We start from the raw sequence: 70922 nt of genomic DNA on the forward strand, positions 1-70922 counted from the left end.
AGGTTAAGTTTTTACAGCAGGAGATTTATTAAAGCAATAAGCCTTTGTACTTATAAGCTATTTGTACTTAGGTTAGCTCAACTGTCATTGACTTACTGCTCACATTCAGCTATTGCCTATGGCAGCTGCCAGATGCCTGTTACTGACAGCCACAGGGCGTGGTGTTTGGTTAGAGCTAGTTCTGCATGAATGATTGTGACTGGGCCATCACCTCATATCATTGAGGTCCAGGAAGAGAGGTCAAAACACTTTGGTTTCCTTCCTAGTTAACTGCTACTGCAGGAGACAAAAAGCAGCAAAGGAGGTTCACTCTTCCTCCTGGTCCTCACTATAATCATTCCTTCCAGCAGAGACCCTTTACACCAGTTGTGACATGGCTAAGCTACAATTCCCAACTACTACTGCTCTGTTATAGGCATCTCATGGCTTCCTGCTCTCCCAAAGCCGAGGAGCAAAGACCCCAAACAGAGTCGTATGCCTTTCCATGCTAGGTTATGGCTTTTTCTTTCTCTGAACAACCACTGCATAGGTGGGTGACCTCAGTACTAGTTTTGCACCTCTAGCTTCTGCTCTGGGAGCCTATGCCAAGCCAGGCCATGTGAGAGATGCTGTACACAGAAGTGGATCATTCCTCGCCACGTTGCTTCCAGCCCTCTGGCATCACTGGTGGTGTGTGTTCCTTTGCTGGAAGCAAGCTGGGAGGAAGGTGCATATAAATTACTTCCATTTGGCTGAGTAGGGTACAGCTTTGGAGTACTGTTGGCAAGGGCCCCCAAGACACATGTCCCCAGAGCAGGGATGTACATGGGATCGCATGAGCAGGGTAAATAACTCACTGTGCTTGTCCAGGGCACAACCTGTTCTAGTGAGAGGCTTGTTTTAGATGTAAGTGGGACTCAAATATGTGGTAGCATTTCTCTCTGTGTGCTCTGCACTACTGAGAAAGAACAGTGGCTTATATAAACTTACATGTGACTTGGCAAAATGATTGCTGTGTGCTGTTTCTGCAAGAGCAGCCGTCAGCTCTGTTGCTTGCACCTTGTGGAGGTAATAGAAGCAGCTGAGGTATAGATAAACTTATTTCAGTGTACAGCTCCTACAGTGTTAACAGATGTACGAGCGTCTGATGCAATCATGCAGCAAGAGATTTTGGGGGCATCCTTTCCAGTTTTGTCAGCCTGGGAGTGCAAAGAAGCCATAAATTTTACAAAGAAGAAACAACAATCCTTACTAACATATGTCGATGGTGACAGTTCCAAGGTACAGCAATCATAAATAAACCCTGCTAGGCAAAAGGGACCTGGGCTCTGCAGACGGCCAGTGTGAGCCAAGCATCTGCTGTCCTCCTCTTATTCCTATCACAGTAATGAGGTGAAGGAATGAGCTGCTCTCTCTTCCCCTCCCCTATCCATCCATGGATGGGCAGGGTGGGGACAGAGGATTTTGAAAACACTAATTTTAGCCCAAGTCCTAGAGTAGTGGCTTTAAATCCCTTATTTCATTTTTAATAAACTAAATCCAATCCCTGCAGAACTGGCTCTTGTTTAGTCTCCATTCTTTTAGTGCAAATTCCACCATGACTGCTTTGCAGATAGCAACTCACCCAAGCTGGAAGTTGTCTCAACAGTGCAAAGAACACCCCCATCAACTCATTCAGGGAGAGCAAATGCCCTTAACTCACCCCTCATGGTAACATGTATGGTGCAGAGTCCAGCCCTGGAGTGGGGGGCAGGGCAGGGGAAACACTGCATGGCTAAATCCAGAGGGCTTAATCAACAGCCCATGAATCCTTCCATGTTTTCAGTGGGTACTGGCTCAGGTCCTTGGGCCATTGGAGTTTTCAGGTAAATAGCAACAACTTCCAGCCAAATGTTTTGCAATAACCTACTTTGGCTAGGGGGCACTGACCAGATGTCTTAATCAGCAAAAATACTTTGGAGGCAGGAGAGAATACAAATTGCCAGGTATGCTGCAAGGGATGGACTTTGGCCTTCTCCCAGCTGCTGTTCCCTCTGGTCCCCCTACATAAAACCCACCTGTACAGAATGTGTTGAGAGAGGGAAATGTGAAAGTAACTGGAGTGGGCAACAATCTATGTAATCTGCACCTCTTGAACTGTAAAAGTTAAATCCATTTCTCTTTGCAATCAAAATGATAGCTTTTGTCTAGAGATGCTGGAGACATTCTTTCTCCAGCTAGGGAGGGAACGTCATAAATCCATCCTGGAGCTGATTTATGTAGCATTCATGAAGAATTTATTATTCAAAGAACTTTATTCAATTAAACTTGAAAAGCCTCTGGATTCTTAAAGGTTCAATAGTGATAACTGAGACAGTGCTATCATAAAACTCAATGACCTGCCTACAGTAGGCATTGAGAAAATGCCTGATGTGACATTACAGCTGAATGTACAGTAAGGCAAGAGCGTTTGTCATCAGGATGTGTTGCATGCTAAGATTAAGAAAATTACTCTGGGAAAAATGTGCATGGACATTAGTTATGAAATATCCCTGAAAGAAGAAAAAGTTGAATAATGAGCCAGTACTGCATTAGACAGGAATTCTTTCATCTTGACCCTGCTCTGATAAGTTAACTCAAACACAAGGTAACTTTTTTTACACAGAGTTTAAGATTGTTCCCAATTAAATACTGAACTGTAGAAGCTGCCTGACTTAAGATCCCTCCCACTGAGTTGGGGCAATTGTAACTATTTAATTCTTTGATCTATTTGTATAGCACATAATTATTCTGCAATTTTATTTACAAGTGTAGATTTTAGAAGTTTTTTGCTTGTTTGCAACTTGGTGTCCACCCTCGATGTTTGCACCTTTCAAGAAATGCTCTTCCAAAATCATATCCATGCAGTAGGAGGGTTGAAACTGGATGTATAAATCTCAATGGACACAGAGTTACAGAAAGCATGTTTATCAAGGTAGGTTACCCATTAACTAGTGTATTGTGCTATTTTCAGTTAGCTGGCTATTTAAACATCCTGAGCCGGTTCCTTTTCCAAGGAACTGCTATTGTGGCCATGAGATCACCCCGCCAAAGCTTTTAGGTCTCCATCCCAATAATATTTTGCATGTGCTTAACTTTACAAGTTGAACCTGACTAGTCCTGGACCAGGGGAGGTCAATGCAGGTGCCTCTCCTGTTGTTTGCTATGGGGCTCCATTCTGATGGCAGCAGAGGAGTGGTACTGACAGAGTGGGGATGGGGGAGTGCTAGTGGTGAGGGAGAAGAGGTAAAGCAGCTGTAGATCCCTGCAGCTGGGATCCAGAAGTGAGGCCCTGTGGCTCCTGGACTGTACTCTGGGCTCTGCAGCCACTCCATCTCTTCCCCGAAGCGCCTCCTGTCCTCATTTCTCCTCCTTCCTTGCTGAGCTTTCCTACCACAAGTCAGCTATTTGCGGCTCTTCTGAAGCTGTGGGATGGTGAGGAAGGAATTGCCAAGTGAGGGGCCCCAAATTTTTCCCATTGAGTGCTCCAGCCTTGGAGCGACTGTAGGTGTTGCCAGATCAGGGAAGTCCAGTTTATGTATGTTCACCCTGGCCAGCCCCTCAGAAATCAGTGGGGCTGCCATGGTAAAGAAGTGAAATTCTTGTGCACAGATGATGGTGGATGTGGGGGTCTCAGTTTGGAATAAGCTGTTGCTGGCTGTCAGCCTGCCACTCGTGGAAAGAATGGACACAAAACTAGTCTTGCCTACACTTGAACTTCCTTCTCTTTGCCCAAGTCCCATTTGTGGCTGTGGCTGTATTGGCACTGGCAGAAAGCAAGCGAGTCATCACAGACGCATAAGGACAGGCAAGGAATTGCCAGATAGTTCTTAGCACTTCTCTGAGACTCTACAAGGCACTTCCCCTTCCCTCCAGCTCCAGCCAGAATTGATGGGTTGAAGGCAACTTAAAAAGGCAAAGCAGGAAGGCTTTGGTAATACAGTGAGACACTTTAATGCCTTTTAGAGAAGTAAATCACATTTATTTTTCAGACTCCTGGGCTGGGCTCCTGAATCAGTGCACACTTCCTATTTGTGTTAAATACTAGAGAGTATTTAGAAACCTTTATGAGCAGCTGAGTGCTTTTTCTTTCATGAGAGTGCTTTCAATTTCATCTCTGTCACTGCTCTGAGCATGAAATTCTGTTTGTAAAGATGGTTTTTCTGAAGCTTTTGAAGCCTTCTAGGTTACACCCACTCTTGAATCAAACACGATTGTGAAGCAGTTTTGCAACAATTGATAATCCAATGCTCTGATCTATAATCTAGTCAAAGATGGTGTATTTTACAGAATGACGGCATCTTTTCTCCAGTGTTATAAACAAGTTCTGGATGATTTTATGGGGGAGAGTGATGGCATTTCATGTTTTGAATTCATACTCATTCTCTCTTCTCCATCTTGCCTGCAGAAAGAAACTTGGCTGGATTTAGTTTTTCATGATCTAGAAAGTAGTGTCATTTCCAATTTATGGTTCGTTTTTTATATAAATTTTCTCTTCCTTCCCTTCCTTCATTGCAGCATAACGTGCCAAAATGAAGAGAAAATCACTAAGTCTGGAAACCAAGGAGAGAAAGTAGTTAAGAAATGTACATTTATCAGATGTGCTTGTACATCTATAAAAAAAAAAGACAGCACATTGAATTGCAGCACTGGGAGTTGCAAGTAAAACAAAGAAACAAGAGACAAAGAAAACAGAAATGATTCCCAAAATGGCATTCAGGAATCAAATGACTGCTCCCACAGGAACCCAACACATTTCCTTTAGACTGCTGTAACACCTACTAGACAAGGAACACTGTTTTTCTAACTCAGAGTTGAAACATAGGCAGGTTAAAATCTTAACCTGAAGTGAGTGCCTCCTAGGGATAACCTAGTGTTCTCTCCTTGAATGCTAACAGAAACAAAAATGTGTACTCTCTAAACCCTTTACAATAACCACAGATGCCAGACTACATCTTACCTGTTCAAGTATTTGGCCACGTTTGCATCTGCCTCTCCTGCTTGTATTAATGGAACAACACTGAAAGGAGGAAAATAATTGTTATCTTTAATCTATCAGCTTTGATTTAGCTTAACAACAGAGGACTTCGAGAGGTGTGAAGATGCTTAAAACGTTGGGCTTACAGGATAGCCTTAGTATTAAATTTCCAGTTTAATGCCTTCTGTACTAGAATTATAACGTATAACATAACTCAAGCCCTGAAATCTATGGGTTGCTATATAACATGTAAGCACAGATTCTGTTTCTTTATAGAATACAGAGATGTTAAAAATCGTGTATCAGGGTAACTGTGTAACTGCTGAAAATCTCAGCATTTACATGGTTACCTGCGCAGCAGGCTGTGCAGTATAAAGCTTAGCTAGCTTACAAAATAAATTCTAAAGCTAAGAAACTACAAGGGCACACTTTTACCCAATGGCACGCCCTTTGTCTGTGGCTCCCAGAGAATCCAATACAGTTGACTTCAAAGGCTGAAGCCAGCTTTTTTTTGCTATGATTGCATCAAAATGCTACAGGAGAGCTTTTTAACGAAAGAAATCTTTATCTCTGATTATGTTGCAATTCTAACAGCATTTGACGTAAGATCAATTATATCAGAAAGTTTTAAATGGCTCAAACTGCAGCAACTACCTGAACTCAGATGGCCTTTTCCTTCAGTCTTATTCTTATACTTACCATCTCTCTGTTCTTCGGCAGACTGCTCTGGAGAAATGAAGAGCAGCACTACTTTTACCTCCAGACTGAAACAACAATGAAAACACATCAATGCCCTGTACTTGAAGGCACAGTCATCAAGCTGCATAGAACTTTAACATATGACATCTTACACAAAATAAAGCCCTATTTGACACTTATAGAATAAGGATGTTAAAGAAGCGGGTAATCCACTAATTGTATAACTGATAAAATTTTTATTGACTACACGATTAGTCGATAAGGGAAGGCTTCCTAAGTCTCAGCTTGCGCCGGTCCAGAAGCTACCTCCGCTGCATCTCTGCAGTTTAAATGTAGTAGGAGCCAGGCGCTTTGTGCGCTCAGCTCTTACTACATTTAAAATGCAGAGGCACAGTGGGGGTAGCTCTTGGATCTTGCCTAAGCTGGGACTGAGCCAGGATTGCTCAGTTCCAGCTCGCACCAGGTCCAGCAGCCCATCCATGGGAGATCTAACAGCAGCCCCTGTTCACGGCCCCATATTCTATCCAAGATGGGGTGGAAGGAGGGAAGGGAGCACCGCAGAGATGGTGCTTGGGGAACTGGCTTTTAAGCTGGCTCCCTGCAGCACAGGCTCCTGCTCCCCCGCCTTGCTGCCTCTGATACAAAAACAATGCATAAGATGGATCTTGCAGAAAGAAGTGTAAAAGTTTACAGTTGTTTCCCACAGAATCCATCTTCTACAGCAAATGCTAACAGAAGGCAGCAAGGGAAGGAGAAGCAAGTAGTTAACGTGACTAGGCCTATCGGGTAGTTGATTACTCAATTACTCTTACATCACTATTATAGAAACTATAATCTCCATCTAAATGGCACCTTTCTGCTAGGCATTTTAGAATGGACATTTAATATAATTGCACAGAGACAAAGGAGGATTATCTCAGTCTCTTTCACCCCTACAGTCTTGTGTTTGTACAAACTCTAGAAGAGAACATGTGATGGAAAGACATGAAAAATTACCCAATGTTTTGTTTAAATCAATTAATTGAGAGTGGATTTCTGTTTAAGTCTTAAATCAAATATTTAGCAAACAGTTTCACTTCAGTAAAAAGCAGGAGTCAATACTTACAGGCAAAATGAAAGTAGTAAGAGGTGGAAGTTGGTCTGAGTATTTATCTATCCACTGCTCCAGCTCCAGAACTGGCTTTTCACTAAATGATGTTCGTTCTACAGAGGGAAAGAGGAAACAACTGCCATAATACAAAAACAGTGCATAAGATGGATCTTGCAGGAAGAAGTTTAAAAGTTTACAGTTGTTTCCCACAGAATCCATCTTCTACAGCAAATGCTAACAGAAGTGCACAAGACATATCACTAAATCAACAAACTGACCTACCAAGTGGGCATTTTTAAAAAAACTACAGAGCTATTAGGTAAAATGATTTGAGGATTACTTAAGTGAGCTTCCCTGGCTGAGGAGAGAGGAGTTGCAATGTTGGAGCCCACATCCTGCAGCATACACTGGACCTAGGGGCAGTAAGAGATTGAGAAAAATGGTAGTATGCATTACAATCAAAGCATAAACAATGAAATTACACTTGCAGAGATGACATTTGATAGTCAGTATGCACTTTAGAAGCAGTTTGATAGGGATTTTCAAAGCCTTTCACCAGGTGAAATAGCTTCCCACCGTGGAAGTGATTGAATTAGTAAATGTCCAAAGTGTGAGCTGATACTCAGCTCTCTTTTACCCCCCTCCTCTCCCCCGCATCTTGGTTTACACTATTTGTTTTCTCTTGGTTTAAATCTGAAAATCTGTAACTATCAGGCTTAATCTGTGCCCTACACTGTGTAGAGTAATGGATATGAAACGGTGTGATGCACACAGCTCATTAAACTGATTTATTTTTTAGCACAGATAGAAACACCTTGTTTCCTTCAGGAACCAAGAGATTTAAGTCTGACTAAAGGATTTATGCAGAATTCCTACTGGCTGCAATAGGATCTACAAAGCTAAATTCCCATGGTGGCTTAAAACATTTAAACCAAGAATTTAAGAACTCAACATTATAATAATACAGATTTAATAGTACTACTCACTTTGTGAAGTTGTTCAACAAATGTGTGGCCACTTTCCTTGCTAAATTCACTAGCAATCCTAGATTAAGATGAAACAGAGGGTTAGCTCTAGGACAGAGATTTCTTTGGTACATATATCTTATATTATGGCTCATCACACTCAGTATTACTTGCACAGATTCACAAAGAGCATTGCAGTGCAACAGAACAGAGAAGGACTCCAAAACCTAAAAAGAAAAAAACACCAATTCAGGAGCATGTCTGCATGAGCATCCACTGCTTTCTAAATTGTGTTCATATAAATCAGAGGCACACCAGCAATGAGTTTTGTCCTATACTCAGGAACTGCAAAGTGTAAACACAGTTGATCCACTAGCAGGTTTTTATTGATCAAAAGCAAATTCTCTTCTTCAAAGAGAGAAATCAGGCTGAATGAATAGTATGGCTGTGCATGCTTTTTAAAAAAAACAAACAAATAGATATTAAGTGTTCCTAGCTAGCTGATAATGTAGTTCTCCATAGAATTTGGCTCATGATGAATTTGCAACTTCTCCTTAGGCTCACAATATTTCCTGCACCTCGCTTTCTTTAGAAAGGAAAAAAACCTCTTCAAAGAATACCAAGAATAAGCAGTGTGCACACTTCCAACAGAACCGACTTCTCAAGCTTTGTTGCATCTTTACATCACAGAGTCGGCTTGTAGGCTTTGTTCTCTGTTTGCAGTAAGGTTGTAAAAATCCTCTTTAACTAGGTAATTGATTAAATGTTAGGTTGACCTAATGTTTAACTTAACTGATTAAATGGGGTTTTACATTCCTAGAAAGAGAGAAACTTTTTGTTGCTCTCTCTTCACATAAAAGCTTTAACAATAGGTTAGTAAACAAAAATAAAAAAGATAGAATTCACAGTTTTATTACCCAATAGCAGAACTCAATTCATCTGTTGTTCCCAAAGCTTCAAACACCTGATCATCTTTAGATCTCCTTTCTCCAGTATATGTGCTGGAAAACCCTTTAAAAACAATCAATAGCAATAAGAGAAAATGAGACGGGAACAACTGCAAATTTTAAACTATAGAACTAAACTGCAAATTTTAAACTATAAAAAAATTTCTACAGTCTATGCTAGGTTGACACCCAGGTAGCAGTAGGTTAGATTTATCAGACCCTAAATCTCCAGGACTGCCACCATTTAGCAGCCGTCAAACTGATTATTTCCAGATCCCCACTCAAAATCAGTTTCTTCCAGTCTGGTGACAGACTCACAGACCAACAAAACAACATGCCCAAAGATTTTTTCAACTAACTCAGGGGCCTATGTGTTACTTTAACAAAGATATTCCCCATCCCCATGAACATGTAGGAACTGTCCTGCTCACACAGGGCAGGCAAAGTTTCAGCAAAGTTGTAGAGTCAATTTTTTTAACCACAAATAGGGCCTAGCACTAAGAGAACACATGGAATAGACAAACAACCGTTTAATTTCTGTATTGACTACAGACAGTCTAAGAAATTTTCCTCAGCATGGCTGTTAAAAAGTCACCTGACAATTCTAAATAAATAGCATGTTGGAACACCCCTTGACTCATCTACTGTTATCAGACAAACATTCATTATACTGGCTAGTATATTTAAATAATTCTGAACATTCTTAGAAATATAAAATATGTAAAAGCCCTTGTTTATTATATTTTTATCCAGCTGCGAACACACTGTAGCTTCTAGGTTTTAAATGAAGACCAGACGCTACCTTTGTCTCCTGTTTTTGTATAAATCTTTGGAGCAGGGGTTGTCTTTGGTTTGATTTCCAGGCTAGAAGTAATATGAAACAATCATGAGTTTAGCACAAATGGCATGGAAGGAGCTGTTGGTGAGCTAATAGATCTGCATGATTTAGAGAGTGAAAAAGAGAGAGATAGCACAGGGCTGGTCACGGTTGTTGACACTGGGTTTCTGCCCATGTCATGTGGTGCAGGGCAGACACCTGGGGGCAAAGGGCAAGTTTTGCTTTGGAACAGGGCAGCCCCAGTTGCATGGCCGGCATTTGTGTATCACCTGAAATACACAGCGACACAGAAGCAAGGTTGCACGTGGGGTTGAGGAAGCAGCCTGGGTAAGGGGGCAGCCCTGGCACTAGCAGGTGCGGCCCAGGAGTGTGTATGTGGTGGAAACATGGGACAAAAGGAGCACAGTGCTGCCTGGGACTGGGGGAGGGGAGCTCGGGGAACTGGGAGGGAGGGGGAAACGGCACAGAGGAGAGCAGCCTGGCATTGGGGCAGGGGGCTCAAGAGCGGGGGAAACTCTTGTGGGAGGGGGAGCTGTAAGGAGGGGAGCGGCCTTGCACTGGGGGAGGGGGGTTCGGGGCGGGGGAAACTTGTGGGGGTAGCACGGGGGGGGGAGCGGCCTCGCACAAGGGGAGGGAGGCTCAGGCGGGGGGAACAGCCTGGCATTGGGGATGGGGGGCTGGTGGCATGGGGGGGAGCAGCCAGGCACTGGGGCGGGGGGCTCAGGGTGGCGGGAACTCAGGGGGCGGTACGGGGGGGAGGGGGAGCAGCCTGGCATGGGGGTGTCGGGGCGGGGAGCTCAGGGGGGGCAGCCTGGCATTGGAGGGGGGCCCGGGGCCTCTCGCCCGTCCCCCGCTCACCTGCCGGGCTCCCCCCGCTGACTGTGTCCCCGGGCCCCCGCCCAGCCCCGGAGCGGCCCGCACCGCGCCAGCCAGCAGCCGCCCCGGCCCAGCGCGGCCGCCATAGGGCTGCCTCGGCCCCGCGCGCTGACCCCTGACCTGGCCCCGCCCCCTCTGGCCCCTCCCAGCGCTGTCACCCGACAGCCGCGCCATTCCGCCCCATTGGCCAGCGCGCACCAGCCCCGGCGCGGCGCGGCGATTGGTTCGACTGCACCACCTGAGGCAGCCGCTGGGTCCCCATTGGGCGCCGAGGGGCCTATCAGGGCGCTCCCGAGGAGGCAGGCGGGTCTAGGGGGTAAGAGCTGGGAACGCCTGTCCGAGCCAGGTGCGTCTCGGGGGGGAGCGGCCCCGCCCTGCCACTAGGGGGCTGGTGCACGGGGCTGCAGGCGGCGGGTCTAAGGGGCCTGGTGCCATGGAGACGGGCCGCTGAGCTGCCTGCCCTGCGCGCGCCCCTCTGCTGCAGGCCTTAGGTTCCCGTGGCTCTGTCCCCTTGCAGGCGCGGCGGTGGAAATGCTGGCCAAGCGCCTGACCGTGTCTGCGCCAGGGAAGGCGATTCTCCACGGGGAGCACGCTGTGGTGCACGGCAAGGTAAAGGGCTCGGAGACGCTTCGCGGAAGAGCCGTCATGAGCCGTTCTGCTCCTTGTTCTACCCCCTCATGCCTGTTTTTTGTGCGCAGGCAGCTCTGGCTGTGGCCTTGAACCTGAGAACGTTTCTTCAAATTAGACCCTGTAACAATGGAAAGGTTGCAATACACTTGCCCAATATTGGAACTAGTTTAAACTGGGAAATGGGCCAGCTCCAGACACTGCTAACAGCATTTTCAGGCAAGTGCTGTTAAAACAATGGGAATGCATGTCAGTCTATTTTAAAATCGTGAAACCCTGGGCTTCATCCTTCCCCCTCACTGTGTACCTCACCTGAAACATCTATTGTACTGTGCATGTGCTTGGCAATTGATTTTGTGTATTGGTGGATGGTGGTGGCCAGCTGGTGGCTAGAATCTACAGGGGATTTAACTAATTAGGCTTTCTTCTCCCTTCTCAAATCAGGCAGCTGATTTAATATATACATCTGCACTACCAGAGTACTTGCACTGTTTCTCATGGTACACAGGCAACAGAAGTGCTTAGTGAGCCACAAGCAATGGGGATCAGTAGGAGTTTGTTTTATCTTAACTACTATGATCCTAGCATGCATCATTTAGAAGGGGGCAGAATACAGTCTCTCTAGCGTTGGTGCACAGGAGCTACATCTGCAAACACCAGGGGTCCCTCTAGTGTCCTGTCTTCTGAAGAGTCCAATAGTAGTTAGTCCCTTGTAGAAATCTGCAACCTTCTGTTTCCACACGCACCTATACTGTAAAACTTGTATGTTTTGTTCCACACCCAGCAAAAATTAATGTGCTTGGCTTTATATGAGTCAGAACCCTTTCCTGATGTTTCCTTTATGTTGTTGCTGTGGGTATCATGAAGAAGCAGTTCTTTAGCATAGCTGGTGATTTCTTCTTGTCCTGCACAGTGATCAGTTTGTGTGGTGAAGCATGGAGGCTGTCTTTATTCTATTACTGGAGATGCTTTTCTTGAGAATATCTTGTTCTAATATGAAACCGGTTTTAAAGCTTAACTTGTAAGTGTATAAATTCACTGCTCATTGTTTTCTTAGCTGGCTTGGATCAATCTAAATCTCCCAGCCCAGAACAAATGGACAAACTGAGAGAGATTGGGAGTCCAATAGTGATTCCTGCAGCCACTGAGAGTCTTGCTGCCCTGGCATTTCTCTATCTGTACCTGTCTATTTCAGCTAAATATGGGTAAGATTATGGTCCTTCTCAAATGTATGTGTTATCCTAGGTGTCCAGTGGTTCCTGTTAAACTTGTGTTCTGTCATTTCACAAGAAATTAGACTTATAAAGCTAAAATAAGAAACGAAAAGGGGGAACTTTCCGTTGTATATTCTTAGGCTCTTATCTTGGTAGTAACTGTAAGGTGAAATTAGCTAAATTGTGTTGAGTAGGTGGGAACTCTGCAAGGATCTGTCCAAAACTTGATTAATAACTGAGAAATAGTGACTAGCTTCTAAGTGTGGTTAACACACCAAGTTACAATGCTAAGAACTAATAAAAGAGCCCTAGAAAACTGCTCAGCTGTAAGTATTAGTCTCAGCTGTAGCAAGAAAAACATAATCCTAAGTGCAGTTTTGGCAGTGAAATAATCAAATATGAAGCCCCATGTAGCTAGAAACCTATATAATGCTTTAATATCACAGCCACTCTGAATATCTTGGTGACAGTAGGAGCTGAACTGTGATCAGCCTTTTCTCAAACCACATATCTTTACCACTTAAGTGAATTTCCATTAGCTGTTAGCAATACTGAAGCAATACTGAGCCTATTACAAGCAAGTGAACAATTCCAGTTCTGTCCAAGAGGTTGCTAGTACAGGTGCTGTAGCTGGCTTATTACAAGACTAAAACATAAATCTACTGCTACTGATGTGGGATCCTCAAATGTTTTATTTAAAAACGTTTTTACAGAAATCTTAAGGGTACGTTTAAGGTGCTATTTATGGTGTTCAATTACAAAATCACCTCCAGTGTTGGGCTTTAAAACAAAATAAAAAACAATGGAAATGGAAATTCCAGTTTAGCTAGGATTTCTTCTAGCACAGTGGTCCCCAACCTTTTGGGGCGCCCGGGGGCGGGGCCTTTCACGCTGACGGGCGCCTGGGGGCACTGCGTTGGAGACCACTGTTCTAGCACAATGGATTTGCGAAGCTGCTCAGCTGTGCTAGCTGAAAGTTCATAAGGTTTGTGTCTGTCATATATTTGTGCTTACACGGACACCACAATTGGCTCATGGTGTGATCACTGTAATTTTAGTTTGCATCTGTTGCCTTTGAGCTCCAAAATTAAATGATTTCAATATTATTGGTGTTTTATGCAATGTATTTGAATGTGTTTCAGGCAGATACCAAGTGTGGAGATAGTAGTGTGGTCTGAGCTGCCCGTCGGAGCTGGACTAGGCTCAAGTGCTGCCTATTCTGTTTGCTTGGCAGCTGCCCTTTTGACTGCATGTGGAGCCATTGGTTGCCCATTGAAGGAAGAGAAGTACATAGCCAGGTATGCATCTGGGGAGCCTGTGTGTCTTGGGCAGGTGAATGAGGGTAACAGAATGTTCGCTAAATCTCCAGCAAGAAGCGTATGGATCCTGTGTGATTCTTAACTACATATTTCTCTCCTTCTCGGCTGTTGGCCTGAAGCTGGTGACCTGTCAGGATACAAAATATGGTTCCAAGACATTCTCTGTTTAAAAAACATTCAGCTTTAGTATCTGAAATAGTGATTTACATGATTATGCAGGTACACTGAGCCAAGCAATGAACTCTCTGTCCCCTATTACATGATCAAGGTTCTATCTGGTGACAAAACAGATTGTGCTAGCAAAAATGCATTTTCCAGACTAGACTGGAAGTGTTGTAAATATCGGCATCTTTTAATTGTAACTTGTAGTTTTGGATGGACTAATCTTCAGTCACAATTTGAATGCAAAAAATAAGTGACACTTTTAAGGTGTTTTTCTTTCACAGGATCTTCACATGCTTTTTTTTTTTTTTTTTTTTTTCCTTGAAAAGTTATGAAATGTCAACTCATATAAACGTCTCGCGTTCCAATATATGGTCCTATATTTATGGAAGTCCCTTATGGCCCTATTCACCATCCTCCACCCTCTCAAAACACACTTCTGCTGTGAGGTCTGTTCACTTGGATCTTCCACTGAGCAGGTGAAGAACAAGATCATGTAGCTGTTACCCTCAGCAACTGCATGATGTCCCATCTGTAGCTTTTGCTTTACCAACCCATTGGTTTTCCTGCAGGGTCCCACCATCTCTCCTTGTGTTGTCTTAGGCCTCAGTCCTGTTATTGTCCGCACAAGCCTCCACTGATGCCCCTACATAGCACAGGAGTGTGCCTGTGCCCAAGCCCACCCTCAGAGTTTGAGACAGAAAGACAAGTTGATGATTATTTCTCCAGGGAGTTCAGATTCGATGTGATGCTGGAGGAGTAGTAATAAGCATCTACATTACACCACAAATTGAAATAAGAGATGCAATTTAAGCGACACAAACTGCTTATATTATTTTGATGCTATTTCGAAATAGCTTATTTCAACATTTGGCACTGTCTACACAGTGCCAAATATCAAAATAAAGGGCTATTCCAAAACACCCCTTGCTCCTCATGGAATGAGGTTTATAGGGATATTGTAATAGCCGGGGCTTGACAAATAATGCAGTCTACTCGCCCACGGCGAGTAGATTGCAACCCGGAAGAGCTGGGTTTGGGCAATCTGCACCGGTGCAGATCGCTGGACGGTGCGACTGGCAAGCGGGGCTCACCATTGTTCAGCGAGCCCTGGTAATAGCAAGCCCAAAATAACGGGCTTGCTGTGAAGATGCGGGATAGCTATTTCAGGGTACTCCTGTATCCCAAAATAGCACTGCTGTGTAGACATAGCCTTTGAAAATCATCCTACCTGAGGAATAGGAGGAGTTCCCTAGCATCTAGAGCTTGGAAGATGAGAAGTGGTAAACACTATTTCTTGTTCTTCCCTGTCTGCCTACTGCATTCACTTGTAAATTTAAGATGAGATAACAATCAGAAACTTTGATTGGTAGAGACCATCTCAGAATTATAGAATTGTATAGTACTAGCCTAACACCCTATTGTCTTCCACTTATTTGTACATGACATGAGACACAGATGGAAAGGAAAATTGTAGTTGTGCATGGGAAAGGAAAATTGTAGTTGTGCATGGTGAAAATTAGAATTAACTAGAATGCACAGAGAAAAAGGCCAGCCCTTCAAAGGAGTATTAAAAGCAGATCAGTATTATAGCAAGCTACAGTTTTCTTTTGAACTGTTATTTGTATGAGGCCTGTCTCAAAGTGCTTCACAGGATTAAACCGCAGTGAGAGAAAGAGAGCGAGAGATAAAGAGATGTTTACCAGGGAGATCTCAAAAAGGTGGGGAAGATACAGGAAAACACTGCCAGGGAGCAGGTGGAATCCTGTATTTGCCCCTTGCTTCAGTATGGTTCACCAAATAGTCTCATTGTTATTATGCTGAAGACTGTATGGTGCCTCACAAAAATTGATGTTCATGCTTCTGCCCCATCATGTAATTCCTATTCTGGGCCTTGTACACTAAAATCCTGTCAAATTCATAGTCTCACTGCACCAAAAGCTAACTTTGATCTATGCCGAGTACTACTGATGTGACGACATCTGATAAATTTGCACAGCATGCTGCTAGGTCTCCACTTTGTATGGATTGTGTGTGCGTAGAGGTTTTCTACGTATTTATACAAAGGAGTGGGGGGAATAATGATGAGACTGCAGAGCTCAGGAGACACAGAACCTTCACTAGAGGGTTTCTGGTATGAGCTGATACAGCTAATCTGGATCAGGTGTTTGGTGTATGCAAAATGAATTGCAGGATCTTGACAGTGACCTACATCACACAAGCAATCAGAAGTTAGCATTGGTGACAGGTTCTAGAAAAGACATCAAGATGGAGGGACCGACTTACCATTTCTCCCATAGCATTATGGTAGAGACACAGTAATGAAGCAAGGTGGAGGCTTTCGTGACTGACCACCCTCTAGTATTCATTGCAGTAGTGCCTACTGCTCTGTGGCTAAACTGAGACCCCCTGTCCATGCACCAAATTCTCTTCACTTTTATTTAAGAACAATTCTTGAAAGCACATGCAATTTAAGCCCTTTTTGCTCAATCACCACATTCTAAAAAGTCATGTTACTGGCATACTGTGTGCTGTTAATGAAAGGGCCTATGTTGGCTCCCATCGCGTTCCATGTACAAAGGCAATATCAAATGTTAGATATTTAAAGCCTAAGAAATCAAGGTCTGTAATGGAAATATGAAAATCAATTCTAACAGTGTTGTACCATGAAGTAAAGAGATGCGGCTTTCCATAAGTACAAATGTCTTTCCTTCATCTTCTCTTTCACTGTGAGGTGACTGAGCCCTAAACTTGCATTTCCATCCACGCTGCTCCTCCTTTCACTTGCAAGTTTTAGTATTCCCTCTTGCATTATGCATCTGAACAGACTACTATGCAGCAGTGGTGGTTAGAATCACAGACCTTTATTAGAGAAGGGAAAGAAAAGTAGAAGTAATATTTCTGTGGAAGATGAAGCCAACACATGTAACTTGTAGCTAAAGTACAAAGTACCATAGAACTGACTCATCCCGGCCCTCCCCCCCAATCTTTTAAGTAGTGAAGGGGGAGGGATGATTTCCCCCTCCCCCTTTCCATCTCTACAAAATTGTATTCAAGGGTACTTTCCATTTGATGCTGCAGTTGACAAGGATGCCTCCAGACATCTGGTCTCAAATACTTTTGGCTAGCGTCCCCTAACTGCTGGGAGGGGCTTGCGACTATTCCTCAGACAGCAAGATTCTAGATTCTCTTACTCTGAATCAGAGTAAGGAAGAAAAGGTGTCAACGAGATGTGGGCCTACTGTGCAACACGGTGCCAGGCTCTGCTTGGCAAATGCCTTGTTATTCCTACAGGCAAGATATCAGAAGGATATAGATTTGGAATAGCCCTTTATTTCTGAGTTTGGCACTGTACACAGTGCCAAATGTTGAAATAAGCTATTTTGAAATTGCATCAAAATAATATAAGCAGTTTGTCTCTTAAATTGCATATATTATTTCAATTTGTGGTGCAACGTAGATGCACCCTTAATCACTGATGTTTCTTCTATCTAAACTGGATTTTCCCCCTCTGATGAAGAGGGAAGAAGAAAAGTTTCACTGAGTTGTACACTTTCTGACAGTGAAGCATATCAGACATCTAATTACGTCCCTTCCTCACTGATGCTGTATTCTCTTCTTTCTTGCTGGTGGAGGCCCAAAGCCAAGAGTCTACTGTCATTTCCAAGGATCACAGAAGGAATCTGTCATATTCAAGTATTCCAGGCGCCCAGCCCTTTGCTTGCACTACTAGACTACCTCTTTTGGGTGGAGATTTAGCCAGATTCAGCTGTGACTCTCTCAGCTCTGCTTGGATCCTTTCAGAGCAGTTCTTCACATGCAGCTTCATGGCACTGACACTCACTGGCGGTTGCTGTGTTCATACTGATTCTGTCTTGTGATTGTCAGACTCAGAGGTACTTAAGTGTGTGGCTTAGATACAAAGGTGATAAGGTGCCGTGGATGGCAGTGCTGCTTTTTCTGCCAACTGCTTTCATTGGGCTGAACACTAATTCATCCTCTTAATTTGGCACTAGGATTCATTCTCCTCCTCCGCAAAGTGTCCCCCTTCAGTCTACTCATATGATTCCTGCCTGATTTTTATGGCTAGTGAACTCCTTGGTTCCTGGGGTGTGTTGCCTGCTTGTTGTAGTTGTAAACTGTCGTCTTGACTTTCAGGTGGCCGGAGGAGGAGTTGGATTTAATTAATCAATGGGCATTTCGGGGAGAGCAGGTCATCCATGGCAAACCTTCTGGTGTGGATAACTCTGTCGCGACTTGGGGTACGTATTTTTCAATCTCAAACCGTTCCTCTTTGGCTCTGAAAACAAGTGCTGTCACTCTGAATATAAGAGGCCTGGACTTGGGCATTGGGAATGGCGGCTTCTCCAATCTCCTTCATGCACTGCTGTCTAGCTGATGTAGGGAGGTCAGATGGGATTTTCTCTGGGTACAATTCCTAAGTAACACTTCATCAAAGAGTCTTTGCAGACTGCAGTGGAAGTAGGTGGCTGTCCAGCGTGCTTCTCAAATGGCTCTCAGCTATTTATTCAGGGAGTTTTAAATATAGGAAAAGGTATTCAAAATCCATCCTACAGAATTAGTGAGGATTTAACCCTAGTCTGTCCTGTTGTCAGACATTGAATTAGAGAGGGGAAAGCACAAATAAAGCCTTTTCCTTATACCATCTTAGTACCAAATCTTGTTCATAGTTTTCCTCTGTTGTTGCTATCTTGCTGAAGGTGATATTTAGCATAAAGATAACATTGCTACTGTCTGATGGGTTTATTATGGACTAATGCTTTGGTCTCCTAAGGGGGAAGGGAATTGTCTGTTGGACTGACAAGAGGGTAGGGGAAGCAACTAGAAACTCCCAAATCTTGAGTCTAGCTTTGAGGCTCAGAAAGACAGCATGACTTTAAGGCCAGATTCCCTATCTGTAAAATGGGAGTTAATGCCTCCCCAGAGTGTTAGGAGGCTTAAGTCACTAATGACTGACTCACACCTCTGCACATTAATGCCTTGGAAGAGGAGCCCTGATAGAAATAACTGGACTTTCCAAATTATGAAGCAAATAAACTTAAAAAAACCTCACTCCAGGATAATGCTTTGGAAAATGTACATTAGTCTTAATTATTATATGAAGGGCTCGCCGAACTGCGGCGAGCTCTGCTCGCCAGCCGTGCTGTCCAGCGATCTGCGCATGCGCAGATCGCCCGAACCCGGCTCTTCCGGGTTGCAGTCTACGCTCCACCGGTGAGTAGATTGTATTATTTGTTGAGCCCTGATTATATGTAAGAGTGCTGTGATGCTTTGTGCAGGCATGTGTCTTAATCTTTTTAATAAGATTTCATGATAGCTATTCTTAACTAAACGTTAGGAAGTGGAGAATGTTGTTGTGAGGTGCTGTTGTGTTGCTAATAGCTGCTCTCCACAGATACTCACACTTCTCTGAATGTAGTATTTAATATGACTAAATCTACCCCAGCACTCTGCATTTGATTCTTAATTCATTAGTTTAGACCAATGTAGACTTGAGTCTAACCTAAGTCTATTTGAAAATCTTTTTATTTTCTGTGGCCTCTCAGTATGTGAAAGAGTGAAGGCACCAAGTTACTCCTATTTGGGCCAGATCTCCCATTGAAATGAATGGAGCTCTGCCTGCTCAAGCTATTTGGGGAGTTGGCCCATTGTTTTGCCCGTGCTGCTTGCACTTATTAAGTATACAGAGGAGTGTTTCATCTCTAGACATTAAAGGTATTTTCAGATGTGATGACTATTATGACCATGTACATATTTTACTTTAGGTGGAGTACTCAGATTTCAATCAGGAAAAATCACCTTGTTGAAGAGGTAATACTAAAATTATATAACAGTATACATACAGAGCACATCTATGCAGAGTTTGTCTTAAGGCATGAGAGAAACTAAATAATGCTGAACAATGTAGGTTGGGATCTTGCAGACATAACTCTCTATTGGACCTGGGCTTAGTTAGCTTTAGTATCTCAAACTAGTTTTGTTGCCTTGGATTTGGGAAGAATGAGTGAAATGTTTGGTCATTGTCTGAAGTTAGATTACAAGACAAAAGATCAATATTAATTTCATGGCCTTATAGGCAGCAGGATCAGGTCAGCTTCTGGCAGCAAATGACATTAAATTAAAAAAACCCAACTTCTCGCTTATTGAATTTTTAGGATGGTACAAAAATCAAGCTGCAAAGCCATGTAAAAAGAGAACAAACCCTAGTTCAGAATGCTCCCTTTACCTCCAACCTATGCACTGTAATTCAATGCCATTAAAATCTTTCATAGTGCATGAAATTGCTCTATTAGAAGCTAATGTCTCTAGCTAGCTGGTCTCATAAATGGTGTTTCAAAGGACAGATATGAAAGCTGAAAAACATGGATCTCAGTAAGTAGGTTTGTCATATTTGTAGAACCAACACGGTTGTATCAACGTTTGTGTAATTGAGAGCACTGAGCCCCTACATAGCCAAGCATTTGAGCATACACTTAACTTCAGTGGCACTCTTTGAGTGCTCAAATGTAACAGGACTTTTCAGGCTCAAGTATGTTAGATTATGATCTTAAATAACCAGAATGCTCTAGAGAAGTGATAATCTGACTGTTGGTCTGTCTGCTGTGATTGATTTGAGATCTCAGTGTACAGGCAGTCCCCGAGTTACGCGGATCCGACTTACGTCGGATCCGCAGTTACGAATGGGGCCCTCTCCCTGGTCTCCAGCAGACCAGGGAGAGGAAGCAAAGCGGCGGAACACGCGGGCAGCGGAGAGCCCAGACGCGTCTGGGCTGTCTGCTGCCCGCGTGTTCCGCCGCTTTGCCCCCGTCCCCCTGGTCTGTAGACCAGGGGGACGGGGAGCAAAGCAGAGCAAAGCCCCGGAGCACACGGGCAGCAGGACAGCCACGGTGCGTCTGGGCTGTCCCGCTGCCCCCGTGCTCCGCAGCTTTGCTCCGGACGCCTGTGGTACAGCAGCTGGGGCGCGGCCGGTTGGTCCCGTAGCACCGCTCTGGGCGCTACTGGACCAACCCGGCAGCACCCCAGCTGCTCTGCCCCAGGTGTCTTGATTCAGCCACTGCTGGTCAGTTTCAGCAGCGGCTGAATCAGGACGCCTGGGGCAGAGCAGCTTGGGTGCTGCTGGGTTGGTCCTGTAGCGCCGAGGAGCGGCCGCGCTACTGGACCAACCCAGCAGCACCCCAGCTGCTCTGCCCCAGGCGTCCCCAAGTCAGCCGCTGCTGAAACTGACCAGTGGCTGACTCCAGGAAGCCCCTGCCCCGGGCTTCCTGGAATCAGCCACTGATCAGTTTCAGCAGCAGCTGACTTGGGGATGCCTGGGGTTCTTAAGTTGAATCTGTATGTAAGTCAGAACTGGCATCCAGATCCAGCCTCTGTTGAAACTGATCAGTTTCAGCAGCGGCTGAATCTGCCAGTTCCGACTTACATACAGATTCAATTTAAGAACAAACCTACAGTCCCTATCTTGTACGTAACCCGGGGACTGCCTGTAGTAGAAAGGAAGAAGCGCTTATGTTATGGATCATTGATTCTCCACTTGTCTTATTCCAGATTAGGTTAAAGCAGTCCATAGGTGAGAAGGATGTAAACCAGAGTCTGGAGCACTCTGGTGAGAACCTGGTACTAGCTTCAGAAACTTTTTTAAAAGGGAGGTGGTTGCTTTTTAAAATTGAAATATATTATTTGTAATATTTAAGTACAATAGCCTTTCTATTTTTTGAGGTGGGAATAAATTGTGAGGGGGAGAAATTAGCTTTCTGCTAAAATGATCAGCAGTGAAATAGTTAATCATATTGACGACAAAATGGACACCACTAGGCTTCAGAGTAGGTAAATCAAAATGGGTTGTTATCGTCTGAGAAACACAGGAAGATGCTGCTGCATCAGTTGACAGAGGCTTCACATTTTCAAACTTATTTTTATGATCACAAGAGACAGATACCTTTTTGTTTTTTTTTTAAATGAAATAATTCTAAAGCCTAATTATGCAGCAGAGTTTGTGGCTGTGAAATAGTACAATACATGGGGCCCTGCTTGTCCCTGCAGTTTATGTGCATTGTTTAACTATAGCATCAACAAGGGAGGAAACTTGTTGATGGATGTGGAATAAACCTTGGATGTTGCTCAGTTATCAAGAGGAGAATGAATTTCAGAATCTTTGCTTTGTTTTTAGGGTGCCAACTCTAAGGATCTTACTGACCAACACAAAGGTCTCTCGGAGCACCAGGACCCTTGTAGCAGGTGTCAAAGACAAGATTCTTAAGGTGCAGCATCTTTTTGGTAGATTACAGTGATTTAGAAGCACACCTGTTATTTAGGCTAACCCAATGGTAACTAGGCAGGACAGTAATGGAGTGTCTAGACTACTGGGTTTTGTTGACGAAAGTGGACTCGTGTCGACAAAACTATACCTGCGTCTACACTAGAACTCAGCAGTTTTGTCGATGGCGGTAAACCTCATTCTACAAGGAATAACGTCTTTTGTTGACAGAGTTCTGTCAACAGGAGGTGTTATTGAATCTACGCTGTCCTTTGCATCTGCACTCTCATGTCGACAAAGTGGCTTGCTTTGTCGACAGAACTGGATGTAGTCTAGACACTCTTTGTCGACAGAAGCTTTGTCAACAGTATCTGTCGACAAAGCCTGTGTCAACAAAAGCCTGTAGTCTAGACATACCCTAACTGTTATGGGGGAGAGTTGACCTGCAGTTGTGTAACCCTGGGATCTCTTCCATGGAGGTAGCAGGGTGTGCATTACTTCATTCACATCGATTTCTTGGCAGCTGTTGTTCAGAGGTATTACTCTGTTCCTCCTGGTTTTACTGCTGCATAATCAGTGGGAGCGGATCTAACTGGGGAGGGGAGAGAGCTCCTCCCAATAGGAGTAGGTCAAAACATCCTCATTAAGGTGGTATGTTGGATTTGACCCTGACTTTAGAGTTACTATATCACCCCAATCACGTCAGCTTAACAGGACTCCTCCAGAAATTGTCCCCATATCTAGCTTTCTAAGCTCAGTGGCATGGAGTCCCAGCTGTTCTGCAATTCTGATATAAAATGAAGGATTTATTTCTCCTCATTCCCATGATTAGCCAGGACTCTGTGCCAGAACTTTATTTTCTTAACTGAAATGACCTGCTATGATCTTCCTGCTTTTGTGGTGACAAGCAGTCGGATGAACCTCACTCATTCAAAAATCATGTCAGGCTCCAAAGAACCAAGAGAGTCTCATTAAAAATCACGAGGTGTGTGGTGGTATTTTTTTTAACTATTTCTCTTGTAATTTGCTTTTTGCATTTTTGAATTGCTAAGGTTTTGTTTCTGCAACCAGAATGGCTAGAAATGTTGAGTCTGTTTTCATTTTTCTAAAAAATCCCCTAACTCAAGGATATTTGGGGTTTAAGGAAAAAACCATCATTAGTCACTGAACAAAATCACACCCTCACTCTTTCTCCCTCCCCTCCACCCCCCATTTCCTCTGAAATGTGATCAGCTTCTGCTTTAAATCTGACACATGAATTGTCCAGCCTTGGGGGTTGGCCCACCTTCCAGTGCAGGGACGCCATGGGATACCACAGAGTTGTCTTCATGTGTCTCATTTTTGTCTTCTCAGTTTCCTGCTATAATGAACCCAGTGCTTGCCTCAATAGATGCGATTTCTAATGAGTGTGAAAACGTTCTAGAAGCAATAGCTTTGAGTCCATCACAGAAGTATTACCTTGTTCTAGAGGTAAGACTCCTTTGCCTGCATTTTTGGACACTCTTATAGTCACACATCAAAATGTCATTTAAAGATCATTAGGTTGGGAGAGATTTTGATAACAGGAAATGTTCAGAGAGCCACAATTTGTATCTGTTATCATTAGTGCACTCCTTATGTCTGAAGTAGTAAAGGGACTGGTGCTGCCTCCTGTATATAACTTATTTGCTTTTATTATTCTTTCAGAGCCATAACTGTCATTTCCCTTAGTTGAAGGGACACCAAATGAGTTCAGGATCAAAATGTCTTTTTCCATGGAATGGTTTGTCATTTGATGGCCCATAGACCTTTGAATTGAAAATAGCTCTTTGGTATCTTTACATTCTCATCACTGACAGAGCCAATACCAAGCACAAAACTCAGCAGCTGCTGTTTTTGATAGATAGTCTAGTAAGAAACCAGCCTCTGCTTTCTGTTCGTCCTGTTCTCTTGTGCCTGGAGACAAATAGCAATAATTGTGGCCAGAACTGTTCTGACATTGATGCATGAAGTGAATGAGATCTGTGATCATTTTTGCTCATTTAAAGCATAGAGAGTCTGTTATGGAAATGCCTCTTTCAAATTAAAACTTTTTTTGAGGACACTAACTTGTATATTTACAAAGTGTTCCAATTATCCTGAAGTAATTATTGGTGTTTGGAAAAACTTATTTTACTGACCGCATCTGTGTTGGGACATGTTTTGTTCTAGTTAGGTGGATGAACCCACCTCTTGAATAGGAGCATGGCAAGTCCGTATGCTAAAAACGAATGCTTTGGGCTCTCAGAAATACTGTAGAAGTGTCAATAGGACAGAATGTCAAGCACCAAGGCTCACAAACTTCAGTGACCTGCCTTACTGCAATAATAGCTGGTTATTGTTTCTTCCGGTCCTAGAGGAGTTGATCGATAGTGAGGTGTTAGAGCAAGATATTCTATTCTCCCTGTCCTTTTTCCTCACGCACATACCCAAAAGAACCAAGCTTTCCCCTGGTTTGGCTTCTCGGGGTAATAAGGAGCCTCCGTCAGGGATAGGACTGGAGGTGCTCTATTCTGGCTTTCATTCACAATCCATTTGCACCATGAGAAATTTGAAGGGTAGCTTTTGTTTCCCCCTCACTCACTTGCATTGTTGTTTGCTGTATGTGGTTGTGAAGGCGGGGCCCTCTGGTGGAACAATGAACAATCTGTGTCTCTGCAGTAAGCCTTACTGCCATGTATGGAGCAGTGGAGACCAGGGCAGATGAGCGAGTGCCTGCCAGTCATGTCAAAGGACATCCCAAGGCTAGATGAAGATGGTGTCAGGCATTGAGCCTGGCCGATAGCTGAGGAACAACAAAGACAGTGATAGCTGTGACATGTCTGAGTGCCATCAAGAACTAAGGTGATGCTGGGAGTACAAAGTGCTGCCTGCTTCCCCGAACTAGGAGTGGAAGCATAGGACTGGCAATCTAAACTCCTGGGTTCTCAGCTGCATGAATCCTGTTTCACTTTGAGCAGGGCATTTTAAGCTTTCCATCTCAGCCTCTGTTCTCCAGTCTGTAGAATGGGGCTAAGTCTCCTTTTCCCTTAGGAGTGCTTTGAGAGGTCCATTGATAGTAGCTGTAAATGATGTGAAGTGCTAGGAGAGAAAAGGCTGAATTTATGCAAAATTACATCACGCTGTTATCCTGCAATAAGAATATCAGAGTTTACACAGAGCTTATTCAGTGCATAATGAATGGCATTTTCTCCCTCACATTTTCAGGCTGTTGTTGTAATGTAGCTCAGGACAGCTCTCCATTCAGTGCCACTTGCTCTAAGGCTATGCATTACTGTATGTTCTGTAAGCAGGAGAGATCAGTGTGCTGTCAGACCCACAAATAGGTTTAGTGGGTGTCCTCTGTGACATGAGTTTGGTAGGTCTCAGTCCAGTTCCCATGGGTCTGTATTAAAAGTAGGATTTGGTTCATACCATTGAACCAAAATGGCAGAATGATTTTGTATGAAAGCTTTGTTTTGTGTAACATAATGGCGCGTAGGGATGTGAAAAACAGAAAAACATTAACCTTGTAACCAAACAAAATTGTATCGGTTGCACAGTTAAATGTTTTAGTGGATGTAGTGGGAGGGAGGGGTTGCTGGCCCTCACTGTGGGCTCTGCCCCACTCCTGAGATCCTGGCAGCTGTCGCAGGCTCATGACCACTAGTGAGGTCCCTGCCACCAGCCCTGCTGCTGTGGGTTCCCAGCCTCTGATAGGATAGGAATGTTAAATTTAGTTCATTGAATAGTTGATAAGTGGGGGAGACAGAGGGATTAGCTCCCAGGGCTGGGAGCTAATCCTCTAACCCACTGTGACTCTGCCTTTTAAATGTATTGAGAGCCTGCCTAATGCTAGGGTTTGTTACCAGGTGTGCCACTGACTTGTGGTATGACTGAGACCATTCACGTCACCTTGGTTCTTCATTTGTCCAGCAATCAAATGGAGAGGAGGGTTGTGAGGTTTACTTTGGAGAGTGCTTTGAGGTGCTGTTTAAAATGCAAGTAGGAGGAATGCTGCAAGTAAGTTGGCTTCTGTTTGTCTTGTGTCTGAAGATTCTGCAGAGGCATGGTTGATTATATGCACATACATATATATACTGTAGCTGAAATGTGCAGCTTTGGACATCTTTGTACTTGAGCCGTCAAACTAGTCTACTGTGTCATAAGCTGTCATCTGACTCCTGGCAGATTTTGAATTGGAATATGACAGGTGTCTTGGATCATCATGGACAGCATTGTGCCTTGCGCTCAGGCATATAAAGAGGCTCCTGGATGGGCATCCAGTCCAGTGTACGGAGCATGCAATATGTACATACTAAACACTGCTGGCTGGACTATCTTCCCCCATTTATACTAAAATATAGAGCACATAGGCTGTGTGGGGGGGTGGATCTTGTATCATCTCATTCCCACGTGGTGTTTATAGTAGGAGTATTAGATATAGTGTAATTAAATAGCTGTGTAACCACATGAAACCTCATCTGTTACACAACTTTTTGATAGTACCCAGGGGAGGGGCAGCAGCCAGTGCCCTCCTGGCCCCACTCCTGGAGAGCCGACAGCTGATTCTCCTTGCATATCAGATCCAGCCTACCCTCCTCCCCCTCCCTGCCACTGCCTTTCTATAAAAGGCAGCAGCTCAGAGGCGGACAGGTGAATCTGGTGCTCATGGTGAGCCTGCTTAAAAACAGCTCCTTATAAGCACCGGCTCGTGCTACCACCTTCTCCTCCCTTGTTGTCTCTGGTTGGAAGTGTGTGTATTCAGGACTGTATCTGAGCATAGGCAGAATAGGCAGTTGCATAGGGCACCAGTATTTCTGGGGTCCCACTCTGCCGGGAGGAACCAGAAGCAGTGGAACATGTAAAAGCAGGGCTTCTGGGTCCTAGAGAGCCCATGTGCTGCCTGCAGCACAGTCTGAAGGAGGGGATTGGCTGCTGGGGTCTCTGGGAAGGGGAGGGGTTAGGGGTGGGAAAAGAACTCACCTGTGTGACTCTCTCCCCTGGCATGAGGTGAGGCAGTCTCTGGCAGTATCCTCCTTTTTGGGTTCCCCCATAATGACCATTCTCCCCACCTCGTTTCCCCCTCCCCGCAGAGCACCCCTCTCTTGCCCCCTCCCCTCTGGCAGGGCTGGGTTGGGTGAGGTGCTGGCAGGAGGGTGGAGGAGCAGGCTGGCTGGCTGCGTGCTGAGGCAGGGGCGGACTGGCCCAGTGGGATACCAGGAATTTCCTGGTGGGCCATCCGCCGAAGGGCCAGCTGGCGGCTGCTGGAGGGGGATTTTGACATGGGGTGCTAGCGTGCTGCAGCCTGAGCCCAGCACTTTAAATTCCCCGGTGCTGGCTGGGGCACGGTGTAGGGCTGAGGGAGCGCATGCGCAGCGTGCTCAAACGCCATGCAACAGCTGAGGGAGAAGCCCGGGTGTCTCCCCTCTCAGCTGGTTTGAGCTCTGCACCTGGACGCTGCTGCTGGGGAGGGGAGTGAGGCGGGTCTGGGGCTGGGTGTGTGATCTGGGGGTGGGCAAGCACACCCCCCTCATGGAGGTCAGCACGGGTGCCGCGCTCCCTAGCTGGTCACCCGCCCGAGCGCCACTGCCCTCACCCTGACTCCTCCTCGCTTGGCCCTGGCAGTGCTCGGCCGCCACCTCCCCTGCTGCTGGCTGAGGCTGCCTGCCACGGCTGTTGCAACTTTTGGCTTCACCCGGTCGCAAACGCAGCGCTGCTTTGTGGCTCCGTGTGGGCAAATGATAGTGGGAGATGCCAGCTCGATGAGCGAACCTTACAGTGCAACATGGGGGACAGGCACAGTTGGGGTAGCTGCATAGCGACCTCTCCCCCCCCCAATACTGAGGAGTGGGGGAGGGAAGAAGGCTACTTCCACCCCGTTATCAATATGCGTTGGGGGGAGGTGTTTTTGGGGTGAGGGAAAGCCTGGGTCCATAAATCCCCATCTCTTGCAGTCCTGTTACTACATGACACTCAGTTTTCTTCAAACATTTCTAAGCTTCATGGTTAAAAAGAAAATCTTTGGGAGGAGATATTATGCATGTTGAGATTACATATTTATGTCCCTCTGAGCATATCTGGATCTTTAAGAGGTAACTTTTTGGGGGGAAGGGGAAGTGGAGAGGGGGAGAGGTTACAAAATAAAAGGAAAACGTACATGCTTTGTTTAAATGATAGAATATTTCAAAAATGAAGGGAAAAGTTTGTATTAATATCAGGAGGAAAGTGACTAAAACATCAGATCCGTTTTTTGGTGGACAATAATTGCAAGTTTTCTGTCTTTTGCTAGAATAAAAAGGGGTGGGGATACAGGAGTGAGGGCAGGGGGCGGGGAGAGTTGAGAACTCAGGGCAGGGATAGAAGGATGCTGGAGTGAAGGCAGGTGGTGGGGGGCTGAGGGCACAGGGTTTAGTGCGGGGCATTAGGGCAGGAGTATAAGGTTGCAGGGCTGGAGTCAGGGCAGAGATATGGGGGGACTCTTGGTGAGGGGTAGGGGTTAAGATGTGTGGGCAGAGGGCTGAAAGGTTTGTGAGGGCAGCTCAGGGCAGAAGGTGATAGAGTGAGGGCATGGGGCATGGATTCAGGGCATGGTCTGGTGGAGGGGGGACTCAGGGTAGGGAGGTGGGGGAGCAGGAGTCAGGGCAGGAGGTAGAGGGTGCAGAACTCAGGAGGGAGCTGGAAGAGATTACAGGGCTTACAAGGGTGACAGTGCTGTGCTGACGACTCCTCCCGGGCGGACAGAGCTTCGCTTTCCTGTCAGCAGCTCCTCCGAGGGGCCTTGGGGGCCTGCATGTGATGGGCCTGGCCTCAAGTTTGTCTAGGGTGAGCAGGGCTCCATGGGCCAACCCTGGCCTTCAGCTGGCCCCCATCTTGCAGCTGGTGAAGGAGGGCAGGGTTCTTCATAAATTTCCAATAAAATGTTGACTAATTTAAAAAATTATATTTGCATCATTCTGTCAAATCAGAATTTTTGTCGTGCTGCTACTTTAGTGCTAGTCCAGCAGCATTAGAGTGCTTAATTCAGTAAAACTGTTTTTAATAACGTGCGCGTGGCAAGTTTTCCAATACTGCAAGCTTATGTTTGCATTGCTAAGAGCAAGTCAGGCATAGGGGCATCAGTTTAATAATCCCGCCTAGGGCACCATAAATCCTAAGGATGGCCCTGTGTGTAGTCAACTACACAATGACATCCCTCCTTTACAGGAGTCCCATGGGGGCAGGATAGGAGCCATGGTGATTGACACTGACCATGCTTTCTTGTACCTCCTCCCTCTGTGCAGTTAAAGCCTCATCCAAAGGCATGCCATTAGAACATAAGAACGGTCTTACTGGGTCAGACCAAAGGTCCATCTAGCCCAGTAGCCTGTCTGCCGACAGTGGCCAGTACCAGGTGCCCCAGAAAGGGTGAACCGAAGACAATGATCAAGCAATTTGTTGCCTGCGATCCTTCTCCTCCAGCCTCTGACAAACAGAGGCCAGGGACACCATTTCTATCCCCTGGCTAATAGTCTTTTATGGACCTAACCTCCATGAAATTATCTAGCTTCTCTTTAAACTCTATTATAGTCCCAGCCTCCTCTGGCAAGGAGTTCTTCACACAGCGTGTAGTTAACCTGTGGAAGAACTTTCTTTTATTAGTTTTAAACCTGCTACTCAAATGAAATTAATGGTGTCCCCTAGTTCTTCTGTTATGGGAACTAATAAATAACTTTTCTTTATTTACCCTTTCCACACCACTCATGATTTTATATACTTCTATCATATTCTCCCCTCAGTCTCCTCTTTTCTAAACTGAAAAGTCCCAGTCGCTTTAACCTCTCCTCATATGGGACCCGTTCCAAACCCCTAATCATTTTAGTTGCCCTTTTCTGAACCCTTTCCAAGGCCAAAATATCTTTTTTGAGGTGAGGAGACCACATCTGTACACAGTACTCAAAATGTGGGCATACCATAGTTTTATACAGGGGCAGTAAGATATTCTGGGTCTTATTTTCTATCTCTTTCTTAATAATTCCTAGCATCCTGTTTGCCTTTGACTGTCGCTGCACATTGTGTGGAAGTTCAGAGAACTGTCCACGATAACTCCGAAGATCTCTTTCCTGATTTGTCGTAGCCAAATTATCCCCATCATACTGTACGTATAGTTGAGGTTATTTTTCCCGATGTGCATTACTTTACACTTATCCACATTAAATTTCATTTGCCATTTTGTTGCCCAATCACTCAATTTGGTGAGATCTTGTTGGAGTCCCTCAGTCTTCTTCTTTCTTGACTATCTTAAACAGTTTAGTATCATCTGCAAACTTTACCACCTCACTGCTTACCCCTTTCTCCAGATCATTTATGAATAAGTTGAAAAGGATTGGTCCCAGGGCTGACCCTTGGGGGACACCACTAGTTACCCCCCTCCATTCTGAAAATTTACCATTTATTCCTACCTTTTGTTTCCTGTCTTTCAATCTGTTCTCAATCTAAGAAAGGACCTTCCCTCTTATCCCATGTCCATGTAATTTACACAAGAGCCTTTGGTGAGGGACCTTGTCTAAGGCTTTCTGAAAGGCTTTCTGAAAATCTAAGTATACTATATCTACTGGATCCCCCTTGTCTGCATGTTTAACCCCTTCAAAGAACTCTTATAGATTAGTAAGACATGATTTCCCTTTACAGAAACCATGTTGACTTTTGTCCAACAAATTATGTTCTTCTACATGCCTCACAATTTTATTCTTTACTATTGTTTCGACTAATTTGCGTGGTACTGAAGTTAGACTTACTGGTCTGTAATTGCCAGGATCGCCTCTAGAGCCCTTTTTAAATATTGGTGTCACATTAGCTACCTTCCAGTCATTAGGTACGGAAGCCAATTTAAAGGATAGGTTACAAACCACAGATAATAGTTCAGCAATTTCCCATTTGAGTTCTTCTAGAACCCTTGGATGAATGCCATCTGGTCCCGGAGATTTGTTAACATTAAGTTTTTCTATTTGTTCCAAAACCTCCTCTAATTACACTTCAGTCTGGGACAGTTCCTCAGATTCATCACCCACAAAGGACGGCGCAGATTTGGGAATCTCTCTAACGTCCTCAGCCATGAAGACTGAAGCAAAGAAATCATTTAGTTTATCCGCAATGGCTTTATCGGCCTTGATTGCTCCTTTTATATCTCGATCGTCTAGGAGACCCACACGTTTTTTTAGCAGGCTTCCTGCTTCTAATGTACTTTAAAAAATTGTTATTTCTTTTTGAGTTTTTGGCTAGCTGTTCCTTAAATCTTTTTTGTTTTTCTTATTGCACTAACGGCAGCATGTAGGTGGAAAAGTCATCAGAAGTCAGGTGGAGGCACTGCAGCAGCTCATTGTTGCACTGTGTGAAGACACCAACTGGGAATGGAAAAGAGAAAATATCACGAATTGTGTAGTGGGTTTGGCCTGCTGGCTGTTCAGTTCACCCTATTTAACATGGCCTCTGGCAGCCAGGGACTCTTTCTGCTATGTTTGGTAGCTGAATCATGACCCTGTTCTGTGTAAAACATTACGGCGTTAGAATTTCATGGCTGCCAAACGCCTTACTTCCAACACTAGCATCTCTGATGTATTGAGGAAGGGCAATCTTGTGGTTAAGTCAGTTCTGGGTTTTAATTCCTGTCTCTGCCACAGACCCACTATGTGACCATGGGCAGGCCAGTTAATCTCTGTTCCTTAGTTTCCCACCTGTAACATGAAGATATTCCTCTCTCCGACCCTCATTTGTCTGTCTGTTTAGACTGTAGATCTCCAGAGCAAGGTCCATCTTTTACTATACATCTGAAGAAGTGGGATGTGTCCATGGAAGCTTATGATACCATCTACATGTTTTGTTAGTCTCTTAGGTACTGCAGGACCCTTCGTTGTTTAAGTTTTTACTATACATGTGTTTGTAAAGCAGCTAGTACTGTGGGGCCTGATATTTGGTTGGGGGTTCTAGGTGCAGTCGGAATACAAAGAATCACTCTGTGGTGGTTTCAGGCAGCAGATGGATCTCGTTCAGAGCCAGCATGGCTAGCGTGACTGGCTAGAACCAGCAATGTCAGCTGATGGGTAGATTGAGCTTCATTGGAACTGGGGATGTTGTCCTGGTTCAGGCTGCTCAGTTCCTGCCCACTGATCAGACTTGATAATTATAATGGTGCCCATTCATGTGCACGTATTAACATCCGGGGGGAGGGGAGCTTCTAGTTCTGTTTTAAGAGTACTTCTCTCATGCACTACTGTTTCATTATCCTGTTTTTCAGTGCTCTCCTGCTAATGGCCTGTGCCTTACACATGGCAGCATTTCAGCCAGCTGCTCCCTTCCAATTAACTCCTTTAATTTTGAGCTTCTGTCCTCTTAAGCAACCCTCACCCTTGTGATCCTTACATTTCTTTGTGTGCATGTCTAGTTCTGTGCATGCTGCCAGTTCAGCCCTGTGCTGCAATGGTCTGTGTCTACATGGCAAGCATGTTGTAAGCAGTGCCCCCATCGACGCTCCCCAGTCAGCTCATATTCGGGGGAAATGGAGTTGTTCAATCACCATCACCTCTCTGAAGCTGCCATTCATGCTTGGTTTTGTGGCATTGGATATTTGTGCTCTAGGGGTGGACTTGGACTTTCTCCAACTTGTGTATTAAAGGACACTGAGCAGTTGTTTGATTGTGATGACTTTGGACCCAGATTGCCAGGGGCTGTAGTTGAACTGCTTACTAGAGGTGAAAGGGTCCATGTCCTGTTATCAATCTCCTGGGCCATTCGTGCCTCCTTGCCACAAGCAACTAACTGTAGTAAACAGCAAGATTTGGGCATGATTAGCCCTGTAGCTATTGCAGTTTCCTGGCATGCAGGATATCTGGATGACCGGATGGCCTCAGGGTTCTGGCTGCTTGCAGTAGCTGGGCTTTTGAATACTAGAAATCATCTCTGCATTTTTTTTGTGTGTGTGTACGTGTGTGTACGTGTGTGTGTGTACGTGTACTTTCATAGACCTTAGATGGTCCTTAGATGGTCCCAGAATGGAGGACAGGGGGAAACTTTAGAGAGCCTGACTAGGTATTAGTAGGCAAAGCCAAGAGTACCTGCCTCATGCTGGGGAAACGCCCTGTAGTCTGAGTTCTGCATCTCTGCCCTGGGGAGAGCTGTTCTGTATGATAGAAAGGAGACTTTAATATTGCTTATCATTGCCTTGGCAGTGATAGCAGTGTCCTTGGTATTGCTGAATTGACTAGGAATGGGAGCGAACCCAGCGTGGTTCTTTTCCCTCGGTATGAGAAGGGTTTGACTGGTGTCCTGTTCGGTGCATGCATAGCAGGAGAGAAAGGAAGCAGGGCAAGACTATCAAAGGCTAACATTCAGCATCTTCAGAGTGCGTGTTAGCAGCTCTCTGAGCCCATTGTTTCCATTGGCACCTCTCCATTGGCACCTCTCTCTAACAGCATTATAAAATGGATGGATACCTGTGGCTGTGAGGAAAGAAAGGGATAGCAGATCTAGGCTAGAAGCCCGAGGCTGCCAGTGGGCTCAGTTTCATGGTTCAGCATTGCTTGTTCCCAAGAGTGTTGTGCTGCTCAATTTCCTCTTGCAGTAAATGTGGCAGTTCCTCTGTGACTTCGTAATGAGTAGCTCATCCACAGTCCAGCTCTGCTTTCAGGTGCCTTGAAATAGCACCCTTCCTCCCTGGAATGAAGACTTGTAACCCGGAGGATTGAGATCCATGTGGTTTTATCATCATTGCTTTGTTTTAAGGAGCTCGTCGACATAAACCAGCATCACTTAAATGTGATTGGAGTTGGCCACACCTCACTGGATAGAGTGTGCCAAGTGACCGCCAACCATGGGCTGCACAGTAAGCTGACTGGTGCTGGAGGAGGTGGCTGTGCAATAACTCTGCTAAGACCAGGTCAGAAATCCTTAATTTATTATTGATTGATCATTGAACTCTGTCTTCCTTTTATCTTGCCAGAGAGGCCCACATGGGTGCTGATAAAGCGTGTGTGTATTAAAGCCCTTCTCGCCCCTCCATTGTTTAAATCGATATTTAAAAAAAACCAAAACCTGAGGTGGTCCTTTGCTATGCATAGAGCTTTTACATTCTCCAGATGAGCTTTATGTGAGTAATTTTCTGTTTACTGAGACTGGTGGAAGCTTCAAGTAGATAAGAGGCCTTGTTCTGCCAGCTATCATGGTTCAGTGTTTGTGCTGCTTAGGCTGTTGCACCCAGCACATCTTAAATGAATGTAGAATAGGTTTATTGTCTCTGGCTGCATCTAGACTGGCAAGTTTTTCCGCAAAAGCAGTTGCTTTTGCAAAAAAACTTGCCAGCTGTCTACACTGGCCACTTTGAATTTGCACAAGAACACTGATGATCTCATGTAAGATTGTCAGTGTTCTTCCACAAATACAATGACTCTCACGTTCGGGGTGGGGAAAAGCCCTTTTCTGGAAATGCTTTTGCACAAGAGGGCCAGTGTAGACAGCTGAGAACTGCTTTGCGCCAAAAAGCCCCAATGGCGAAAATGGCGATTGGGGCTTTCTTGCGCAAAACAGCGTCTAGATTGGCACGGAGGTTTTTGCGCAAAAGCACTTTTTCCAGAAAAGCATCCATGCCAATCTAGACACTCTTTTCCACAAATGCTTTAACGGAAAAACTTTTTTGTTAAAGGCATTTGCGGAAAATCATGCCAGTCTAGACGTAGCCCTCGTGTAGTGAGTGCACAGTATACTGGAGATTGTCCAGGAATCCTTTGTTCTTCTGCCCTCTACTGGCTAGTTCTGCTTATGGAGCAGAAGGATCAGTGTGTAGTGTACAGTAACAACTGTGTAAAATCATCATGATCTAGGGATGGTAAAATGCAGTTAATTGACTAGTCGAGTAGTCAATGTACACTTCAAAGGAGGAATGTGGAAGTGCCCAAGAGGCAATGCAGAACTCCACATACAACCCAGGGCCAGTGGGAAGTCCCTCTGACTCTGGGCTGTATGTGGGTGCCTGCTTTGAAATGCACAAGAATCCCCAGGGGGGGCTCCTGTGCATTTCAAAGCCATGGAGCCCAGGGTCAGTGGGGGACTCCCCAGCTGATCCCAGGCTCTGAGCCCAGCTGGGGGGTTCCCACTTGACCCCAGGCTCCTTGCTACGGTGTTTTAAAGGGGGCAGTGCCACACAGCTGATTTCCACCTCACCTGTGCAGCATTGCTGCTTTGAAGTACCCCTTCCCCACTCCCTTTGCTGCCTCTATCATGAGAGGCAGTAAGAGGGGGAGGGAATGGACTAGTACTTAACATCCCAATCATGATCACAAACACAGTAGAGTAGTGGTTTGTAACCTGTGGTCTGCAGACCCTGGCAGGGGTGAGGGGGAAAGGTCTGAGGGGGGGAAAAGGTCTGAGGACTAAGATTTCCAAGAGTCCCCATCTCCATTCAGAACTTTATGGGGGTGCACAAATGAGAAGTTTGAAAAGCACAGTGATAGAACATGTAAGAGAACTTCCTGGCAGTAGTTAGCTTATTAATTTCACATGGGAATTTCAGCCTTCCATATTTAAAGGGCTAAAAGGATGTGTATAAGCTGAAAATAGCGTGTCTAAGGATGTTAAAATGCAATTAGTCGACTAGTTGATAGACACTTCCACATTTGCTGCCTCTGGGCTCCAGGCTGCCCCTTTGAATCACTGCAGAGGCTGCATTTTAAAGGGGCAGCCTGCCACACAGCTGATCTGCAGATCAGCTGTGAAGTGGGCTGCCCCTTTAAAACTGGCAGAGGCAGCAGTTTCAAAGGAGAAGTGGCTACACAGCTGATCCTGGGTTCTGGGGAAATGCTGCACAGAGCCCGGGGTCATCTGGGGAGTCCCCAGCAGATCCCCGGGCTCTATGGCTGCTCCTTCGAAAGGCGCACAAGTGGCACTTTAAAGGGGCCGCTGCACCACTGTATGGAGGCAGCAAAGGGGAGGATATCAACTAGTCAAAATACTATCCAATAAGAAAATGCTTATCGGATAGTCGACTAGTCTTTTACATCCTTACTCTGCACCTTTATAATGCTACTTCAGTGTAGACGCTTGGCATACTAGAAACTACTGGATTCTTAAGTGCCCATTCATGTTTTCAGCCATTGCAAACTTAAATCAAACCGATCAGTAAACAGGCAGTTCATTAATGTAAGAAGAAACAGATAAAATGTATCCCTTTATGCCCCCCCCCCTTCATAGGTGTTCTTTTGGGCATTTGTTTCCTTTTCATGACAATACCCTTTAATCCATATTAAATCCATGGCAAGACATTTCCATCTCCCAGCAATGACCAAGCTGAACTTAACTGGCTGGTGTAACCTCCTTCTTGGCAGACACAGACCCGTTGATAGTGGAAGCAGCCAGACAAGACCTCAGTGCCTGTGGATTTGAATGCTGGGAGACTAGTATTGGAGCGTCTGGAATATGTCTTCATTCCCCAACATCTTTGAAACCAGAAGTGCTGCAAATTTTTAGTAAGGTTTAAGGTGACATGGACTCTGAGTGACCTGACTGTATCCTGTCTTCCTTCCCCTGCAAGTTCAGAGCTTTTTAACTCTTTACTGAAATTGCGGCCCCCCTAGTGCCGAAGATACTTGAGCTGAACTTTGAAGTTGCCAGTTGGAAAATGGGGCAAAATATCAGTGGCTATGGAAGTGTCATGAATGGAGTTCTCAATCGAGTTCAGGCATGGTATAATGGGGATTGCTCCACTGAAGATGGTAGAATTATTGTTCTTACTTACCCCAGCTGTGAGTTGGGCCCATGTCTCACTTGAAAATGCATTTACTATAAGAAAATTCAAGAGTACGGTGTTTAACAGGTACAAGAGGGAGGAATATGCAAACCACACTGTCCTGGCCAAATTCTGGTTTGAGTAATTACATTCTGTCTTTAATGCATAGGGAGTATTATCTTTTTCTTTACCTGCCTCTCCAGTCAATGTGAGTCTGGAGTAATTAATGTGCACAGAGTTGCTTGAGTTTCTTGTAAAAGACACCACACGATGCAAAGTATGAGACTACTCCACTGTTTCTACAAAGCTGTTGGAGGAACTGCTGAGACTATAACTAAAAAATAAAATGGCTCTTGGTTGTGTTACTAATTAAAGTCGGATGATTAAGTTCAAAGTGAAATTCCAATATTCTGTGCCCCATTTTTTGTAGTTTCCTTTTGCACATTCCTTCCCTGTCTAGGCTGTTACATTAGTCTCTGTAGCCAATTCTTTGAGCAGTCTTGCTGATCATAGACTCATGGTCAAGTTCTCACACTATTAAGATCACAATCTGCAGGAAGGTGTTTAAAGTAAGGACGTTAAGTATTGGTTATTTTAGTAATCGAATAGTCAATGATTTGTTTGCATTGACTATTTCAGGGATTCCCAAACTTTGACACGGGGACCAGTAAATCCATTCACGAGCTTTTGGAGGACCAGTAACATTTATTTGCATATTCATTAGGCAAATGATGAATATTCAGATAAGCTGTTTCTGGTCCTACGAAAGCCCCCAGTGCCAGCATTAGCAAAGCTTTTGATACGGCCACCCACAATATTCTTGCCAGCAAGTTAAGGGAGTATGGATTAGATAAATGGACGGTAAGATGGATAGAAAGTGGCTAGACCAGGGTTTCCCAAACCTTTTACTTTAGTTGGAACCTGGGTTTTTTTAGTACTGTTTTTTTGCAGCCCAAAAATATAAACGCATATTAAAAGAATTTAAAAATGAATAAATGTTTAGTGTTTTCCCCTATCCCTTGTGGGACACAGTGTTGCGTGGGCACTCCAGGAGGCGGGAGCAGGAGCAGATTGGGGGTAGGGTATCTGGCTAGGGGTAGGGTTGCCAGTTGTCCAGTTTTGTACTGGACAGTCCAGTATTTGAGGGTTCTGTCTGGGAAACAAATTGAGAAAATACTGGATATATAAAATGTCCAGTATCTTCTAATTAGGTAAGTTTTTATTATTATTAGGTATATCAGTCTGTAGCTGTGAACTGCCTGGCTGATAGATGTGCTCATGATGCACGAGCACATCTATCAGCCAGGAAGTTCGCAAGTACTCGAGGGAGGGTATGGCAGTGGGGGGAGGGGAAACTGGAATCCCTGGGGCTGGACTCACTTGTGTGCCTGGATCTGCATGTGCCTGGGTCAGTCCTGCTTCCCGCCAGCTGATTTGCTCCCCCCACTTCTCCTCCCAATCTCCCCTATCCAGCCCTGCTGCCCCCCGGCCAGGCCTGCTTCTGCTGCCCCCCCATCCAGGCTTGTTTCCACTGCCTACCTGCCCCAATCTCCACCGGACAGCCCCACTGCCCCCAACCCTGCTTCCTGGTGGCTTGTTCCCTCCCCATCCCCCCCACACCTCCTCTCAGTCCGCCCCGCTCCCCTCCTGGCAGCCACGCTGAGGCCCGGTATTTTTTTTTTTCCTGTGGCCCGGTACCAGGCTGCAGCCCGTAGTTTGGGAGCCGCTGGACTATTTGATTAGTCGGTAGGTCAGTGCTGCCCTTTGAAATGCTGCCGCGGCATTTCAAATGAGCAGCACCACATGGAGCCCGGGATCAGCTGGTGACTCCCCTGCTGACCCTGGGCTCTGTGGTGCCTGCCCCTTTGAAACACTGTGACAGTGTTTCAAAAGGACAGCGCTGCACTGAGCCTGGGCTCCCTGTGGCGCTGCTGCTTTGAAGTACCTCTCCTCCTTCCACCCCCTCCACTTGCTGCCTCTATCTGATAGAGGTGGAGAGTAACTAGTCATTATCATCCCTAGTTTAAAGCCAAAGGCACTGTATTTTAAACTCATGTCAATATTTCTGTTCATAGTAGATTTGTGAGGATCCCAGGCTTTCTGTGTTTTAAACAGTCTAAACTTTGGTCACAGGCTGGGTGTTAAGAATGCATTATTTTTGCTGGGAATGTTCAGCCAGTGGAGCATAATTAGTCATTTTTACTTTGTGCCATTCACTGGAGTGTATTGCCAGAGGAGATTGACCCCCTAAAGTAAATCAGTTTCCAAAATTATCTTTTGCCATTTTTTAAATGATGCTTCTCTAATCAAGTGATCTACTTCTTCAGTGCAGAATCAGTACTACTTGTTTTGTTCGCCTGCAATGGGCTGGAGTTCTTCACCCTTCCACTTCCATACCAGACACTTCTGTTACATAGGGGGGTTTCTTGACTGTGTTAAATGCAACCTGCATACTAGAATTCATATCAAGTGCTCCCTCGCCTCTTTTGCTTCTATATTGAGCTGGCTAGATAAGGGCTGTCTGGATGCCATTCAAAATGTAGTTCCTAGTCTGACTTTTGACACTGTTGGAAAAAGCATCCTTTTCCCTTAATGTCCTGGTCAAATAGATGGGCTGTGGGAAATGTGCAGGGAGGACAAATAAAGGCTAGGTTGCTTTCAGCTGTTCTAGCAAAATGGTTACAAATTATTCTGCAGAGCAAACAGTGCTGCCTCTGGCATCTCTGGGTTTTCTTGCTTTTTCACGGGTTTAGACAAACAGATGCTGTTTCTTTCCTGTAGTGTGAGCTGTACAGATCCACTAATTTTAGGGCCCTTCTACATGGGGGAACTTACTGGCTAAATATTCTAGAGAATAGGGATATTACATTTTGATTAATCAAATAGTTGATGGATTTCCATCAACTATTTGATTAGTCAATAAGGACTAGCCTGGTGTTCCACTTTTGAAATGTTCAAGAGGCCCAGGGGCTCTTATGCATTTGGAAGATTGAAATGGAGCAGGGACCAGTGGGGGGGGGGGGGGAGGGAGTGCTGTTTGTCCCAGGCTCCATGTCCCCCAGCACCTCCTCCTATCCCCCCCCCACCTCCAATGCTACCTCTTTCAGAGAGAGACGACAAGGTGGGGGGGGGGGGGTAACTCGTCAACTAGTGTGTCGACTATCCAATAAGCTTTTGCTTATTGGCTATTTGACTGATCAATTAGTTGCTTAATCCCGACTGGAAAAACCTCCAAGGGGAGTTGTAATGATATAAATATAGTGGTACAATTATGCAAGTAGAGGCTAGTGAACATCCCCATATAGACAAGCCCTTTCTCTTCTGGGATAGCTCATATTTTTAGGAGGTTTTGTATGTATCAGCATTGCTGAAAATCCTAATATATGTAATCAAACAGTGCATCTCCATCCCAATAAACTCATCTAATAAAGCATCTTGTTAGTCTTGGCTATGTGACTACCTTTTTTTGTTTCACCAAGATCAGACTAACACAGCTACCTCTCTGTTACTCTCCATCCCAAGCAAATCTTTTTTCCTGGAAGCAGGGAATGTGTCCTGTCCTACTGTTAGGTTGGGCAGAACTAAATGTACCCCTTTTTCATAATTTTGACACAGCACTGTTTGTTTTAAAGCATTTTTAGACTTTTTAAATCATTTTTTAAAATTTTCAGTTACAAGAAATTATGCTGGGACTCAGGCAATTTTTTTTAGTTATGATAGACATTGAGAGTCAAAGTTAAACCTGTCTAATGGTTAAAACACATTGTCAACATCATGTCAAAAATTACAAGGTAAATATATAAATTAAGCTCCTAAGTTCTGAGGTAGCACTTTTCTTTCTTTGCCCTCTGTCAATTTTGATACCTATCAATGGAAACATTTGTTTCAATGTGTGTGTACTATGAAACTGATGGCTACTGACCTTTACCAATAAACTCTTTCCAGGTGCACCTGTGTTGCTTCATTACGTGCTCATGGAGGTGTAGCGCCAACTTGCATCTAGGCAGATGCAATTTGATTGTAGTAATTTTTAAGTGTTGAATAAAAAATAACCATCACCCCACCCTTGCACTGGTGCACCCCACTCCCATAATTCTCTCTGCATTAAAATGTGTCTCCCTGGCATAGCCTGAGCCTTTGGTATCTTGTCCAGGACTTGAGAGTCTCCTTCCTAATTCTCACTCTTCTAAGTATCTCCCCCAGTTCCTAAAGGGGTGTCCTAATTTTTCTTTGTGACTAGTGCAAGAGCCTAGGGTCATCTCTCATTCATTGAGCAGTCACAGTGCAAGTGGCCCACGGTTTGCCTGGAGAGGCTTGCCTCTTGGAATGAGCCCAGCTTTGCTTTCCATTCCAGTCCTTGAATGCCAGGGGGATCTGTCTGTCTGATGCAATATCTTAGTTGGCACCATGAAATTCATGACTCCACATTATGAGCTGAGAGCTCCTCTGTGGCTAAATAATCTTCAATCACTGGTAACCTGGGCTAGATATTCAAAGCAGCAGCCTGGATTCCTGTTACTGTCTGTCTCAACCATTCAGTTCCCCTTTCCTTCAGTATATAAATATGTGCAATGAGTATGACACCTCCATCCCACCCTTTGGCTCTCCATTATCCCAGCACAAGAACTAGAGGTGTGGCACTTGGGTACAGGGCAACACACAGCTCTCTTGCTTGGGAGGAATCTAACCGCTGGGATCTGTCAGCAAATTTTCAGCCAGCCTTTAACTGGGCCTCTGATTGATGAGATTAAGATGTGCAAGTGACAAAGAACCCGATGGGGTGCAGCAGCTACAGCTGTGAGGTGTCAGTTGACTTGAACTGAACTTGCCTGTCAGCAGGGTGCAGGTTTGTGCTACACTATTAGCAATTTCAAGGGCAAATATCTCACCTAGGAGCCACAACTTCCCCAAAAGTGGCTGCTTCCTATTTGTGTGAGCAGGTTCCCCCACCCCTTTAAAAAAGGGGGGGGGCGAGGAAGAGGCAAGGCAATGGTGGTTTCTGGAATAATACAAATAATTCTAGAAATTCTTTCATGACCTAAATGCATAGGAGCTATTTGCTCATTGCAGAATGATCAGTGCAGGCAGTCCGTGTTCCCCGTAGGCTGAGCACTTGCTCAGCCATCCAGGAGAGATGTCAATGCTGCCCAGCCAATTTAGCAGAGCTCCCACAGCTGGCAGCATGTGTTTCTACAGATGGTGCACATCTGCACAGCCTTGGTACACCAAGCAAAATTTATTCTGCACAGGTGTGGAAAAAAATTAGAGGGACTATTGCTGACAATCACTACTCTGTTCTCAGCCTTGGAGACAGCCAACCCGACCAGCCCCTCACAGTTTTTTAAAACGTTGTGGGCTTTACAGCTCACTTGTTTGAATGCTTTTCCGTGCTGACCACAGGGGGGCAGTGGAGACCCATTCTTCTGAACTTGCAAAAGCCTTTGCTTCTAGCGTGGGGTCCTTGGATAGTGATTGAGCAGCACCCCTGGCATAGAAGACAGTGGGGTCTTGCTCTACAGTGCAACTGGGCTTAATGCTTGTGTGTATGTCTATGCTGCAGAAGGGGTTTTTTTTAACTGCCGTTTTTCCAAAAAAACCCTTCTTACATCCATTCTGCAATCACGTTCTTTTGAAAAAAATAAAAAGAACAGAGGGGTTTTTCCAACATTAGCAAACCTCTTTCTACAAGGAAGAAGCCTTTCTATGAAATAGCTCTTTTGGAAGAAGGCGTATGTGGATGGGGAAAAGGGAGCTCTTTCACAAGAAGAGGAAAAAGCACAGGTGCCCTGCTAGCCACTTTGTCCATAGTAATCAGAGCTTACATGTGAGAGCGCATCCACACTGAATCCAAGAGGATATTCTCTTACTTGCCTGTGTCTAGCTTGCTGCAACCAGCCGCCTATCCAGTTGACAAGAAGGGTTGGATCTCTGCCTTGCTTGCAAGGAATTTTGGGCTTGAGGCCATCAGGGGCACTGGCCTGGGATGGCTTTGTCGATGTGCTTTGGCAGTGCGATTGCTCTCTTGGAAGATCTCTTCTGGAAAAGCTTCTTCTGAAAGAAGCCTGCAGTCTAGACATAGCCAGTCAAGCTCTGCTAGGGCCATTTAGAAACTGTTAAACAAAGAGATAAAAGTTGCTTATGCCTCTCGGCCTGTCTCATTTGACAGACAAATCCTGCCCGGAAACAGGGCCATGAGTTATCTGTGCCAACAGCAGGGCCATAATTGCATAAGTCAGCAGCTGGAGCCAGTCCCAAGTTATTAGACATAAGCATGGATTTAATAGACGGCCACAAGTGCTGTATTTATTTATTTATCCACTCCCTCCCCAATTAATCAACAGGAACCCCACCACAACTAGTGCGACTGACGGCAGTGGTGGTTTTCTGCTTACCTTTCACAAATGTTCTGTCCAAATAGAGTGGATAAATAACCTGTTCAGTTGCATTTGCACTATCTCACCCCATTAATTACATAACTCACCAATTACTTAGAGGTGTAAACTGAGGCTAGAGTGAGTGGTGCTCACATATTAGCAAGAGGTGGGCATAAATCTCAGAAATTCTGCCCCCTATCCCCACCCACAGCCTAGCACTGCCTTCATGTATCTCTGTTCGGTCAGTGCTGGTTACAGTTGTCATACACATGTTTTATATGTTCCTGCTGCCATCCATTCGCTCTCAAAAAGCAGACAGGTAAAAGGTGCAGAATGAGGCACCATTTTAACATCTTCCCCTGCAATTTCACACTTGGAGGCTACGTCTACACTGGCATGATTTTCTGGAAATGCTTTTAACGGAAAAGCTTTCCGTTAAAAGCATTTTTGGAAAAGAGCATCTAGATTAGCACGGACGCTTTTCCACAAAAGCACTTTTTGCGAAAAAGCATCCGTGCCAATCTAAATGCGCTTTTCCACAAAAAAACCCCAATCGCCATTTAAGCCATTGGGGCTTTTTTGCGCAAAACAGTACTGTGCTGTCTACATTGGCCCTCTTGCACAAATGATTTGTGCAAGAGGGCTTTTGCCCGAACGGGAGCAGCACTGTATTTCTGCAAGAACACTGACAATCTTACATGAGATCGTCAGTGTTCTTGCAGAAATTCAAGCAGCCAGTGTAGACAGCTGGCAAGTTTTTCCGCAAAAGCAGATGATTTTGCAGGAAAACTTGCCAGTCTAGACACAGCCGGAATGTTTGAACTGCAAATTAAATTTTTTGAGTTTCTTACCCCCCTCCACCTCCATACACATTGACCACCCCCATGCCTTGCCATTGGTCTCCGCAGCAAATGAGCACTTACTTCCTCTGTTTGCTTTTTTTTTTTTTTGGCCTCCTCTTTCTGTTTTTATAGGCTCATTTTTACATGTGTGGAATGGAGCAACGATTTCTGCTGAAGGATTAGCCTGGTAATTTGGCTAATTTTTCTTGAGCTTCATTTCTCACATTAGAAGAGTTGTAAAAAAGAGTAACGATCCCAGCTTGGCCTCTTAATAGAGCAGGGGAGGGAAGGTTGGAGTCTAAACTCCATCCTGTGGCAGAGGAGAAGAACATGTAGCAATCTTTCAGATCCCTTTGTGCTTGGGTAACTTTTGGCTTGCAATCTGTCTGGGGCTGCACAGAGGTCTGATGACCCACAGATGGCATTGTCAGATCTGGGTTCTAATCCTGCCTTTGCTAATGGACTTGCTGTGTCACTCTTCACCTCCCTTTTTCCTCTTGCTGCTATTCTGATTGTGAAGGTTGTAGGATCTTCAGGGCAAGCCTCTTGTCTGTAAAGTGCCTGCCGCACTGAGGATGGGATCTTTTTGGCACCTGCAAACACTACTGCAATATAAGCTCTTGCTAGTGTAACCCACACACCTACTGGATGTGGATCACAGTCCCAGAGAGTGACAATAGAGAGAGAATGCAGGACAATGTAGCACTTTAAAGACTAACAAGATGGTTTATTAGATGATGAGCTTTCGTGGGCCAGACCCACTTCCTCAGATCAAATAGTGGAAGAAAGTAGTCACAACCATATATACCAAAGGATACAATTTAAAAAAATGAACAAATATGAAAAGGACAAATCACATTGCAGAACAGAAGGAGGATGCGGGGGGGTGGGAAGGGGGAGGAAGGAAGGTAAGTGTCTGTGAATTGCTGATATTAAAGGTAGGGAGAGTGGGATGTTTGTGAGTTAATGGTATTACAGGTGATAATTGGGGAAACTGTCTTGATAATGGGTGAGAAAGTTCAAAGACTTGTTAAGTCCTTGTCCGTAAGTGTCGAATTTTAACATGAATGACAGTTCAGAGGATTCCCTTTCAAGTGCAGATGTAAAAGGTCTTTGTAGCAGAATGCAGGTGGCTAAGTCATTTAGAGAGTGTCCTTTCTGGTTAAAGTGGCAAGAAACTGTTCCCTTGCAACAAACCCCGTTGCCAGCTTTGTCCACATATTCATTCTGCTGATACCATTATTGGACCTAACCAAGTGAGTTATAAGATCAAGAACACATATTCCTGCGCATCCAGAAATATAATCTACGCTATCATGTGCCGAAAGTGTCCGTCTGCTATGTACATTGGACAAACATCTCAGACACTTCGCCAAAGGATTAATGCCCACAAAACAGATATTAGACAAGATCACAAAGAGAAAACAGTTTCTTGCCACTTTAACCAGAAAGGACACTCTCTAAATGACTTAGCCACCTGCATTCTGCTACAAAGACCTTTTACATCTGCACTTGAAAGGGAATCCTCTGAACTGTCATTCATGTTAAAATTCGACACTTACGGACAAGGACTTAACAAGTCTTTGAACTTTCTCACCCATTATCAAGACAGTTTCCCCAATTATCACCTGTAATACCATTAACTCACAAACATCCCACTCTCCCTACCTTTAATATCAGCAATTCACAGACACTTACCTTCCTTCCTCCCCCTTCCCACCCCCCCGCATCCTCCTTCTGTTCTGCAATGTGATTTGTCCTTTTCATATTTGTTCATTTTTTTAAATTGTATCCTTTGGTATATATGGTTGTGACTACTTTCTTCCACTATTTGATCTGAGGAAGTGGGTCTGGCCCACGAAAGCTCATCATCTAATAAACCATCTTGTTAGTCTTTAAAGTGCTACATTGTCCTGCATTTTGCTTCAACTACCCCAGACTAACACGGCTACATTTCTATCAATAGAGAGAGAGAGAGAACTAGTTTGTTCTCCAACCTTAGCAGCAGTGTTCCTCTAGCTGAGCAGCAGCACAGCTTCACAGGTGATTAATCGGCCCCACCCAGTCAGTCAGCACCTCACACTGAGCCTCTGACTAGGTGGGGCTGATTAATCACCTGTGGAGCTGTGCTACTGTTCAGCTTAGAGGGAACACTACTTAGCAGAGAACCAGCTGATTTTGAGTGCAAGCTTTAGCAGCTCCTGCACTAACCTCCCAGGGTCAGTTCTGCCTTTAGGGCAGAAACTTCTAAAGAAATGTTGTATCTGAACTTTGCAGGGATTTCATTATCAGCTATACCATGGGTCTTTTCCTCTACATTGGTGAAATGTGTTGAAAGGTATCTGTTTTTCCTGACAGGGCAGGTGCATGTAATTTGCTCTGCTCTAGCAAAAGGATGCGTTTCCATCTAACATCAGCATAATGTGAAATGCTTTGTCAAACCTTTCTTAAAACAAAAAAAAATCTCCCACTTGCTGAAGGAAACTTCTTTCCTGATAGTCTGTCTTGCCCCTGGGAGGGATCCAGAGCGAATGGAGTTATGCCATGCAGCTGGGGGAGGGGAGAAAATGGGCAAAGGCAGCCAAAATGGATTATAAAGCCTCAGGAGTGACTCCTTTAAAAGTGACTGCAGAGACTGAATCTCAGACTGCCTTTTGTAAATCATTGTTCACTATCATTCTGCCTTCACGGAAAATGTTATGAAATCGCTGGTAGATCTCACTGGCTGGCTAGGAACCATAAGAGCTGGCCTTGTAGTTAAAGGCATGCACGGAATAAATCCTTCTGTTCTCCTTAATAAATCTGCTGTCTATCTCTTTTGACTTCGACTTGATAGGGACCTGTTACAGCTTCCAGAAAAAGTACTGCTGGTGTGATTCTGTCCTGGTGGGTGTTTAAAAGCGCTTCATGTAATCTCCCCCAGGACTTGGACGAAGTTGACTAAAGTGAGGCAGCTGTATTAGGCACTGTTTACAGAGATGGGGAAACTGAGGCACAGAGTGAAATGCCCTGATCCAATGTCCACTGTGCTTAATGGAAAGACTCCCACTGAACGCAGTGAGTTAAGTGACTTGGACAGAGACTCAGTGGCAGAGCTGGGACAAGAGCCCAGGTCTCCTACCCCTGCCACACACGTCCTATCTCTGGATTGCTGCCTGGGACATGCTACCAGAGTCCTACCAGTGCAGCGGGTTGCAGGCAGGGGTTTAAGTACAGGTTCCTTTCTTTCCAAGAGGATATTCTCTTACTTGCCTGTGTCTAGCTTGCTGCAACCCAGTGCCCATCCAGTTGGCAAGGAGGGTTGGATCTCTGCCTTGCTTGTGAGGGATCTTGGGCTTCAGGCCATCTGGGGCACTGGGCTGGGAAGGAATTTTTCCTCCCCTCCTCCCCCCCATTGTGCAGTGTGACCAGGCTTCTGCTACAGAGTCATCCAGAAGTTACTCTCCTCAGTTCCCTTACTCCATAATAACCAAATATCCATACCTGGTGGGCAGCTTTTTCAAGGCGTGGGCTGGCTGAGCCCTGACAAGCAGCAGATTTCAGCTTGGCCTTAGAGTGCCAGCTGGACCTCCTGGGCACCTCCGGCAGGCACACTAACTGTTTCTCCAGGGCCTGGCACTGTCCTGTCCCCAGGTTCATCCTGTACCGCTAACCAGGTACAGGTATGAAATTAGCGCCTGGCTCTCCCGTGTAAATGGCAGCAATCTGGTTTGGGTGGGCGCTTCCCTTCCCCTGCAAGGCACAGCTGTTGTTTTTTTTTATCGGTGTCAGCAGCGGCTTCTTTCTGCTCCGATGAATAGATTCGAAAGAGGCAGTGACATTATTTGAGATAACAGTGAGAACAGCAGAAGGGTCAGTAAGAGAGAGAGAATGTCAAAGCGCAGAGATAAAAGGCAAGGGGTAAGGGGCGGGGGAACCCTGCAGTCATTGGCGCAGCCCTTGAGAGCAAACTTGCCTGAAATTCAAATGAAGTGGATAAGGAGGGGGGAGTCTGGGGGCCCCCTAGTCCCAGCAGCCAATTCCTCTTTTCAATTCTATTCAATTAGTGTGCTCGAGTCTGCATTTGTCTCCACTGATAGTCAGAGCCACAGTAAACTTCCGATAATACAGCACCTTTAGGACCCAGGGGGTGCCAGATTATCAAATATGCTGGACTATCGGAAGGAGCCTTAATCCGGCTCCTGTACTGGTGTCCTTCCTGCACCTCTGCCTTGCCTTAAGAGGCCAGGGCTGCCCATTCTTACAAGCTACATATTCATCTCATGCCATGCCAGCCCAGGGCAGAGTAGCAAACATCTCACATCCCCCCTGCTCAAAAAACAATTCTGAGAACCCCACATTTGTTGTTATCCAGCATCATGGGATCAGCACACAGTCCCTCTGGCATTGCGGCCGGCTGCAACTTCTTCACTTCCTGTCCCAAACTGTGCTGTACTCTTAGCCGCCTTCTCTGCCCCCCGCCCCCACCCCTCCGACAGCAATGCCTAGGGCTGATTAGTGCCACCATGATGGGCAACTGTGGAATTGCCTTTGTGGAAGAGTTTTAACACCATCTGGAGCGAAGACCTGTCGGGCTGCAGCTGGTTTACTTGGCCCTGCCTTAGCATGTGAGGAGGTTAGACTGAAAAGACCTGTAGAGATCCCTTCCAACCTAGCATTTCTGTGATTCTCTGCAGGCTCTGCTTCAGTGCTGCTGTAGTAAATACCAGCTCTGGTTTGTGGGAGGTTGTCTGCTGCTGGGGCAGGTTTATGCCATAGGCTCTGCTCTCCAGTGGGATACAGCACAAAGCACCAGCAAACCCATCACACCAGTCTTTGCAGGACACAATATAGACACAAAGGTTGGCTTGGCAGAATTTAGATCAATATCGATGTTTGTTGTAAGCCATTTTTAAAGTTTATTTAAAAAATTTTCAGTGGTGATAATGAATGGGGGGGAGGGGAGGCAGTAATTATGTAATGACAATGGATACTGATTCAAAAAATTAAAGCTTTATACCCATTAAAACACATTGAGTGAAGGCTATTTACTTTATCTCTTTTCACACACAAACTCTGGTTTGTTCTCAAGCAACATTCTTTGCTGCAGGGGTGCCATTTCAGATTTTGATAAGGGGGGGGACAACCTGTAAATGCCATGTTGGGAGGGGTGGAGTGAGGGCATGGAGGGGGAGTGCAAATCGAGGACAGTGCTTCATAAGTATTACTGAGCATGTTCAGTACAAACCAAGCAGAAAAGTGAGAGGGAACTGACCCTTTTGCCCCTGCTCCCCACACACACAGCATCACTTTCCAGGGGCTGCTAAGGCTAATTTTTGGGCAGACAACTGAGCAGTTAGCTAGCAGGAGCACTGTATCTAATTCCTATATAAAATAAAATAATTTAAATAAATATTAGATCCACTCAGCTCTAATACTAACACGTTCTAACATCTGGTGGCAAGTCACTTCGGGGACACTGGTTAGCCTTAAAATTTTAATGTACTTCCTCTGTTACTAACTCTGTAGCGGGGGAGGGGGAGGAGGAGAATTGTAAAAGAGAGAGAGAGAGACTGCCAGGACTCCTGGGCTCTGTCTCAGCTCTGGGAAGGGGGTGGGGTCTAGTAAGTTGCAGCAGAGAGCAGATATATTTGTCTCTATATAATAACATCTGAATAGCCAGGCTGGGTCAGACCAAAGTTCAGTCTAGCCCAGGATCCTGTTCTCTGACAGCAGCCAATGCCAGGTGACCTAGGGGAGTGAACAGAACAGGGAACCCTCACGTGATCCCTCCCCTATTACCCATTCCTAGTTTCTGACAATCAGAAGCTAAGGACACCATCCCTACCCATCTTGGCTAATACTCATTGATGAACCTATATCCTCCTTGAACTTATTTTGTTATAGTTTGGGCCTTTCCATTATCCCCTGGCAAAAAAATTCACAAGTTGACCATAAAGAAATAATTTGTTTTTTTAAATCTGCTGCCTGTAAATTTCATTGTTCAATCTTCTTGTGTTATGTTAGTGAAGGAGTAAATAACATTGTTAATCTCTCCTCATAAGGAAGCTGTTCCTTACCCCTAATCTTTTCTATTGCCCTTTCTATACCTTTTCCAAATCCAATGGTTCTTTCTTTAGACGGGGTGACCAGACCTGCATACAGTGTTCAGGATGTGGGCATACCATGACTTTATACAGAGGCAATATATTATATTATCTTATTATCTGTTACTTTCCTAATATTGAGTCTCAATATTCTGTTAGCTTTTTAGACTGCCATGGCACTTTGTTCAGATGTTTTCAGAGAACTGTCCACAATAGTTCCAAGATCCCTTTCTTGTGTGGTTACAGCTATTTTAGACCCCATCATTTTTGTATCTATAGTTAGGATTATATTTTTCCACGTACATTACTTTTCACTTATCAACACTGAATTCCACCTGCCTTTGGGCTGCCCAATCACCTGGTTTTGTGAGATCCCTGTGTAACTCTCTGCTGTCAGCTTTGGACTTAACCATTTTGAGTAATTTTGTATCATTTGCAAATTTTGCAGCCTTACTGTTTACCCCTTTTACAAGATTATTTATGATTAGGTTGAACTGCAGAGGTCCAAATGCATGTTTTCCCCTATCTTTTAAGTGGAGTACCTACCAATATTTTCATGATCGTCTAAGGATCCTTCAGTTACTTGAGGGATAGGCCTTTTGTTATCATAATCACCCTGCCTCCCTCTGTTTGTAAACAAACTCTCTGCCCCAAAGGCAAAGCTGGAAGCATCCAAACCCTTGCAGTTAAGACCAGCCTCTGGAGCTAGGTCATGGTCTTTAAGTGGATCTCAAGTATGAAATCAAGGAGGCACACTTTAGGGGACCGCAGCTCCTTAACCCCCCCACCCCAAATGGTGCCCTTGCCTTGCCATCGGTAAGTTTGTATGAACGGGAATATTTTTTAATTGGTTTGGCTACATATGGGGAAATGCATATTTACTGACATAAATCTGGTCCATCCAAGCCTACATATTAGATGTACAGGCCTTGCCCTGGGCCCAATAGTGAACAATTTTTCACTTGCTGGGACAGAAGAACCTGGGAGACCTAGCACTTGGTTCTGTGAGTATGCCTGCAGAAAAGGTGAGATCAGGTCAACTTCCTGCAACCAAAGCCAGGGCTGCAAGGTGACTGGGAGTTCATTTCCACAGCCCACTCTTTACTCTCTTTCCGAGGCTGATCCTCGCCAGCACATGGCTCAACGAGACAGCGCCTCTTTCACTGCTTCCCGGGACAAGCTGGGTTGCAGCATGGAGTGGGGCGGTGAAGGTTCTCCAAGTGAGCCTCCTGTGATCAGCTGGGCTGTGTTGGGCTGGATAGCCTCCAGGGAGGGGAGATGCCTGTTAGTTCCTGGTGTGCAGGGAGAGGGAGGAGGGGGATTTGGGACAGAAGTTACAGGTAGGCGTAACCAAGATTTTACTGGCAACTGTCTCCCAGATGGTTCTCTGCTCTCATCCTGTAGCATCCTGGCACCCTGCTGTTGTTTGCCATGTCTCTAGCAGGCATGCACCTGGCCAGATTTGGATTCATCTTATGCATTTACAAAGAAAAAATGCAGGAGCCGCAGACCTTTTATTTGATCTGCGTCACGCTGATGGATGCTGCCAGGATGTGTCTCTCTGGCCCTGTGGTGAGTACAGAACTGCCCCTGCAGCAAGAAAGGGCCTTGGTGGCTGGGGTGCTGATCTGAGTCGCGGGATGTCTGGGTTGAGTTTCTGACTCCTGTCCCAGACAGACTGGAAAGTCTCTTCCCCCAACAGGTCGTGAGCTAGCTGTTCTTTCCCTGCTGGGGCTGAGCAGTGCCTGGCAAGATGGGGCCTGATCTTGTCCAGAGCAGAACCATGGATGTTCTAGGATCAGAGAGTCTTGGCTGTTGTGGGAGGGGACAGGGGAACCCAACCTGCTGCAGCTGGGGTGGGGCAGGAGTCCAGCATGATGCAATTGAGCTGCCAAGGAGGCAGGGTGAGCCAGGAAGCCTGGCATGTGGCATAGCTGGCATGCTGGGTGGGGGGCAGGAAGTCCGGTGGAGCGGCAGGGCAGGGGATAGGGCAAGTGGCAGGTGGGCCAGAAATGACCTCCCTTGGTCTGGCAAATTCCCTTGTCTGGGACCAGTTAGGTCCAAAAAGTGCTGGACCAGGGAGGTCCAACCTGTAGGAGCAGCAGGGAGAGACGCCATCATGTTTCCCTGTGGGCCACTGGACAGCACACAGCTGACCCCTGCACAGTGAAAAGCAGGCAGCTTCCCTCCCCTTCGCCTGCTCAGGGCTGCAGCATGCTGGTGCCTGCCATCCAACACAGGAGCTCCCCAGAGGTCCCCTGTCCTCTCTGAGAAGAGAATAGGGTGAGTGCCTGTCCCAGCAAGGGGCCCAGCATGGTGTCCCGTGGAAGGACACAGCGCGGGTCTGACCTGCCAGTAGGGTTACCAGGTAGATCCCTCCAAAAAAACAGACACACTTGGTGGAGGGGGGGGTGGGAAGCAGAGCTGGCGGGGGAGAGTCCGGGGGCCAGCCAGAAGGAAGGGGGGGTGGACAGGAGAAAGGGGTGCAGGAAGCAGAGCTGGGGGGGGGGGGTCAGGGGCTGCAGGGCTGGCCAGGAGGAAGGGGTGGGGCTGGGAAGCAGAGCTGGGGGGGGGTCAAGGGCTGCGGCACTGGCCAGGAGAAGGGGAGGATCGGGGGGGGGGGGAGGGCGTAAAGCAGGCCTGGTGTGGCGGGGGTGCAGCCATTGGCTGCAGCCGGAGTCCAAGGGGCCACATCCCCAGCAGATGCTCCCTTTAGTTGCGAGCAGAAGCTGGGCTGGAGGGGGAGGGGTTGGGAGTCTCAGTCCCCACCCTGCCCGGCTTTTGCAGGCAATCACAGGCTCCCAGCACCGATTGTGCCCCGCCTCCCAGTTGCTCCCCCGCCCCCGCCAGGCTTCGGTCCAGCACCCAGCTGGAAATTCACAAAATACCAGACATTGCACATGTCCGGTATTTTCTGAATTTTTCTACCGGACAAACGGTGCAAATACCAGACTGTCCGGTAGAAAACTGGACACCTGGCAACCCTATGCCAGAAGAAGAGCACTCGGGAGCAATCGCTAATAATTGATCCCAAATAAGCCACAGATTTCACCGGTGTGCGTGGGTTGAACTCCCACCCCAATTCCCCTTTGTCCCCACTGCAGAATCGCTGGACCATGTCTGCTCTGAGCCAGGCCTGGCAGAACCACAGTAGCAGCCCCGTTTGCTGGGAAGCCCCATGCCTTGGGGCTGCTCCAGGCTCAGTGTGGGAGCAATTCCTTCCTGATCCTGGCTGTATTTCCTAGTAACAGCACCTCCTTGCCTGCTCCCCCCTCTCCGCCCCTGCCCCAGCTCAGGGCCCCTGTCAGGCACCAACTCCTGCGGCTGCAGCACATTAGCAGAATCCTTTCCCTTTTCAACCACTGTGGACCCAAAACTGACCTCCCGATCCAAACATCCCAGCTTGGCCCTTAACTCCTGTGCTGACCTCAGCTCTGCTTGGCCCATTCAAGCCTAAAGGGAGGGTTAGTTGAGGTGGTTCTCTGCCCTCCAACACTACACTGTCCTTCCCCCTAATGTGGCACTCACTGGGCTTGGCATCCCCCCTCCCCAATCAAACTCCCACTTCCGCTGTCTTGAGTGGGACAGGGAAGGTCCGTGAAATGCTGTGCTCTAGCCTGTGTGAGGACCTGCTCTTCCCAGCGTGGCCTGAGCCTGCCCCCACTTAGCCCACATCACAGGGCTACTGAGAAGCTACCCACGCTCTGGGGCTCTCTGCTTTGCCTGGGCAGTCAGTGAAAGCAGGCCTTAAGCTGTGCCCAGTCAGGCCAGCCTCTGGAGTGGGCAAGGCCTGCACACTTCAGCTAGGAAGCTGGTGCATAGGACAGATGGTGTTTCCCTCAGGCTGGAGTGTTTGTCCTGGTGGGCTGGCTCCTTGCAGAGCACCCGAAATTTCCCAAACATTGTTAATATCCAGAGGATAAACCAAACCTTGTGTCCTGCTGGGGCCTTTCTATTCCGTTTCTTTCCCCAGCCCAGCCTCTCCTGTAGAGGGAGCAGCATGATGCGGCCTCCCCAGCTCCTGAGGAACTACACATTTGTACGAAGCAGACTTTTTTTCTCCTTTTCCCCTCCCGGCACACTGAAGGTTTTGAAAGTTAAGTATTACTGTCGGCTTTGTTGTTGCCTAACTACGACAGACAAATTGAGAACTAGTTGTCAAAATGTCAGTGCACAACAAATCAACATTCAAAATGAGTCTCAGCACTATGTGGTGTATAATTAAAAAAAAATCCTTTTTAGAAATTTCAGCGAGCGTTGGCTCTGCTTTATATTTGTCTGTGTGATTAATAAAGGCAGCTAATTTTCAGACTTTAAAAACAGCTAGAAAATAGCTCCTAATTACATATTAGGCTGCAAACGGCCCCCGCTGAGCAAGACTGGTATTGGTGGGCCAGAGAATTTGGCAGGGGGCTTAATTACATTCTGAGCATCATCTAATTTTAGTTAAATGTAATGTAATCAGCAGCAGATGTCTGAAATAAAATATGAATTATGAATATGATGAAATTTCATTCTTGAATAAAAAAGTAATTTGCTATTTAGTTCATTAAAGTTGCAGAGGTTTATTAGGAGCAGGTATACCATGCAGCTAGGTTATATTAAAATGCTATTTCGGAGAGGCTAAGAAATTGCATTACAGCTGCTAAAATATTCTTCAAGGAGAACCCGACAACTGAGAATTAAGATTTAAGGGGGGGGGGGGGAAATCCCAAAGCCCTCCAACCTATTTGGGTTGTAACCTTGATCCTCCAAAGTGATGGGAATTAAGTTTGCCTCTCTCTGTGGTCCTGGAGTTTTGGTAACTTTTGCAAACATTATAAGTTTTGTTGCATTAGCCAATGAAAGCTAAACTAAGCACCACAAAATGCTATAGGGTAGGATTCTGTTGTGGCTAGGAGGCTGAGAGAGGGACACCTTAGAGATCAGAGAGAATGGTAGCTTCTGTGCAGGGCTCACTCCCAGTCCCCCTTTGGGATGGGAATGGTGGGAAACTGTCTCCCTGTTGGTTTAACACGCAGCTCACTGTGTGTACAAACACTCCCACTGTTGCCTTCATCAGTGAAGCTGCATAGGGATTAGGCCAAATAATGAGAGCACTTTTGCACAGGGTCAGTGCAGAGAGGCATCTGGGTTGGGGCAGAACCAGCAGTTCTCCTTCGAGTGGTCCCCGTGGGTGCTCCACTCTGGGTGCTGGTGCGTCCTCGCGCCGGCGACCGGAGACTTTTTCTAGCTGTTTCTGCCGCAGCGCACAGGCGCCGTGGCGCCCTCTAGTGTTGTTCGAACTGAAGGGCGCCTGCGCGCGCGCGGCTCCTCAGTTCCTTCTCTACCGTCCTCGGCAGCAGACGGAGCTCTCTCTCTGCCAAATCTGTCAGAGAAAAACAGTTAAAAATTATCGTTTTTACCCCCCTCTTTCCTCATTATCCAAGTTCTGAGACCCCCCCAACCAGTTAAACCAAAAAAAAAAAAAAGTTTTTGCCCGGTTGCGGTTCGCCGCTTGTTCCCCAGCCCTTCATGCCCGGCTCGCCGGGCTTTAAGCGCTGCGAATCATGTCGGGACGCCATGCCGGCGTCCGACGGACACTCTGCGTGCATTAAGTGTCTGGGGGAGGCACACCAGACGCAGAAGTGCCAGCACTGCTCTAAGCTAACAGCCAGAGCGCGACGTGACAGAGCCAACAGACTCACGACTCTCTTATATGAGAAGTCGCTCCGTCCCTCCTCAGACGACTCGCCTCAGCAAGCTAAGGGTATGGAGAAAGATCAGCCTCCTACCCATTCTTCCTCCGCGACATCAAAATCTGCTCTCCCTCCGGCCTCAGCTATGTTCTCAGGATCGCCGGTGAGCACTGTGGACATGCCGGGAACCTCCGGTGCGCCGCGGTCTAAGACGCAGGCACCGCATAAGAGAGCTCATTCTGAGCCGAATCAAAAGGCAACGGCACCGGCCGCTTCGGCACCTAAGCCGTCATCGGCTCCGACGGCACCGTCTATGGAGCGCTCGGTACCGAAACAACACCTAATGGCACCGGGCCCTGCACCGAAGAAAGCCCGCACCGAAAGCCTATCCAGTAAAACCTCGGTGCAGAGAGGTACGTCGGCACCGACATCACCGCTGAAACCGCACCGCTCGGCACCCTCTCAAAGCCGAAGCTGGTACCGATCCCCGGTGCGGAGTCACACCTCGTCGGCACCGCCATCCCCGGCTTCCTCCATCCATTCTACCAGATCACACCATTCTTCAGCTAGTGGCATCGGAACCGAACCTAGAAGCAGATTCTCATCACAACATTCCAGCCCGTCTCAAAGACTTCCATCCTGGCAAATGCCTGTGGTTCAGTACGCATACCCTCCCCCTCCGCACCAATGGTATCCACACCAATACCCATATCCACCACCGCCATACGCCACACAATGGCAACCGTGGAGTCCACACCCAAAGAGGTCTCACCACCGACCCTCATCTACAGTCTCTAGGCCACCTCCAGCCTCTCCTCCTGCTACCACATCAGCTACAGAGCCAAACTCTCCTGCTCCTTCGGATGGCCATGATTCACTTTCTGACGGCGAGACCAGATCTCTGATGCACAACTCCTCTTCCTCCCCAGACGAAGCGGTCACCACTGATGCCCCACCGTCGGGAGATGACACTAAAAAGTTTCAAGAGCTCTTTAAACGAATAGCACTAGCTCAAGAAAAAGATCTTCAGGAGGTCCAGGTCAAACAATATCGACTTCTCCGATATTCAACCACTTCAACCCCCAACAGCTACCAGAATCGCCATCCCCATGGATGAGGCTATTATGGACCCAGCCAACAACATTTGGCAAACGCCAGCGTCCATTACACCAACAAACAAGAGAGTAGACCGCAAATATTTTATCGCTCCCAAGGATATGGACTTTCTGTTCACCCATCCACCCCCTAACTCCCTGGTAGTAGATTCGGTCCGACACAAGGGTAAACAGCCTAATTTAAGATCAACCCCACAAGACAGGGATCACAAAAAGGTGGACATTATGGGCCGAAAGGTCTATTCTTCTTCCACACTACTCCTTAGAGCGGCCAATTATACCGCTATGCTGGCAGACTATGATAATGCCAATTACGCAAAGCTCCAGGACCTTCTTCAACATCTCCCGGAGCATAAACGCCCAACCCTCCGTAGCATTATGCAGGAGGGCCTGGCCATTTCACGCACAGCTTTACAGTCAGCCATGGACGTGGCAGACACTGCGGCTCGAATTACAGCCTCCGCAATAGTCCTACGCCGAATGTCATGGCTACAACCCTCTGGCGTCCCTAGGGACCTTCAACAAAAGGTCGAGGATTTACCCTTTGATCGCACCAATCTATTTGCATCCAAGACCGATGAGGTGCTACATTCTGTGAAGGACTCCCGTACAACCCTTAGAACTCTAGGAATGTACACTCCTCCTTTTAGAAGGAATAGATATCAGCCTTACCAACGACCCAGGGAACCATTCCGTCAACAGCCCAAATACGATTTCCGTAAACAAAGACCACTTCGCCGTAGACCTCAGCGTCAACAGCAACATGCCACACCTCATCCCCCGGCTGGCAAGCAGCAGGTTTGAAGGCCTGGTCGAGAGCCAGGAGGCCAATCCGCCGACCCTCCCAATAGCTACCCTACAATTTCACTACCCCCTCCGAGCTTTTTTCCACCAATGGTCCCTCATTACCTCGGACAAGTGGGTTTTGAATCTAGTCCAGTCTGGCTACGTCATCCCCTTTACCTCTACCCCGCCCAACCACCCTCCTACCCTTCCCTCTTTCAGGGACCCCTCTCACGAAACCGCACTCCTACAGGAAGTCTCACGCCTCATTCAACTGGGCGCAGTAGAACACGTACCAACACAATTCCGTGGCCGGGGATTCTACTCGACGTACTTCCTAACCCAGAAGAAGACAGGAGGCTGGCGTCCCATTTTAGATCTCAGGCGCCTCAACAAATACATTGCATACCACCGTTTCAAGATGGTTACCCTTTCAACTATCATTCCCTCTCTCGACCAACACGATTGGCTTTCGGCTCTCGACCTTCAAGACGCGTACTTCCATATTACAATTCATCCTGCTCACAGACGCTTTCTACGATTTATAGTGGGTACCCAACATTACCAATACAGAGTACTCCCGTTTGGCCTTTCTACGGCTCCCAGGGTATTCTCCAAGACTCTATCAGTCGTAATGGCCTTTCTCCGACGCCAAGGCATCATAATATTTCCATACCTGGACGATTGCCTCATAAAAGCTGCATCTTTCCAAGAAGCAAAGGCCATGACAGACACCACAGTAGACCTCCTACTCAGTCTCGGGTTCCACGTAAATTACGCAAAATCCACTTTGCGTCCCACACAGAAACTGGAATTCATAGGCGCCCTCCTCGATACGATCACAGCAAGGGCCACTCTTCCCGATCACAGGTTCGCAACGATATGCGACCTTATCCGAGCAACACAGGCGGCACCTACTGTCACGATCCGCCATTGCCTCAAAATCCTAGGGCACATGGCCTCTACGACTTACGTCGTCAATCTCGCCAGACTCCACATGAGGCCCCTTCAGTCCTGGCTCGCTACGGTATACAAACCCTTCATAGACCAAATGAGCAAGCATGTTGCGATCCCACCTCGCGTTATCAATTCCATGCTCTGGTGGACAACCCCTCGAAACATGCTACACGGTGTCCCCTTTCAACGTCCAGCGTCTACTCTAACACTCATAACAGACGCATCACTCATGGGATGGGGGGCTCATCTGGGAACCATCACAGCCCAAGGCAAATGGTCGTTCGTAGAGCAAGCACTCCACATCAACATTCTCGAGCTACGGGCAGTCAGATACGCATGCCAGCATTTCACTCAGCACATAGCTCACAAGACCATCACCATTATGACGGACAATACCACATGCATGTATTACATCAACCGTCAGGGTGGCGCTCGCTCCCCTTCTCTATGCTCAGAAGCCACCAAATTTTGGACCTGGTGCCTATCCCATGGGGTCACCCCCTCTGCAGTATACCTTCCCGGAATACTCAATGTCACAGCAGACACCTTAAGTCGCACATTCATGGACTAGCACGAGTGGGAGATCGACAAACGCGTCCTCACACCGATCTTCCGTCTTTGGGGCCAACCGGAAGTGGACCTTTTCGCCACAAAGAACAATCGCAAGTGTCACCTCTACTGCTCCAGGGGAGCCCTGGGCAGGAATTCCCTCGGAGACGCCCTTTCCATCGCATGGAACGCCTCCCTCCTCTACGCCTTTCCCCCCCTCCCACTCCTGCACAGAGTCCTGGACAAGATCAGATTGAGTCAGGCACACGTGATTTTGGTGGCACCTGCTTGGCCCAGACGAACATGGTATCCTTACCTCCTCAAAATGATGATAGCAGAACCGTATCCCTTCCCTCCACGCTGCGACCTCCTCTCACAAGATCACGGTCAAACCCTTCACCCAGACATCACCAGGCTGAAGCTCCACGCTTGGCTCCTTCATGGCTCCATGATGCCGAAACTGCCTGCTCAGAACAAGTAAGACACATATTAATTAATAGTCGCAGATGCTCTACTAGGAAGACCTACCGCTACAAGTGGACGCGTTTTTCCCTATGGTATGCTCAGACTCATGCAGACCCACCACACCTTGCTCCAATACATGACTTATTGGACTACTTACTCTCTCTGAAACATTCCGGTCTAGCACTTAGTACTATTAAGGTCCATGCCGCGGCCATAGCAGCTTTCCACCATCACCCTCCAAGCTCTTCTTTCCTCGCTGACCCAATAACCAAGCGCTTCTTCAAAGGCCTGCAGAACACCTTTCCTCCGGTTCGTCCGCCAGTCCCCATTTGGGACCTGAACCATGTCCTCAAAAGCCTCACAAAACCCCCGTTCGAGCCGATAGCAACCTGCTCGTTCTCTCATTTGTCGATGAAGGTAGCTTTCCTGGTCACCATCACCTCCAGTAGGAGGGTGAGTGAGCTTGCAGCTCTGATGGCTGACCCCCCATATACGGTGTTTTTACAGGACAGGGTGGTACTTAGACCCCACCCTAAGTTCCTACCCAAAGTACTCTCTCCCTTCCACGTGAATGAACCCATACACATACCTGCATTCTTTCCTAAACCACACACTGAACCGACCCACGCCGTGTGGCACACTCTCGACGTCCGACGAGCTTTGGCGTTTTACATAGATCGCACGAGACCATGGCGGGCCTCGCCTAGACTCTTCATCTCATACGCGGATAGATCTAAGGGACAAGCAGTCTCATCTCAAAGAATCTCTAAATGGATTACATCCTGCATCAAGACCTCTTATACTTTATATAACAAAGATTTACCTGGACTTATCACAGCTCATTCCACTAGAGCAGTGGCTGCCACGACCGCTTTTCTCCATAATGTGCCATTACAAGACATTTGCAACGCCGCTACCTGGTCATCCGACCATTCCTTTTCACAACACTATGCTCTCTCCACCTCGATAGCATCTTCTTTGGCGGTTGGACAAGCAGTGCTGTCTACAGTTACTACCACACGGCTCCAAACCCACCTCCACGAGCCGACAACTGCTGTGTAGTCACCCAGAGTGGAGCACCCACGGGGACCACTCGAAGGAGAAGAAAGAGTTACTCAGCTTGTGCAGTAACGGTTGTTCTTCGAGATGTGTCCCCGTGGGTGCTCCACTACCCTCCCTCCTTCCCCTGCTTGGAGCCTGATGCTCTGGTGGGTAGAGAAGGAACGGAGGAGCCGCGCGCGCGCAGGCGCCCTTCAGTTCGAACAACACTAGAGGGCGCCACGGCGCCTGCGCGCCGCGGCAGAAACAGCTAGAAAAGTCTCTGGTCACCGGCGCGAGGACGCACCAGCACCCAGAGTGGAGCACCCACGGGGACACATCTCGAAGAACAACCGTTACTGCACAAGGTGAGTAACTCTTTCTTCTGCTAGATCATTGCCTGTTGCTGTAGGCTAGCAGGCTGTTTATATTGAAACAATTAGCAGTTCACAACATCAGTAAGCTTCAGAGGTATCACCTCATTGTTGTAAATGAGGGTTGATTGCATTTCTTCTGAAGATTGTTTCTGTAGCTGCACCTCTGGCAGGTTTGCGTCCTGTTTAGAAGGAATTTTTTTCATAGTCAGAAGGGCTAGAAACTTTGAGTTTTTAATTTTTTTTTAATGGAAAGTTAAATTCTCCAGTAATTGCTGGGGTCATGAGGGGAAAGCTGGGCACACTCCTGGCAGGTAAACTTTATAAAGAAGAGAGAAAGCCCATTGGGGAGTGTGTTGGCACAGTTTGTGGGCTCCGTGGCTGAGAAGCGTATCATCAAACGCCACCCCAAGTCAACTCTCAATCCTGTGTTCACAGTCTCTTGCTACCAACAATCTGAGGTTCTTGTTTCATGCTGACCAGTCTGTGCTGTTCTTGCCCTGGCTTGCCAGGACAGATGGCCTTGGCACTGCCAGCTCCAAAAGCGTTTGGGGGAGCCCTGGGAATGGCTGGTGGGCACTGGTGGATCATGCCTGCCACGTGTTATGCAGCCTCACTTAAGCTAGGTCTACACTATGGCTACGTCTAGACTGGCATGATTTTCCAGAAATGCTTTTAACAGAAAAGTTTTCCGTTAAAAGCATTTTTGGAGCAGAACGTCTAGATTGGCACGGACGCTTTTCCGCAAAAGAACTTTTTGCGGAAAAGCGTCCGTGGCCAATCTAGACGCACTTTTCCGCAAAAAAGCCCCGATCGCCATTTTCGCAATTGGGGCTTTTTTGCAGAAAACAAATCTGAGCAAAAGTTTTGCGCAAAAGGATTTTTGCCCGAACGGGAGCAGCATAGTATTTCCACAAGAACACTGACAATCTTACATGAGACCGTCAGTGCTTTTGCAGAAATTCAAGCGGGCAGTGTAGACAGCTGGCAAGTTTTTCCAGAAAAGTGGCTGATTTTCTGGAAAAACTGGCCAGTCTAGACACAGCCTGTAGGTTTCTTTTCAGAAAAAGCTACCCAAATTGGGCTCCACATTTTGCATAGCATTTTCTGATCAATTTTCTGGAAGAGGCTTTTCTGCCATTTGACCCCATCTAAATGAGGTATCCCAGAAAAACCCCACAGTGTAGCTGTACCCTTAGTGCCCTGCCAGATCAAGCCCAAGGCAAGTCCGTGATAAGCAGCCCCTGGGTCAACACAATGATTGGCAGCACTGCGGCAGTCATCACGGGCAAAGCGACGTTGGAGTTTGGGAAGGCCAAAGCCTGACATGACTTGTTTTGATTTCCTGAATAAGCCGCGTGCTGAGCCTAGCCCATGGCTGGGGCGTTAGAGCTGAGTGTTGGGTCATTTAGGTACAGTCAGCACAGGGATAACATACATTAACGCTGGGGAAATATCATTTCTTCCCCAGCCCTTGGCTACACTTTAGAACGCACAGGCCTAAAACCAAACCAGTTCTTTCTTTCAGAGTGCCAGGCTTCCCAGAACTAGGGCAAGGGGTCATCCCAGCATTTGCTCGGTGCGGATGGAATAAATGATTCCCCCCAATTATTTGGGAAAGATAAATTAGCAAAGTGCTTTGTATTGACTTACTACTGCTTCCCTGATTACATCCCCACACCCCGACCACCACCACTGTATGTGCACCTGGATAGCTCTCATCCTGTCTGAAGGTCCATCTAATTTAGATTCACCTTGCGTCTGTGGACTGAATATAACCTCCTGGCATTAACTTAGAACAAAAGAAAAAAACATTCTGAACATCACAGAGGCTGCTTCAAATCGCCCCCTCGGCCTGCCGTGGCCATGCAGTCCCATGCTTGTATTGATCCCCTGGGTGCTGGTTTGTTCGGTATCAGTGTCTAGTCTTCTGGCATTAGCAAGACTTCAAATAATGTTTGTGTAGCTGCACAGTGGCAGGTTCAGAGGTCCCCTCTATATCACCGGACAGGGCAGAGCCCTGCAGAGCCAAGGCCCCTACCAAAGCTGTGGCACAGAATGAGCAGGGCGACTATGGCCACTTAGTGTAACAGGGTTTAAATTCCCTGTCCCTGGATGCAAAGTTCCAGCTGCATTGGCATCTTTGTGCCTTCCTCATTCTAGCTGCCTTTGGGAGTCCAAAGTTCCCTTGTACAGTAGTGCTTCCCACGGGGCTGGATCCTGTAGCCTAGGAACCGGGAACCTTTTTTGGGCAGGAGGCCACTGACCCACAGAAAAATCAGTCAGGAGGGGGACAGCGGGGGCTGGAGTGCTGGCTCCCCAATCTTGGGGGGAGGAGCCCTGAGCCCGAGGAATGGATCCAGGCTAGCCCCATGGACCGCATTTGGCCTCTGGGTCTTGGGTTCCCCACCCCTGCTTTAGCTCAGTGGTTTTCAGACTACAGGTCACGACCCAGTACTGTGGGGCGGAATGTCGGGCGCTGGGTCTCGTTGCTGCAGGGAGATCGGGACCAATGGGGGAGCTAAGGCAGCTCCTGGCCTGGCCTGGCACTGCAGACTGTGCTGTGCCCCAGAAGCAGCTGGCAGCAGGTGGGGGAAGGGAGTGCACAGGGCCCCATGCACTGCCCCTGCCCTGAGCACTAGCCCTGCACTCCCATTGTCTGGGAACCTGCTGCCGGCTGCTTCTGGGGGCAGCATGGGCAGGAAGCTGCCTTAGCCCTCTCCCCCTCCCCCGCATTGCTGACTGGTAGCTGCTCAAGGTAAGCCCCTCTTGTCCCAGCCCTGACCACCCCCTCAGCCCCCGAAGCTGGAACTCCCTCCTATGCCCAAGCTCTCACTGTAAGCTAAGTTCCCTGTAAGCTGCACATCTGTGCAACTGTGCAGCACTTTAATGAGCCCTACACAGAAGCTCAGCACTCTCATGCAGGCAGGGAGTTCAGCTGACAGGTGCGGGGAGAGGTGTCCTGCTGAGCAGCAGCTTCAGAGGGAGGAGCTCAGAGAGCAGGTAGGGAGGAAAGATGAGGAGGGAATAAGCAGCTGCGGGGACAGTTGTAGGGTGGGGGAGTTTGGGGAGAGCGGGAAGGAAGTAATTGTCTGGGGGGAGTTTGGAGAGTCCAGTCTATGCCAGGACAGAGAGGCACATGCAGAAACCTGGCACTCTTCTTAACCCGCCTGGGCTGGGAAGGGAGATGGGGGAAAGAGGGGATTTTATCTCAGATCCCACGTGGGCTGTAGAGAGCAGATTGCACAAGGGTAGGTGGGAGGAAGGGGGTGGCTGGGTGCTGGCATCTGTACAGTGGGGTAGAGAGTAGGGAGCAGTTTGTTTGGGGTGTCCTGACTCGCTGCATGGGGGTGTGTGCTAGGAGGACATTTGCATGATTCAATTTCAAACAAAGTTTACATAGGTGTTAATGGCTAAAGGTAAAAAATAAACAAGATTATTTTAACAATTTTTGGAGTGTGGCAGATATCTAAAACTCTGATCTTAATGATTTTTAAAAAATACTATGTTACTGATTAATACATGGTGTATTGTATTGCATTAAGGCCAGATTATTACTGTGTGGTAGAGTTCTGGCTCTTACTCAGAGTAGCAAGTACTAAGTGTGATACTAATTGTCTTGTAGGGTGAGACCTTATTTGCAAGCTCTTTGAAACATTCATCTGTCTACACACCCTGAAACCATGTGTTAATTTGTTCTGGGGTTGCTACTCTTTGAGTTGGTGATGCACAGACGGTGAAAATTTCAAATCAGGAGAACTTTTATCTGTGTTCTTACTTGTTTTTAGGTCTCTGTTTTACTTGTTCTTGTATAGCATGGATCCTAAACATTCCCCAGAGAAACTGTATAAGCCTTAGTGAGTGCCTTTTATTCTCCTTTCCAGTGTCAGAAAATATTGTATTATTATATATAAGGAAAGCATTACTATTTCTAGTTGACTCATAGATTTGTTTAGCATCTTAAAGCAGAGCTATGTGTGGATAATATGCATTTTGGTGTGTTTACTAGCTTGAGTTGTTAGAAAGGATAATGATACATGTACTCCAAATGTAGTGTTAATTTTCTTTTTTTAATTGATTTCATATTAAACATCATAAGCATTACTCCTTGTTAACTATTCCTTGGTTTAGTATATTTTCTTCCATACCTCTGGACTGTTTAAAAAAAAATGTGTGTGCATGTGCGTATGTGCGCATACACACATCTATAGATCCATATATCATATAGATATATATGTGTGTGTATGTGTATGTTTTTTGTTTGTATTGGTGGTGCACATCCACACACTACCTCAATATTGATGTTGCACATAAGAAAATTCAACCTGCCCAAAGTTAGGAAATGTTAGAGGGAACACTGATCCTAAGCCCTACTCTGGAGCCCACACTCCAGTCAAATTACATTGGGTCACAGGCATCAACAATTTCCTTCAACTGGGTCATGCGAGAAAAATCTTGAAATACGCTGCTCCAGCCACATTACGTCCGAGTCTTCACTCGCTGACACTGGCCGTACACCAGGCCAACAGAGTTTCATCTGATGTGCTGTGGTGGAACAGAGACCAGAATCAGGCCCCGGGGACCGCTCAGGTGTGGAAGGAGAGTGAGCAAAGCCAGGCTGCTCTACTGAGGCTGTGCAGATACCATTCCCCATGGACATGTGGCTTGATGTGTGGCCATTGTGCCTATGTCAAGTTCAAAAACATGACCCTTGTGGTGTTCTTAGCTTCTTAGCTTAGTGGCTGGGGAGAAGTGGTACCCACCTCACCTAGCGTTAGCTCTGACTGGCCAACTAGTCTGGGACACAACCCTGCCTTCCTGCATTAGGGTGCAATCATCTTGCACCATGACATTCTTTGGAGGCCATTGTGGCTGCAGTGGGCCAGTCCTGGGGCTGTTCCTTCATTGGGAGGTGACGTGTCTGGTCCCTCTGGTGCAATGGCGCCCAGACATGTGTCCACACAGTGTCTTTTGTTTTCAGCTTCTGAAGTTTCAATTGCTTGAATGGATTCCAAAGTGGCCTAGTCTGACCAATATATGTTTCCTGGGGAGAAGTGAGCTGCTTTGTTCATTGTTTTGTTACATGTGCTGTCATTTTAATCTGTATAATGCTTATACTCCGATTTGGAGCGATTATGGCCCAATTCCTTAAGTTTGGCCACTGAAGAAGAGACTATGTATTATTCATCCACGCATCAGACCACCATTAACTAAAGAAGTCGAAATATACCCGATATGTCATAGGTAAATGATGTTATGCCTGCTTTACAATAGGGGAAACCGAGGCACAAAGTTGTTAAATGAATTACCCACAACTCACACAGCAAGTCAGTCTCAGAGCTGAGATTAGAACCCCTAGCCTGTTCAGATTGCTCCTGTTTCCCTTTCCCCTCCCACCCCATCTCAAGGGACACAATTATAAATAAGAAAATGAAACCTAATATGATGCATCTGACAAAGTGGGTCTTTGTCCACGAAAGCTTATGCTCCAATAAATCTGTTAGGGTATGTCTACTCTACCACCCTAGTTCGAACTAGGGTGGTTAATGTAGTCAATCGAAGTTGCAAATGGAGCCCGGGATTTAAATATCCCGGGCTTCATTTGCATCTTGCCGGGCGCCGCCATTTTTAAATCCCCGGTAGTTCGGACTCCGTGCCCGCGGCTACACGCGGCATGGAGTAGGTAGTTCGAATTAGGCTTTCTAATTCAAACTACCGTTACTCCTCCAAGAAAGCCTAATTCGAACTACCTACTCCGTGCCGCGTGTAGCTGCGGGCACGGAGTCCGAACTACCGGGGATTTAAAAATGGCGGCGCCCGGCAAGATGCAAATGAAGCCCGGGATATTTAAATCCCGGGCTCTATTTGCAACTTCGATTGACTACATTAACCACCCTAGTTCGAACTAGGGTGGTAGTGTAGACATACCCTTAGTCTATAAGGTGCCACAGGACTCCTTGTCCCTAATAGGTATGTAATTGACATGACAAAAATTAGTGTGGGTTAGGAGCCACTTTTGTCTTTGAACATCTCCTCCTTTGAGCATCTAGTAACATCTTCAACACATATGGACAGATAAGCCACAGTTAAGCCTTCATGCAGCACAGTCAACCTGTGGAACTCCTTGCCAGAGGATGTTGTGAAGACCAGGACTTAAGCCTCGTACAAAAAAGAACTAGATAATTTCATGGAGGTTACGTCCATCGATACTTATTAGCAAGGATGGGTAAGGAATGGTGTCCCTCACTTCTATTTGCCAGAGGCTGGAAATGGGTGGCAGGAGAGGGATCACTTGATGATTCCCTGTTCTGTCCACTCCCTCTGGCCACTGTCAGCAGACAGAACACTGGGCTAGATGGACCTTTGGTCTGATCCACTGTGGCCACTCTTATGTTCTTAAGCCTTGCAGAATGCTGTTTGCCCACATGGCTGGGTAAGGCCTGTTGACAGATAAGTACAATAACATCTTAATTTTTCATGGTTATGGTTGAATGGGTGGGTAAGCGCATATTGTGCATGAGCTAGTGACTCTCATGACAGTTTTGCAAGGCTGATGTGTGTGCATGTACTATAGATTGTGTATATGCCTGTGGATTTTAGAAGGATATACATGTGCACACACATGCATCTAGAGTGACAGAAGTACGAGACACACACACGACAGGGAATAGATGTGTTAGTATCTCCTTGCGTTCTAGTCATTAAGGGCATTTGAGGAGGAGAGCTGCATTCTGTGCCGCCTCTCATGCAGGTCATCCCATTTTCCCTCAGCTGCTTCAGTGTTATATTTGTTTTTGCCTAGATTCCCAAGCAGCCAGGCAGATATGCAGCCTCACCTAGGTTAGCAGTCCTCCCTGTTCTATTCATCAAGGCCATGACAGCTGAAATTCATTTGAAGATGAAGAAAGTGCCGGCTAATCCTTTCTGCGAGACATTGATAGACTAGCGCTCAGGAAGAATTGCACAACAGTAATGAAATTAGGCTAAAACTGCTGGCGGATAGCAGATAATTGCCCTTGTCTGTCACTCGGAATAACATCTCCCAAATCCAACACAATGATTGTTAAAGTTGCAGGAATGTGTTTATTTTTTTTTCTAAAGGCCTTCCCCGAAAAAATATTAGACTTAGTTGTTTGTTCTCCTCCCGGCTTTCTGTTGAGGTTTGCAGCTGAGTGAATGCCATCCGTTATAACAGCTCATTAGCTTCTCTGGACTCAGTGAACGAACAGGATCAGTTTAGACATTAAACAAACACGCAGAAAACGCAAATTGGAAATGTTAGTGGGACCGCTTGTATCCCGTGCTGGGGGAGCAGGGGCTTGCAAGAACATTTTTGCTTGTGACTGTTTTTCTTCAGTGAAAAGAATTTTGGAAGATTCAGCTGACTCGGTATATGCAATTGAGCAGGGCACATTGTGGGGCAGTTTTTATGGGGTATTTTCCCCTGCTTGAGGACTCCACACGAAATGAACCAGGCGTCTGATCTAACGAGACAGCTAGACTGTATGGAGCAGTGGTCTCCACTTGTATGGCAAGCAGCAGGATATCAAACTAGATGGACCTCTGAACTGGTAAGATGTGTTAGTGGTCCACATGGCCCAGTAGTCTGATCTCATGAGGCACAGGTTTGGCAGGCTATGATAAGACTGTATAGACCGAAGGTGTGATTGAGGCTTTAAATGGCACGAGGCTATTTTCCTAACCAGCACTGGGTTAATTAATAAGGCAGCTTTTTGCCAGCAGTGATAGCCTGATGGAAAGGCCACCCACCCGGCTCCCGGAGGAGTTTACAGAAGCTGGGAGTAGAGGCTGCTTTCCTCTCTGGTTGCTGTAAATGGAGAGGCCACCCCCCCACCACGATGGCACAAAGCTGCAGGATTCGTCCCTCCCACCAGCCTGTCTGGGGTGTGACCCAGTGACCTGGGGACGAAACGCAATGTGTTCCCTCATTTTTTCCACCTGTGTGCAGAATACAATTTACGTGCGCCAAGGCAAGTGTGGGTGAGAGGCTCCAGACCCCCATTCCCAGCCTCATAATTGTGCTTCCTACACACCCCCACCCCTCACTCTGACCTCTCCTAAGAAGCTGCCCCACAGCAAATGGACAGGCGGGATGTCGCAGGGTTCCTGCACTAACCCTGAGCTGCTGCCGCCGCCAATGGCGCACTTCTGTCCGGCCTCGGCACTGCCACGGGGTGACCAGCAGCCATTTGTTTTGTGATTTATCAAGGGAGGTAGACAGCAAGGGTAAGTAAGTGCACTGGCCAGCAACTGTAATGTTTTATAGGCGAGGGCTGGCACGGGTAATTTACTGCAGCCGGCACTAACATATTTCACTTTCCAGCTCCCAGATGAAGATTACTTGTGTTTGAAAGCGCCTGAATACACGGCCAATTCCGCTTAAACGTTTACAGTCAACTGAGCAAAGATAAAGCCCCCTAGCAATCCTGCCTCTGCTCTCGCGCTGGGCTGCTGTTCCCCCCTCTCCTGGAGCCAAGCCCCTGAGAGCCAGATAGGAAGAGGTGGCTCCCTGGAAAACAGGCTGATGTGTCATTTTGTATTATGGCACACGGAGAGGTATGGCCCTTTGCACTTCCTCCACGCCGCCTTCCCCAAGGTCAGTGAGTCTGATGCAGGCGCCTGTTTCTGACACCCCACAACCCCTCAGTGACACTATGCCCCAATCTCTTACACAGGGGATGCCCCTTCCCTGCCGCAAGAGAACTCAGGAGTCCTGGGGATTTCTCCAATTGTCCCCCGATCCAGCCTTGTAGTATCATGCCTCCTCTGCCTACCTTCAGCCTTTCTCCCTGCCCTGGCTCCTTTTCCCTCACTCCTCCTCTGTCCCCATGTCTTCCTTGGGCAGCCTGAACCACTCTTTAGTGGCCAGAGCACAGGAAAGCAGAGGGAGAGCCAGTTCCCATTCTCATCTCTCCCAGGGCTCCTGAAGCCAATCTTTCGGGAGCCACTGTACCCTCTTGTCTTGTGCTGATGCTGGCAGCACTTTGGGGTCAGGGACCGCCTTTGTTCTGTTTGTACAGTATCTAGCACATGGAGTCCTGCTCTGTGACGGGCCTAAGCGATGCTAGTACAAACAACACCGAGAAACAGTCGTTCCTCCCTCTGGGAACGGCCTGGGGGACCATGGGCCAGTCACGTCCCCTCCGTAGAATGGGTCTCTCAGAGCATTTGGCTAGGCTGCATGGATCAGCCCCGAGCAATAATGCTCGAACTCCCCTCCTCCTCTCCCCATTCCCTCCACCCCTCGTGCAGCCAGCCTAGGGGGGAGCAACACAAGGAGTTGCTGAAGAGCAAAAGCACCTGGCGAGCCAGGCGGGGCAGAGCAGCTGGAGCTGCTTGCTGCACCTTTCGTGACATTTAATCCGACAGCATGAGGAGCTCTGTGGCATTTCAGAGAGAGACGCGGGAAAGGTCGAGGCGTGTTAAAGGTCAGCAGAGGTCAGAGGAAAAGCCACGCTCTTTGGCTTCTACATGCATCTTCTCCTAAATGTATCTGACAGCTCCAGGACATAAACCACATTAGCAGCTCCACTGGGCCCGGCTGCCCACCATGCTGCATAGCAATAACTGGCTGATATTTCAGCTTTGAAAGGTTTTCTTCACTGAAACAGCAAATGGTTTATTTTCTTTGATAGGTGCCGTTAGATGTGGCAATGTGCATTATTCGAAGGGAGGGGAAGGCAGATAAAAACCAGAAATCTTTCCACAAGGTTTTCCCTCCATGGCTCCATATATTTAAGATCCAGCGCAGAAAATAACATGGTGCCTGGATTTGAACTTCGGGGCTTTGCTCTGTCATGTCACCTAGTTATTATTATCGTGATGTGTTAGAACAAGCCTGCCTGCATGGAGGGCCCCCAGCAGGAGGCCTGGGAGTTCATCTCCTACTGCTCTGGAGTTTAGC

At 46.6% G+C, this 70922-nt stretch overlaps 2 protein-coding genes across 5 annotated transcripts; one reads left to right on the forward strand and one right to left on the reverse strand.

The window, feature by feature from the left end:
- Positions 1–3927: 3927 nt before the first annotated feature.
- On the reverse strand, positions 3928–10528 carry MMAB (metabolism of cobalamin associated B). The gene is made up of 10 exons (XM_075898835.2): positions 10373–10528; positions 9479–9540; positions 8647–8740; positions 7900–7956; positions 7751–7808; positions 7105–7177; positions 6780–6877; positions 5675–5739; positions 4958–5017; positions 3928–4550 (listed from the first exon to the last, which is right to left on the reverse strand). Exons 1-10 carry the CDS (start codon positions 10474–10476, stop codon positions 4463–4465), a joined length of 759 nt encoding a protein of 252 aa, XP_075754950.1. The 5' UTR covers positions 10477–10528; the 3' UTR covers positions 3928–4462.
- Positions 9700–40686, forward strand: MVK (mevalonate kinase). 4 transcript variants are annotated; one of them, XM_075898829.2, is made up of 11 exons: positions 9700–9841; positions 10908–10999; positions 11089–11236; positions 12075–12222; positions 13374–13529; positions 17871–17974; positions 19499–19544; positions 21901–21991; positions 23341–23457; positions 33742–33895; positions 36336–40686. In XM_075898829.2, exons 2-11 carry the CDS (start codon positions 10922–10924, stop codon positions 36485–36487), a joined length of 1194 nt encoding a protein of 397 aa, XP_075754944.1. In that variant the 5' UTR covers positions 9700–9841; positions 10908–10921; the 3' UTR covers positions 36488–40686. The 4 variants fall into 4 exon arrangements, with proteins under 4 accessions (XP_075754944.1, XP_075754946.1, XP_075754945.1 ...); XM_075898831.2 differs by having other exon boundaries at positions 9713–9868; XM_075898830.2 differs by lacking the exon at positions 9700–9841 and adding an exon at positions 10623–10736.
- The last annotated feature ends 30236 nt before the right edge of the window (positions 40687–70922 follow it).

Source organism: Pelodiscus sinensis, chromosome Z (assembly GCF_052426305.1).
Source record: "Pelodiscus sinensis isolate ZL-2025 chromosome Z, ASM5242630v1, whole genome shotgun sequence".
Taxonomy (NCBI): Eukaryota; Metazoa; Chordata; order Testudines; family Trionychidae; genus Pelodiscus; species Pelodiscus sinensis.

Bases quoted from the DNA above. Each gene is read 5' to 3' on its own strand.
- MVK (XM_075898829.2), top strand. From the start codon at position 10,922: ATGCTGGCCAAGCGCCTGACCGTGTCTGCGCCAGGGAAGGCGATTCTC. The intron at 12,223-13,373 runs GTAAGATTATGG...AATGTGTTTCAG, and splicing joins TCTATTTCAGCTAAATATGG to GCAGATACCAAGTGTGGAGA. The intron at 21,992-23,340 runs GTGCAGCATCTT...TTGTCTTCTCAG, and splicing joins TCAAAGACAAGATTCTTAAG to TTTCCTGCTATAATGAACCC.
- MMAB (XM_075898835.2), bottom strand. From the start codon at position 10,476: ATGGCGGCCGCGCTGGGCCGGGGCGGCTGCTGGCTGGCGCGGTGCGGG. The intron at 7,178-7,750 runs GTGAGTAGTACT...TACTGCCCCTAG, and splicing joins TTGTTGAACAACTTCACAAA to GTCCAGTGTATGCTGCAGGA. The intron at 5,740-6,779 runs GTAAGTATTGAC...TTGTTGTTTCAG, and splicing joins TTACTACTTTCATTTTGCCT to TCTGGAGGTAAAAGTAGTGC.